At 27.2% G+C, this 72,089-nt stretch overlaps 5 protein-coding genes across 6 annotated transcripts in view; 3 read left to right on the top strand and 2 right to left on the bottom strand.

The window, feature by feature from the left end:
- Positions 1-615: 615 nt before the first annotated feature.
- LOC135923421 (cathepsin Z-like) lies at positions 616-10,890 on the top strand. Its single transcript, XM_065458156.1, has 7 exons — positions 616-762; positions 904-1,025; positions 2,299-2,526; positions 6,592-6,742; positions 7,009-7,084; positions 9,842-9,940; positions 10,359-10,890. The coding sequence occupies exons 1-7, from the start codon at positions 626-628 to the stop codon at positions 10,512-10,514; spliced, it is 969 nt and encodes a 322-aa protein (XP_065314228.1). The 5' UTR covers positions 616-625; the 3' UTR covers positions 10,515-10,890.
- Positions 10,891-13,566: 2,676 nt separating this feature from the next.
- On the bottom strand, positions 13,567-24,341 carry LOC135924013 (carboxypeptidase B-like). The gene is made up of 10 exons (XM_065459061.1): positions 24,267-24,341; positions 24,069-24,214; positions 23,401-23,500; positions 22,057-22,158; positions 21,349-21,453; positions 19,770-19,895; positions 15,778-15,883; positions 15,507-15,715; positions 15,361-15,430; positions 13,567-13,775 (listed from the first exon to the last, which is right to left on the bottom strand). Exons 1-10 carry the CDS (start codon positions 24,339-24,341, stop codon positions 13,567-13,569), a joined length of 1,248 nt encoding a protein of 415 aa, XP_065315133.1.
- A 1,681-nt stretch (positions 24,342-26,022) lies between these two features.
- Positions 26,023-42,121, top strand: LOC135924014 (carboxypeptidase B-like). Its single transcript, XM_065459062.1, has 11 exons — positions 26,023-26,099; positions 37,538-37,616; positions 37,682-37,821; positions 38,510-38,606; positions 39,161-39,262; positions 40,009-40,113; positions 40,187-40,315; positions 40,866-40,968; positions 41,033-41,247; positions 41,330-41,396; positions 41,895-42,121. Exons 1-11 carry the CDS (start codon positions 26,023-26,025, stop codon positions 42,119-42,121), a joined length of 1,341 nt encoding a protein of 446 aa, XP_065315134.1.
- Positions 42,122-54,439: 12,318 nt separating this feature from the next.
- LOC135924015 (carboxypeptidase B-like) lies at positions 54,440-65,110 on the top strand. Its single transcript, XM_065459063.1, has 10 exons — positions 54,440-54,513; positions 54,570-54,648; positions 54,697-54,836; positions 56,937-57,030; positions 57,797-57,898; positions 59,626-59,730; positions 64,086-64,149; positions 64,251-64,459; positions 64,545-64,614; positions 64,914-65,110. Exons 1-10 carry the CDS (start codon positions 54,440-54,442, stop codon positions 65,108-65,110), a joined length of 1,134 nt encoding a protein of 377 aa, XP_065315135.1.
- A 222-nt stretch (positions 65,111-65,332) lies between these two features.
- LOC135924630 (uncharacterized) overlaps positions 65,333-72,089 on the bottom strand; it is a 6,891-nt gene continuing 134 nt past the window's right edge. The window contains exons 1-7 of one of the 2 annotated variants that reach the window (XM_065459721.1): positions 72,075-72,089; positions 71,940-72,033; positions 71,752-71,894; positions 71,619-71,707; positions 71,495-71,572; positions 68,588-68,767; positions 65,334-65,542 (exon numbers count right to left, since the gene is read on the bottom strand). The exon at positions 72,075-72,089 is cut by the window's right edge and continues 116 nt beyond it. In XM_065459721.1, coding sequence (XP_065315793.1) covers positions 65,489-65,542; positions 68,588-68,767; positions 71,495-71,572; positions 71,619-71,707; positions 71,752-71,894; positions 71,940-72,013 — 618 coding nt within the window. In that variant the 5' untranslated portion in view covers positions 72,014-72,033; positions 72,075-72,089 and the 3' untranslated portion in view covers positions 65,334-65,488. Of the gene's footprint in view, positions 65,543-68,587; positions 68,768-71,494; positions 71,573-71,618; positions 71,708-71,751; positions 71,895-71,939 lie in introns of both variants that reach the window. The other variant, XM_065459720.1, reaches the window with a different exon arrangement.

Here is a 72,089-nt window from a genome sequence, read left to right on the forward strand (position 1 = left end):
AACAACCAGTATAATAATATAATAATCCATGTTTAACAATATTTATAAATTTTTTTAGGTAAATTAAAAAATATATTTTCCTTAGATATTATAATATTCAAACTTAAATGGCAACCTTTTTTTATAGTCTGACTGTAACAAAAAATGCTTCAGGTTCTGACACTTATTTTTTGCAAATATACTCGGATCGCCAAAAGATGCATTACCAGACTGAAGGGTTGGCAAAAGTGGGTTTGGGAAATAAGCCGATCAATAATACTCCCCAGTCTTTCACGAACAAATTTTATAGAATTACATATTGAGTGAGTGTACATCAACCAAATTATATATTTAAGTTCATTCATTACCTTAGAGGGTAGGATAGCCCTTAATATAACCATAAATATAATAAAAATATTTATTCCAGAAAAGTAGTCTAACCTTTATGTGAAGTAATAATGTAGCAGTCTAAATATAATTCTAAAATATCCTGAGTTTTTTGGGAACGAGGCATGTATCTCGGTTATAATAAAAGGTGGTATCGAGCTATTTGTACCCCTTATCGTTGTTGATGAATAGAAAATTGATAAGTTATGCCTGTCAACTGTGATTTATTTCATTTTAGCACTGTTGCGTTATTTGCAAAATGGCTATAATTTTCGCGGCATTATCTCAAACCTTTTTAACAATGATCATGCAACTTGTAATAATTTTAGCTAGTATAATAGCTCTTGCTGAAAATAGATGTTATGACAAATCTAAAGATGATGTATTTAAAAACAAGTAATAATTATACTTAACCTCTTTTGCCGTAGAAAAATTCTATAGTCGAAAAATGTTCCTGAATCATTTAGCAAATATTTTTTAAAATTGTCTGTAGATAAATCAAGACTAAAACAATTTATATAATTTTATATATTCCAGGAAATTTTATTCATTTGCCTCAAATTTGGGCAAGCATGTTCAAGTGCCAACAACATTAGATTATAGAAATTTAAATGGGAAAAATTATGTTAGTCCTACAAGAAATCAACATATACCACAATGTAAATTATAAATAAAAATTATTGTGTTTTTAAATTTTGATATTCTAAAAATATTTATTGGCATTTATATTTAGCTAAAATAAAAGAGTGTTAAATAGTATGGCTGTGCAGTTCAGAAAATTTTTCACAATTTTGATGCTATTCTAAACCAATTTTCTAGTGATACTGATCCTATATTTAAATTATTTTTTATTTACCATCATTGAACCAAGGTTATAAAAAATTAATATTTTCAATTCAAAGGAAAACCAAACTTTTACAAATGATTAAGTGTAATATATTTAATTATCTTAAACCAAAATTCAGTTCAAACAAGGTTCACAATATTTATTATGAAACATTTCTTACTAGCTTTCTTTAAAATTAGTTTACAAAAACTGGTTAAAGGCCTTGTTATTTCATATTAAACAAAGTGTTTTAATCCATTTGAGTCCATTAAAATCTTGAATAATTGGAAATCAAAATTTGCAAAAAAATTTAATTTTGGCAGACTGGCCTAATATTTTTTTAAAATAAATTTATGCCAAGCCTGTTCTGGCTTAAATTTTGAAATAAAATTTAATATTTTAACATTTGGGTGTGACTAAAATATGAATCCCCATAAACTAAGAAATCCCCTTATAAACAAGCACATATTACATAAAAATTTTACACATTCCAGTTCAGCTCTTTAATATGAATAGGAAAATGTTTTTCATAATTAAAATAAAAATTCCCACAGCAATCCTCGAAAATTGTGGATTATTATAAAAAAAATAAATATACATTCAAATGTGATATAGAAAATATAAAAATTATTTTTAAAGTAACAGAATATTGAAAAAAACTATTTTTTTTGACTAAAATAAATTCCCTATTAAAGAGCCTCAAATATAAAAAATAAAATATAGAATCATGTATACAAGAGGATTCAGAAAATGTAAATATAAATTTTTTTAAAAAAAATTTAAGATTTTGAAAAATTTTAAATGAAGCAGATATTTTTTACTAAAACAATATTAGGGTATTAGCAATCATAATTTGATTTTAGTTCTATTTACAGCTATATAAATATTATGATCTTGGAACAAAAACCATCAATTGATGGATCTTCTAATTTTAATAAATATATTAAAATAGTGCTAGATATTGGTATCTTGTTTAAAGAGATTGTTATGATTTTCCGGAATATTCTAAGATAAATAATCCAAAATTATGGCTAACTATACATTTCAGTTTTTAAAAAACTACTCTTACATATTTTTCTTATATTTATTTTTTTGAAAAAATTAAGATTGTGGTTCGTGCTGGGCCATGGGTAGCACTTCAGCCCTCGCTGATCGCATAAACATCCTCAATAATGGTTCCTGGCCCAGAGTTTACCTTTCTGTTCAAAACGTGATCGATTGCTCTGGGGCAGGAACTTGTGCCAGTGGAGGTGGCCATTTAGGTGTCTATAGCTATGCCAAGGATGCAGGAATTCCAGACGAGACTTGTAACAATTACCAAGCCAAGGATCAAAGTTAGTATTTTTTAAAAGAAAAAATATTATTTAAAGATAAAAAGAAAGTCAATCCAAGCAATACCCTGTGACCAAAATTTTGAGCTCACAATCTAATTACATTAGAGTATTATTAAATTGATCAACTGTCTAAATTGGACAAACATCTTGGTCCCAAACATGTCCAAATTAGATAGGTTTTACTGTACCTTATATCTTTGCATTTTAATAGTGTAGTGTTACTTATTATTAGGTAGCAACAACATGAACCTAAAATTTTAATCTAAAATTTTTTTTAGTCTTTGTGCCATTACGTATATATTTTTTTATATATCAAATTTGTGTCTTGATTTAGCAATCCTTCAGTAGAGTCATAAGTCCAGATTTGTATTTTGAAAATTTTGATGGGTTTCGAGTCATGACTCCACCTTTCCTCCCATGAATGCAACTGTATAAAGTTTTAAAAGTAGGAACTAATTTTAAAATTGAATTCATTATAACAAAATAACTTTTTCGTTAGCCAGAAGTAGGCTCAAAGATGCTATAATTTAGGGTTTCGAGATATCCCAGCTATAATGAAGCTAAATTGCTATTTGAGCGATTTTTAAAAACAGCTAACATAATATTTCAATCAGAGTAATACTGCCTAAGCCCCAAGTTTTCTCTAACAAGATGTCCAAACTTGTACCATCTGTGAGCAGAATCACTAGCTTCAGGCTTGTTATAATATTTTTCTGGATAATACACTGTTAGCTGTTTTTAAATTGGCTCAAATGAAGTGATTTTGTATCACCTAGCCCCAGCCCTGTTTTACATAAATAGTTTATCATCAAAATATGTCATTTTTATTCCTATTATTTTATTTTTTTTTAAAAAGATATAAAATATCGAATTTCTCAAAGTATATTTATATCTTAATGTCCTTTAATATAATTCTTTTCATTTATACATTATTATTTTTTTTAAAAATATGATAAATGTCGTTTTGTTTGTTAAATGAATATTAATCATATTTTTAAAAAGTCGTTTTGTTTAGCTGCCTATATATATAGCTTCTCTCTCTCTCCCTCTTAAACAGACTAAAAAGTGAAGAAAACTAATTGCATTTACATAAAAAGAAACATTTATACAGCCAAAAAAATCTTAGCATAATGTACAAACTTCAAATAATCTAAGAATAAGGTGCTCTAGTTCAAAATCTGTTTAGCCTGCAAGATAAGAATAAGATGAACTGGGACATGGTCTGAAAGTATTTTTTCTTAAAATAATTCAGGGTCTATATTTTGGGGGATTTGGCACGTTTCATTCATTCATATTTTAAAAAATTGGGAGAGGGGATAATTGATACCAATCTTAAAATATTTTTCGATTATGCTGGCGGTGAACCAATTTATTGAATTACCTTTTGAACGAGAAAAGTTTTCTAACAAAGCATTATTTTAATATATATATTTTTAATTGGATGAGATATTTAAAAAATTATAAATTTAACCAACAATTTGATATATATAATACAATATAGATTAAATTTAGATGTAAAATTAGATATTTACAGTTGATTTTATTTTTTTCCCTAAATTTTAAGCCCCCGATTTTTTTTATAATCAGGCCGCCATTTTAATTCTTTTATTAACTTTGCAAATTTTTATTTTCCTTTAGTTTTAAGAAAACGAGAAAAAAAATATAAATATAACCTTATTTACTAAACATTGAGTTTGTAAAATAATGATATAAATATCATCTCTTATATAATTCGAAATTCTGTTTTTAAATTCCCTTGGGCTTTATCTGACATATTTTAGAGCACATTTAAAAAAGTATATTTATTCAAATTATAAACATAGCATATTTCGAAGTTAAAGCTTACACATAATAGGGTGGGGGGGGATAAAATTTTAACCATAAAATATTTGTGTGAATATACAAATAGCAAATCATTCCATTTGTTTAAAAGAATTGATTATGAATAATTTAATATTCGAACTTTTGTTTTTGAATACGACCTATTGTTTGAAAAAGCCCGGGTCTATTTATCAAAACGTCCCTGTTAAGATTTTAGCTAAAATTGTATTATGTAAGCTGATTTGGCAAATAAATGTTCAAGCATTTCTGCCAGCTATGACCAAAATCTTTAGGCCTACAGAATGTTATTTTGGATATAAGCTTAATCGGGCCATTTTTTCAAAATCAGACCTATTCTTTAACAATAGATTTTTCTTTTTATTATTAACTCTTCCAATATTCTAATTAGAGGTCTGCATTGGTCGGGTTTCCTGCCCACCCGCCCACGCCCGCCCATCTAAGTGGGCAGGTGGGCGGGTAAAATTATTTTAAAAACGGGCAGGCGGCAAGGCGGGCGGGTTAAAAAAATTTTATTTTAATTAATAAAAAATTGTTCTTACGAACTTAAAAAATAAAATGCCTTTTTCTGGTATAACTTTAAAATAAATCAACTTTTTTCTTTAATTAAAAAAACTTTTTCTACAAATAAAAACAAATTTTTTTCTATAAACAAATTAAAATCTCCTTTTATGGTAATGAAATAAAACTTTCTTCTTAAAATATATAATTTTTTAGATATTGAAAATTAAAATTTCCTTTTTTGGGAATAATGAAATTACTCCATTGTGTTATTTTATTTTAGTAATGATTGTTTATCTTTATATTGCTCTTTTTATTTTCATTTTCATTTTCATTTTCTTATATAATATATAAATATTATTTTTTATAACATAATTTTAACAAAATAATATTTTTTAATTTAATTTTAAAATATGAATAAAGAATTGATTGCTAAGAAAATAAAAAATAATTTTTATAAGATAAAAAACAATGAAGATAATAATAATAAACTTAAATCGTCTATGTGGAAACAATTTAAAATTTTTTTGATGAAAATGACAAAAAGCTAGATTGGATTCGCTGCAATGATTGCTAGTCCATCTTTAAATATAATAGCAAAAGTGGCACCTCCTTCTTCCTTCGGCATCAATGTTCATCTGCAAATTATGAAGATTTGATAGATCATAAAATAATAACTGGATATTTTGAAAAAGACAATTCTCAATTAAACAAAACGATAAAATCTGGTCTAATAGCGAATTTTGTAGAATATTGCGCTAGAGACATTAGGTATTTTAATTTAATGAATTATTCTTTTATCTTTTTTAGGCCATTTCAAGCAGTTCAAGGACCTGGATTTATAAATATTTTACAAAGATTTGCCGACTTAGGGGCAACATATGGTAAATTGGATGTTAATAAGATCATCCCTTGTGCTACAACAGTTAGCCGCAACGTATCCAAACGCTACTTCTGAAAGAAAATTTAGCATTGCCGGAAGGTTTTTAGAACAAAGAAGAACGTGTTTGAATCCCGAAAATGTGGATTCATTATTATTTTTGCATTATAATTACTTATAATATTTATTTTATATTTTATAAATATTTTATTTGATAAAATAAATAATCCATAATTTAAATTGAATATTTTTTAAGCTTAATATAGTAATTTCCTAAATTATAAAACTTATAGAGATGTAATGTTGAAACTATTCATTAGATGCTTAAAATAGCGGGCTTGGGTTAAAAATTTTTTATAAATAATGGGAGGGAGGGTAAAAAATTTCTGGCTAATGGGCTGGCGTGCAAGAAATTTTAGACTAATGGGCGGGCGGGCGGGTAAAAATTTTTAGATTAATGGGCTGGTGGGCAGGTATATTTTTTTTGAAAACTATGGGCGGGCGGGTTAAAAATTTTTTTAAACATTGAGTGGGTGGGCATATTATCCAAAAACCCGCACAATGCAGACCTCTAATTCTAATAACACTTATTTTATAATAAGGTACGAACATATTAATATTTTGTGTTGGTTGAGTATTATAGTGTCCTACATTCATTTTTTTAGAATAGGATTATTTTTTGGGGATATGGAAAGAAATACGGTATATACTTGAAGGATTTATTTATCTAAAAAAATGTACTTTGCAAAAATTCTCAGCACACGATTTTACACCTCTTTTATGCACTTTGCAAAAATTAATTATCAGCAGACGATTTTAAACCTCTTTTAAAAAAAAAATCTAAGAATGTGAGACATTCAATCGTTGCGGTACTTGCGAGAATCGTGATAAATGCTACCGACTCCAGGAGTACAAGGTTTGGAAAGTTGAGTCATACGGTCCGGTTACTGGATACAATAATATGAAAGCCGAAATCGCTCGTAATGGACCAATCAGGTATTGAGTTTACAATTTGAATATTTAAATAAAAAATAGTTTTTGTATGGAGACATCGGGGCTCTGGTCTTCATGACTAAATTTGGCAACCCAGAGTTTGACAAATTTGTTTCATGCATGTAGATGGGTAACTTTGCTATCTTTATACTATGAGAATTGTTAGATTTTAGATGAAGACCTTATGGCAAAAAAAATGATTTGTTACAAATTTTTTAATTTTTTGAAAATATTAAAAAACTAACATATTAAAATATAATATTTGAAAGTTGTGGTATAATGGTGACCGACAAGATGGAAGCCTATATAGGAGGTGTGTACCAAGAATTTAATAATAGGCCTGAGGTAAAACACTTTATTAATATCACTCATAATCCTTTCACTGTTATAATTTTAATTTAGCATAAAAATTTAATTAAATAACTAATTTTTATTTTATTTTTTTATGTTATTTTTTAAAAAAAATTAATAAATCAATTTTTTATTTAATTGTTATTAAAAATATAGGAATTCTTAGAGGGGTAGGAGAATTTTGTCTACAAATTTAATATTTATTTAAGTCTACAAATTTTAATTTAATTTTGTATTAGGGATAAAATAGACCCCACCTTTGAAGTTTAAGTGTTTTTTTAACCTTTCTAGTGAAGGGTTAAATCGAAATATAGTATTAAATGATGCAATTAAATATAGTATTAAAATTTATACACAATATATAGTATTAAATAACGCAATTTTATTAATTAAAATGAAATATATTATTGAAATTTATACCGTGATTTATAAAATGAATAAAAATATCAAAACGATTTAACAATCGATATTTTCTAAAATATCTAAATTTTAGCAGATATTCATGAATGTTGTCCTTATCCCCATGTCTTTTATAGCTAGCTTTTAGATCCTACCAAATCCTTTCGACTTGGGTGTTGATTGATCTGTCATTTGGATCAGTAAAATTTCTTGAATGATTTACCCGATAATGGAAATAATTGGCTTGTTCTAACCTATTATATCTAAGATAAATAGATTTAAATTTAATTATTATTAGATTATGGTATATAATATGATTCCTTCCATACAAACTTAATATTATTTCCTCTTTTTTTATAAAATGAATATTTTTAAAGTAGGTGTGTATACTCAAAATGATGAAACAACTTAGAAGTTTTGTCTAAATAACCAATTAATACCGTCAGGAATACAACATACTTGCTGTAATTCCTTAATCCAATGCAATAGGTGTCGTAGATCGAATTCGATATGGAAAGGTTACATTAATTTTGATATTATAAATGCCCAATTTTTAGATTCTATTTTTGAAGGGATTCGGGACGTTGGGAAATTTTTAAGACTAGTGTACTTGTACATAAGTACTAATTCTTTAAAAAATATTAACTAACGAAATTATTTTTAGGCCCTTATACAATTTTAACTGCTTTGAAGGAATTAGATTATGATAGGAATGCAATTTATAGATGGTAATTTAAAGTAAAATAAATTGGATAATGGCCTAAAAATAATTTCGTTATTTAATATTTTTTAAAGAATTAGTACTTATGTACAAGTACACTAGTCTTAAAAATTTCCCACGTCCCGAATCCCTTCAAAAATAGAAATCTAGAAATTGGTCATTTATAATATCAAAATTAATATAACCTTTCCATATCGAATATGATCTACGACACCTATTGCATCGGTATCACAAATTCTTCTTGTTTTTTTCTACCCGCATTATGGAAATGCAACAAGTATGTTGTATTCCTGAAGGTATTAATTAGTTATTTAGACAAAACTCATAAGTTGTTTCATCATTTTGAGTATATACACCTACTTTAAAAAATTATTTCCATTATTGGGTCAATCATTTACTGATCCAAATGAAAGATCAATCAACACCCAAAAAGTTGAAAGACTTTGGCGGGATCTAAAAGCTAACTATAAAAGACATGGGGATAAGGATAACATTCATGAATATTTGCTAGAATATAGATATTTTAGAAAATATCGATTGTTAAATCGTTTTGATATTTTTATTCATTTTATAAATAACTTTATAAATTTCAATAATATAATTTAATGAATAAAATTGCGTTATTTAATACTATATTTCGTGTATAAATTTTAATACCATTTTTAATTGCGTCATTTAATACTATATTTAGATTTAACCCTTCACTAGAAAGGTTAAATTTTAGACCTAAATAAAGGCAAAATTCTCCTACCCTTCTAAGAATTCCTATATATTTTTTTACCCCAATTGCATATAAAAAAAATAATATACACCCCGAAAGTGGCAAAAACCAATTTTTTTAATCTATTGTAGGATTAGGGCATCATCAATTTCAAAAATATTATATAGGATATATAATAAGAAGAGGGCATAAATTAGAACTTGCTTAGGCTAAGCCCGCTTTGGCTTAGAATTTAAAAAAGTATAAGTGACTCTTAAGGGAACAAATCTTAAAAGAACTTATCTTATTCTTAATTTTTATGTTATGTACTTAAATTTTAATATTCTGCTATATAATCTATTTTATTCTGTATATATACATATGTCCTATTGGGATTCGGAATCTCTTGATTTTAAATCCCGAGGGTTATTTAAAAAATTTAAATTCCTATTTTACCAGAAATGTATTCTAGCATGTGTAGAGTATTTAAATAAATTTCAACCATAGATATTTTAGTATTTTTTAATTTATATGAAAAATCCATATAAAAATTAATATAAATTAGAAGTAGTTTCTAAAGTTCATGGCAAAATTGGCTGAAATTTATGGGTATGCTATAATACATTTCTGGTTAAATCGGATTTTTAAATTTTTTAAATCGCCTTTGGTAAAGGATTTAAAATCAAGAAATTCCGAATCTCAATACGATATATTTATAAAATATAATATTATTTTTGTAGTTAAAATTCATTATTGTGATATATCAAACATTAAATTAATGGGAAAGGAAATATAACTTTAATATTTTTTGGGTCATGGGCTGACCTATATTTTATTGATATTGTTATCCTGGCCATATGCTATATTTTAGTTTAGATATTTTCAAAGCTTTTGTTTGATATTAATTTAAATAAAAAATATATTATATTAGATAAATCACATTTTATCCGTAGCTGGTTGGGGAATAGAGGGTGCTGGTGACAACACAACCGAATACTGGATTATCAGAAATTCTTGGGGAAGCGCTTGGGTGGGTATTTAATCAACTATATATATATACGACTAGATTGGTTATTCACACATTAAATACATCTAGAAGTGTCCATGCATTGGAGTCAGTTATAGCACCATCTTTGTACGTGCATTCATTTAATTATAAATAAAGATAATTAGTGATCTTGAACCATAAAATGGCACTACAGCTGACCTCTATATATGGGCACTTTCAATTAATGAATTGCCAATCTAAGAGTATATATGCATCATTGTTTAATATAGAAATTATGATCCTTATAATAATTTATATATACTAAAAAAATTTATAATTCAGTCACTTTTTAAGCTCTATTCAAGAAATCCATATGGTTAGTCTAGGGTTGGGCCCATCATTAAAAGTTAATACAGATATTATGCAAATATAAAAACTATTCTTTGATATATTGCTTAAGGGTGAAAATGGATGGATGAAAATAGTCACTAGCAACGCCTTAAACGGCAGAGGAGGCGATTACAACCTGGGAATAGAAAACGATTGTGCTTACGCTATTCCCTATCCCCAACCCGTGCCTTATAAAGAACCTAGCATTTTTTCAAATGAGATTTAATTTTTTTTCTCTTAAAAAATAAATAAAAATAACCATTATATTTAAATATAGTGCCCAAAATGGCTACGATTTTTTTTTAATAACCTTAATCTTTATACCCTAACCATTCAAGACAGGAATTTTAATTTAAGATTAATTCAACACTTGATTAAAAAAATTCCAAGATGATTAAATAAATTTCTTTTCATATTTTCTCCGATTATATTTGGTGCTCTCTTTGTGCCACACTTAACCAATCCATATATTTCTTTTATGAAAAAATATACCTTATATATTAATATGATATCGAATTTTTTTTTGTTAATCCCAATAAAATTATTGTATTTTATAAATATAATTTATCTATCTTGATCTTGCCTGCTCAATTTTATATATATTTTTTAATGATTAATTTTATATCAAAAGTAAAAATCATGTGTATTTATTAATTATTATCTTATTTAAAAAAATTAATATATTTTAAAATTATAAATTTTTTGATCTTCGAATAATTTTTTTACCCAATATTCGTTTGAATAATTCATATAATTTGATTTTTTTTCCTATTATTCAAAATTTATCATATATATTCAACATTATTCGTATTAATTATTCATAAATATTTATAATTATTTGTAAGTATTTAACATATAATAATACCTTACAAAAACATTTTATTTTTAAAAATTTATTTCTCTGCCGAAGGCTACAAATTTGTTTTAGGGGGGAAGGAGGAGGGGTTTAGGTATAGGTTTTTGAGTGGGGTTTGCATCCGTAAGAAATCCTGCCAGTAGACGATTTTCTTCAGAAAGGGAGTTGGGATGCTTTTGCCTAATATTTTACTTTGTAGAAATTTTATTGCAGGGCTATAAAAAGGTATTGTCGGTTATAATGATATTATCCTTGCTGTCAAATTTACGCGCTAAAAGTAACGCTCTATGTTTTTAGCTTTAGTGATGGGGCACTTAAAAAGTAACTTTTACACTACTTTAAAATTAAAATCTAATGATTTATAAATTCGGACATTATTTTATAACAGCTAAATTATTATGGTTTGATAAATAATTTTGCAATTTAAATATAAAATTTTGAATTAATCATATTTTATTTTAAATATATCTCACTTTCAAAGTTTGTCTATAATAAAAGGAAGGTCGTTCATCATTTTTTAATAATAAATTCATTGAATGAACGCGTTCGTTTACCTATTTAATAGTGCGCGCTAATTGAGCGTTTGCGTTTGCAGTATGTTTTTTAATGCAACGCATCTTTGTTTAAATTGAAAGCAGTATTTCCTTGTTTTAAAATTGAAAAGTGATTTAATTTTTATTAAACAATATGGATTTCTTTAGTTTACAAGATAAACAACTAATTGCTTATTTTTTATACAAGGATGAGGAGAACATTATAATTACAAATAATGCTAATAAAATAATTTAATTACATTTTCAATTCTTTAATAATAAAAATGTACACTAGAACATGTAAGAATATTAAATATCTTATTAAAATAAATATAATCATACAATCTTGTGCAATTTTATTTAATTGGTCTTTGAATTTTTTTATTATAATCACACAAGGTGATGTCAAAATAAAATATTGTTAGCTCAATAAAACATAGTAAGTTTTTTATATAAATAGTCAATATCTTAAAAAATCAAACAAGTTTGCCTTTTTTTAACGCTTGCCGTAAAAAAAATCCAATTTGCACAATACCATCTAAAATGCATTATTAGCTTTTAAAACGGAGCGTTGCAATGCAACGCTCAATTTGTGCGCACTATAAAAAATTATAATTTTCGGCTCAACTGATTTACACTCTTCTTCCCGGATCCAAGAAAAAGATGTATTGAAAGATTATATATATATACTTATTTTCAAGAATCATAGATCGCTGTAACAGTAAAGACAACCACTTTTTTATGAATGCCTTTTTTCTTTTCACTAAAATGATACGAATATAAATAAAATCTCCATGCCTTTTTTTAGTATTAAAAAATAAAACCATCCTATTTTATAAATATTTTTCTAGAATATTGAGAACACCTATATAAGGAGAGTAAAAAAAAAATTCAAAGATTTTGAGCACTGAAGATTGTTTTTAAGAATGTTAAAATTTTTGTAATAGATCTTTTATGAGTCTCATTTTTTATACATAAAGAAATGTTTCATGATGAAATCATTAGTTTAAAAAAAAATGATTATGATATTTAAAAAAAAATATTCAATAATGTTCTTTAGTTAACCTCTCAAACATTCGGGCCAAAAATTTTTATTTTCAAACTGCTATCAAGTGCTAGTTGAACGGTTGTTCAGCAGAGCTAAACTTATATTTAGTGATGGCCACTCAAGACTTTTAGATAGTTTTTTCTTTCTTTTGCCTTAGCCTCAAGATTTCGCTAATAGTTGATGAGCAAAATCTTCAGACTAGCATAATTATTTTTTTTGGTTAAACACATTGAGAGACCGTTTTTATAAATCGGCTCAAATCGAGCCGTTTTACAACACCAATTAAAATATAATAAAAATAAATATACATTTTCATTTTTTACAAGTTACTTATTCATAATAAACTGACGTATTTTGCTTAACGTTTTGAATTTTCAAATTTTTTTAAAAATTTTTTGTGGATATTATTTACAGAATAGCGCAAAATAGCGAAAGCTAATTTCATAAATATACTAGCTATATTAGTGCGCTATTAGCGCAAAATAGCGAAAGCTAATTTCATAAATATACTAGCTATATTAGTGCGCTATTATTTTTATTATCTAAGCGCAATACACTTTTTGAAAATTAGGATGTATCACGCTACTTCTGAAAGTAACGTTTAAACAACACTTTATATTGCCCCCCCCCCCAAATTCCCTTCCAATTCCATGATTTAAATTTAGTTATTTCACCTATAGCATCATCAATTATAATTTCATATTATATAGTATATTTTTTATTTTAAAATTTGATTATAAATTTATTATCAAACTTAAAAAAATTGTGTGTATTATTTTTTTTATAAAAAAAATACGATATATAATATATGACCTATTTGTTAATTTAATAATTTTTTAAATTAATTTTTGCATTCTTTGCCCTCTACCCGATCAAACACAGGATAAAACATCTCATTATAGATTTTCCATGCGTCTTTAGCCACTTTTAGGATATTCTCTTTCGGCATTAAATATCCGGAGTTTTCCTTTTCTTTCAATTCTATCGCGAAACTGTATTTTATCCCCATATTGTCGTAGGCCCAATCTACCGACGAACCAGTTGCCACAACTAATAATAATGTGTATAATAATAATAATGGAAATGGTGTCAATTAATATAAACAATGCACTCAAATGAATAATAAATAAAGTTAGCTTGATCATATGTATCTTAATCTCCCCACCCCTTTCACGACGTATACATGCATATTATCCCACTCACATTCACTGATGATTATTTGTGAGGATAACTAAATAAATAAATGTATAAAATTGTAACACATAAAAATAATCATTCCAAGTTTACTTTGTTCTCGTTCCTAACTTCATCACATATTTTGGAGGATTTCGACCTACACATTAAAACCTAGATATTAATCTTCTCGGGAAGATAAAATTTACTTAACTATATATTCAATACTCAGATATATTACACAGGGATTATCTGTTATCAACTTCATGGAACTTCAATTTAAATCGAAATATCATAATTTTCTTATCAAAGTACAGTGTTGTGATGATTTAATGAAACATATTGACGATTTAATTAAAACACATGCATATATAATTATAATCTTTACAAATGTACAACAAAAGAAATAATAAAAGAAATTTCAATAATGATTTGTCTATATTTTAATTATTTTTGCAAATATTATAATTTTATATGAGAATGGGTTTGAACTTAATCGTCAATATGTTTCATTAAATCATCACAACATTGTAAATGTATTGCAATTTAATGAGCCAAATCCTGGCCCGCTTTGGGCAGTTAAAATTTGTTATACAAGCTGTCCAATCCTAAATATTTTTCTCTATGCCAGGCCCGTTTTACTTTTTAAAAAGTGGCCAGAACCGACCTGACCCGTTATAATTATTTAAAGCCCCGGCCCATAAAAATTTTGCGAAAAATCTGCCCCTGTCGGATAAATATTTTTGCACAAATCTTCCTGCCTTCACATTTCTAATATCTCTATAATTTTTTTTCCCCAATCAATTAAGGCTCTTATATCTTACATCTATGGCTATCTATTTCTACAACAATATTGTGTTTGTATCTGTATTGATTGTGCACTTGTAGTAATTGTATCATATTATATCATATATAAATTGTTTAAAAATACAAAGAAATAAGCATATTGTAATAATGTAATTTATCTTCGAAATAGTATATATAAATCCTAATCGAAACATTAGCTTTTAAATTTCAAAAAATAAATAAATATATATATCAAAATTAAAATGCCCTGGCTGGCTTATTTAAAATTTTTACGAAAAATCAGAAGTTTACTAGTAGTGTTGTTAAAAAGCCCGATTTGGGCCGATTTTTCAAAACGCCTAGATTATTTAGCTAAAATAATATTATGTAAACATTGAGATTTGGCAAATAAATATCCGAGCATTTCAGACAACTATGAGTGTTGTTAAACGGCTCATGAGCCGATTTTTTTAAAACAAATGGCTAACTCAATATTTTAGCCAGAAAAATATTGCCCAAGCCTCGTCATTTCGTTTAATATATGTCTAGATCTTTGTTATTTCTATGAGCAAAATCTTCAGGCCTCCATAATATATTTTCTGGATAAAATAATGAGTTAGCCGTTTTTAAAAATCGGCTCAAAACGAGCCGTTTAACAACACTACATAAAACTTACATAAACGATTGCTAATGCTGCCAATTGAGTAATCTGGCGTATCGATTATCGCTTTCTTCATGATGAAACGCTAATATAAGATATATATTAATATTTTTTTTAAAAAAAAAAGGAAGAGGAAGAATCCAAAAATAATTATATTTTACCAATTCCTTGTGATTGCTCGGAGGATCGTAAGTGTGAGCATACGGGGCCAGGAACATGGCTCCATATTCGCGGATCGTTACGAAGGATCTGAAGTCGCATTTTAGCGAACTTATAAAATCTCTCACAGTTCTGGTCTCGATTTCGGTGAAAGGTCTAGGCCCCTGATAATAATCCGAGCATGGGTCAGTGTAAGAAACGCCACCAATGGCTAAATAAGTGTTAAAAATAACAATAATTAAATAAATTCCTTTTTTTTAAAAAAAAACTAACCCAATTTTTCTTTGCCCCATGACACGTGTTCATAATTACTGTCCAAATCGACACCGATGCATTTCGAGTTATAGTTTGGTCTCCTATTCTTAGTCCATAATCTATCCTATTTCGTATGATTTTTTTTTAAAAAATGTAATAATATTTGAATTGATTCCTTGTTCGATATCGAATAATTCTTTGTTCAATTTCAAATAATTCGTTGTTCGACTTCGAATAATTAGAGTATTATGATAATTTTAAATCTATTCGTTCTTTAAAGAAAATTTAATAAATTTCCCGGTTAGGAACCCCCATTTAATCGAATTAACTATAATTTCAAAATCAAATATATATTCGATGGGTTAGATGTTTTTGTCTTTTTTGTGGAAATTGTTTAAAAATTTAAATATCGACGTTAAATTGATTCTTGTCGAAATCGAAAATAAATTCCACCGTCATTTATTCAAGACTGGGAAAAAACAAATGGAAAGAAGTTTATTCAGCAAAAATTCTATATGCCCCCCCCCCCCCCCCCAAAAAAAAAAGAGAAGATAATATTATTTATTTCATAATAAAATATATGTCCTCGGTTGAGTATTATAATATTCTATATCGACATTTTTATGGTAAAATGCTTTTCCTTTTCATAAATGTGTCTTTTTTTTCAATTTTATAATCTTATATAACCACAATAAAAATGTTAAAATATAATTGAGGATATAATCCTTTATTTTCATTAATTGGCATCGTGATCTTCAATTTAAAACGCGAAAATATATATATTTTTCTAAAAATACTTCTATTAGTCAGAAGTAGTGTTGTTAAACGGCTCATTTTTAGCAAGCCTGAATTTTGCACATAGATGATACAGAAAGTCTAGACGTTTTATTAGCGAAATCTGGAGGAATTAAATATAGAGTTAGCCGTTTTTTCAAAAGCGGCTTAAAACGAGCCATTTAACAATACTAGTCAGAGGGCAAAATGAGATGAGCAAGATAAAACCATTCTAAAATCAAGGTTAAATAACCCCCAAAATCTCATTTTACCACCATCGGAATTTTGTTCTATTAGTAGGTTGTTAAAAAAAAAGAAGGAAACTCAGTGATTTCTTTTCCGAAGATTCGAACATATGGAATCGAGGAACTAACTTTTGACATTCGAGTTAAATATTTAGGGATTAATTAATTATTCTATTTTTGAGTTATTCGACTTATTTGAAAAATCAATTTTACTAATTTATTAGAAAAGATATAATAAAATTAAGGTGCTGCCAATAATTAAATTTATTGAACATTTTTGCTATAAATGAACAAAAAAATAATATCTATAATCCATCCATTAAATACATTTTGATTTTAAAGGTAATAGCTTACTATAATCTTGTATACCATTTGATAATGAGCCATCTTTCACTATGCCCAATTCTATCATGCATATTTGAGTTATAGACCACGAATTTTGAAAATGTTTTCAAATATATATATATGCTAGCGTTCAATGTGTCATTTTCAACTTTAAATCATTATTTGAGCGCGTTTTTTTTAAAAATTTAAAAAATCTGATAAATACATTCCATCATGTTTGGAATACCTATCTCATGAATTATAGATAATAGTGTTTTTAAACTGCTCGATTTTGAGCTGATTTTGAAAAATGGCTAACTCAATATTTTAGCCAGAAAAATATTTTCTAAAACCTAGAGATTTCGTCAACAGATGTTTAAACCTTTGCACCACCTATGGGCAAGATCTTAGAGGCCTTCCTAATAATATATTGAGTTAGCCGTTTTCAAAAGATCGGCTCAAAATGAGCCGTTTAACAATGCTAATAGATAATTAAAACGGCTAACTCAATATTTTAGCCAGAAAACTATTTTCTAAACCTAGAGATTTCGTCAACAGATGTTTAAACCTTTGCACCACCTATGGGCAAGATCGTAGAGGCCTTCCTAATAATATATTGAGTTGGCCGTTTTTAAAATATCGGCTCAAAATGAGCCCTATAACAATGCTAATAGATAATTAAAACGGCTAACTCAATATTTTAGCCAGAAAACTATTTTCTAAACCTAGAGATTTCGTCAACAGATGTTTAAACCTTTGCACCACCTATGGGCAAGATCTTAGAGGCCTTCCTAATAATATATTGAGTTGGCCGTTTTTAAAAGATCGGCTTAAAATGAGCCGTATAACAATGCTAATAGATAATTAAAACGGCTAACTCAATATTTTAGCCAGAAAACTATTTTCTAAATCTAGAGATTTCGTCAACAGATGTTTAAACCTTTGCACCACCTATGGGCAAGATCTTAGAGGCCTTCCTAATAATATATTGAGTTAGCCGTTTTCAAAAGATCGGCTCAAAATGAGCCGTTTAACAATGCTAATAGATAATTAAAACGGCTAACTCAATATTTTAGCCAGAAAACTATTTTCTAAACCTAGAGATTTCGTCAACAGATGTTTAAACCTTTGCACCACCTATGGGCAAGATCGTAGAGGCCTTCCTAATAATATATTGAGTTTGCCGTTTTTAAAATATCGGCTCAAAATGAGCCGTATAACAATGCTAATAGATAATTAAAACGGCTAACTCAATATTTTAGCCAGAAAACTATTTTCTAAACCTAGAGATTTCGTCAACAGATGTTTAAACCTTTGCACCACCTATGGGCAAGATCTTAGAGGCCTTCCTAATAATATATTGAGTTGGCCGTTTTTAAAAGATCGGCTCAAAATGAGCCGTATAACAATGCTAATAGATAATTAAAACGGCTAACTCAATATTTTAGCCAGAAAACTATTTTCTAAATCTAGAGATTTCGTCAACAGATGTTTAAACCTTTGCACCACCTATGGGCAAGATCTTAGAGGCCTTCCTAATAATATATTGAGTTAGCCGTTTTCAAAAGATCGGCTCAAAATGAGCCGTTTAACAATGGTTAATGATGCTTGGTACCTTAAGGTACCATCTATCAAATTTGAATTTTGTTCATTTTTCATTTGGATAGGCACTACCAAATATATTTATAATATATATTTGAAAAATCGTTATTTTTGGAAAGCCTCTATGGCCTAGTAGACAAGAGCTTGATTTACTTATCCCATGGTCCCGGGTTCGAATCCCGGGAATGATCATGTTTTTTTTCTTATTCTAACTTGGTGGTTCCATCCTTGGGGGGATAATATATAGGAGGCCGGACTCGACCACGTGATTCCGTATTAATATATTAAATAATAAGGATCTTATTACATTTTAATAAATTTTGGTCGGTATTTAGCAAATTAGGTTGGTATTTAGAATATTTCCATACATTCACTTGGTAGTAAGCATCATTAACCTTTAACAATGCCAATAGATAATTTTGCTGTTAACCTTTGAATCATTTATAATTTATAAAATAAAAAAAATTTATGGAAAATCTAATATAAAATTTTTTCTAAGTTTTCTAAATTTCATGGCAAAAATTGTCTGAAATTTATAGGGTAGGTATTCCCAACATGATGGAATACATTTTCCTGTAAAATCAGATTTTTAAATTTAATATAAAACGCGCTCAAAAAAAATAATAACACATTACGGAAATAAACGCTATCGGCGCCGACAATTCGGCGCAGCATCAACTCAGCGCGGCGACAATTCGGCGCAACACATTGACGCTACCATATATATTTTTTTAAAGAATTTATTTGACTCCCACCGTATCATCAATAGATTTCAAAAATTTATATATAAAATTGTTCAATAGTTTTGTTGTTTGGTTGTATTTTATTTTAATAAAAGAGAAACAAAAATTTAAAATTGTGATAGAAATCAATTAACCTTAAAGGGAATTGATATGTAATTTGAGTAATTGTACTCAAATGTATTGTTAATTGGGTACGATGATTAAATGTATTTAAGATTGGTTAAGATATATAAACTGAAGTATACAAAATACATTATAAAACTGTTACAAATATAAATAAATTGTTCAATGTTAGTCAAATATGTCAGAAATAAAATAATACTTCAATGAATGAATATTCGTAACCATCAGGATTCATAAGAGGCATTATGTAAAAATCAGCTCGTCTTAAAAGTTCCTTTATATACCTAAGTTGTAGAGGAGATGACCATCTTTCCGGTTCAAATAACTTTTTAAAAAATATTATTTATTATATAAAAATAACTATTATTAATTTATTCAAAAAAATTCTTTAAATTGGTTTCCTCTTGACATTTAGTTCAACTTTCCCTCTTATCTCCTATTTATTGAAGTTCAAATAATCACATAAGGTTAAACCTCCAACATGATAGGTTGTGGGGAGACCGGGGTACATTGAGTATCCAATTATAATTTGAACTATTATTTTATATGACTGGAAATTACTTAACATAGATAATTACTTAGTCATAGATGATTGGCTAAAAAAAATATTTAGTATTTTAATTTTTTACAGAAGAAAATGTGTTTTAGTATATACCAAAAAGTAATAAAAAATAATAATTGCAAACTTTATCGTTTATATTTATAAATAAAACTTCTTACAAATTTTCAGAATCAATAAATAGGAATTAATAATGATTCTGAATGCTATTTGTAAAGTTAGTGGGCTCGGTCATGGTTGGTCATAATATAGTTGGGACGAGATATCTTAGCTCATTTTACCATTTATGAGTTATTCCGAAATGCAATAAAAAGGAGAGGAACATCTCCCGAACAGAATTTTATGGGAAAGTCTTAAATTTAAAACCACTAGTCATAAATTTATCATTATTACTTGCAGGAAAGATTATTTATATAATTATATATATTTTTTTTAGGCACTCCAAAATCAATACCCATTTGTTATGTATTACAATATTATCAGTCTCTAGTCTTACTGGAATACCGATTTTTAATTTTTACTTATTTAGACAACCTCTATTTTATGAGTGAACCAACTATCACTTATGTGTTCCTAACGTACCCAGAGTATGTCATAGTTGAGCCAAAATTTTTTTAAAAATCAAATTCAATATTCTAAAAAAATATAGCTTTTATAAAAATATATATTAATTATTTCAAATAACCTTTACTTTTGGGATACTCTTACTATGAAATTGTTTTGACTCGTCAAACTCAAATTACCTAATCAGCTGTTAAGGCAAAGATATTAACATAAACCCACGTCTATCAATAAATGTCCTTGATTAATATATTAGTTCCTTAACAGAGATTTCCCTCTCGTCGTTCCCGTCACTCTATTCAATCATATTTTGACGTCCTTGTGCTCATGGAATCATGCCAAATTTCTAAAAAGAACTTGACTTTTATTATTTCGTCCACTTCCACTTCCTACTTACAGAGACTCATATGACTAATCAACTCAAATAACGTCTTCCTATTTTTTTTCTTACAACATTGGCATTCCTTACATCTAACTCAATCTTATTAAATCTTTTCCCTTAAATGATTTCCCATGTTACAACTGAATATCATCTTCCCTTCCTTCCTCTGCAATATCCCTCCGCCTAGCGATAACCCTTTTTTTATATTGAATGTTATCATTTGCAATTTATATAATATATATATTATATATTATAATAAATACATTTATTGTTTACTAGAGATATGAAATACAAAGCCGTAGTAATTGACGCCCATTCTCTAGCGCGTACGCCGGCCTCTATGTAAAAAGCTGGTTTTCTAATCCCCGTATCTTCTCCTATCTATTATGCAAATATATATATTTTTTTTTTATAATGCCATAATTCATTTACCGCAAAAGCTATATAAATTTTGGAAGAAATCGCGTTTCATTTCATTATGATTATCACTTTTAATCATATTTATATTTTTTAAAAAAAGCTTTTTTTTTAAAATGAAGGAGTTAAATTATGAATATCATAAGCTTAAAAATTTACTTGAAATGAAATTTAATTGTTATTTGATGATAAAAAAAATTAATTATTTAAAACTAGTTTAATGATAAAACCAATTAATAACTTAAATTATATGATCTTTGATAATTTAACAGTTCTCTATGCTAAATAGATACCAACAAACAAATTTTTGAATTTGTTTATATATACTTTAAAAAAAAATCAACACTTTTTTCTCTTCAAAAAATGTGATAAAAGTAAATCATATTAAGAAGCCTAGCCCGAAATTAAATTTTTTTTTTGTCACATCCCGAAAACTAAAATTATTTTTTAAAAAATAGGCACACCTAAAACCAAAGTAAATAAGTAAATTCTTACCCCGGGGAGGGGGAAGGTCGGGTCTGGTCGGACCTTGCATATCACTAAATCAAATGTCATTTCAAAAAAAACCTTAATAATTTTCAATTCTTTGTCCTCGTAACTTTTTCCTACGGTGAAGACCTTTATCAATTTGGGTTTCTGAGCTTCCAAATGATCCAACCATCTAAGCACCTAAATTGAAAACAGTGTATAAAAAAAATATTTCGGTTAAATATGCATATTAAAAGGCTTGTTTAAAACCTAGTATACTGCATAGTTTTTTTTCCCCTTCTTCTAAAATGTTGTTCTTATCAAGATCCTGGAGGAATACGATAATTTTATTGAAATCAGAATTGTTTGATTGTATATCTTAGCTCAAATTTTAGTGTAAAGATAATGTTTTCTATATAATGTTCTATCTGCAAATTAATATTAAGGGCCATAACAGTTACTCACAATAAAAGAATAGTATCGAATCGTATATACATTTCAATTATTATTTTTTCGTTAACCCACGTAGGTTTATTAAAAATAGAATACTTTGTCCTGAATGGTCAAATTTAAGGTGAAAACAAATTTTAAATTTTAATTGGGTTTCTTAAGTATAAAAGGTTATGATAATTAAATTATTTTATGGAAGAAAAGGATGGTGAAATAAAAGCGGAAATCCCCCACCCCCTCCCTCGGCTCTTATCTAATCTCAATCGTCATCATGGCTAAAAATGCATCTAAGTTATATATACAGATACATAATTTAAGTATATAGATACAGCTAAAATTTGTCTGGATACAGATATTTCTGCTATAAATATAGCTATATGTCGTATGGGAATTCGGAATCTCTTGATTTTAAATCCTTTACCAAGGGCGATTTTAAAAAATTTTAAAGTCCGATTTAACCGGAAATATATTCTAGCATGTGTAGAGTATTTACCCTATAAATTTCAGCCAATTTCAGCCATAGACATTTTAGTATTTTTTAATTTATGTGAAAAACCCATATAAAAATTATTATAAATTAGAAGTAGTTCTAAAGTTCATGGCAAAATTGGCTGAAATTTATTAGGGTAAATATTCTACACTTGCCATTTCCGGTTAAATTGGATTTAAAAATTTTTTAAATCGTCCTCGGTAAAGGATTTAAAATCAAGAGATTACGAATCCCCATACGACATATATATAGACACATATACTTCAGCTAAAAATATAAGATGTATACTTTAATAGAATCGAATCTGGATAATAATCAAATCAGCATTATTTGTATTTAGATACTTTTACATGGGGGTAATAAATATGTAACACGAAAAATTTAGAAGAAGTTAATATTATATTACTATAGAAAAATATATTTAAAAAAAACGATGCAGTATGTAAATGATTTTTTTTAAATTTTATGAATATTACGATTATGAACTAATAAAACTTGAAAACTTCATAATATCTAGGATAGTAATCAAAGTACATGTAACTGCCCAATTGTGGCCATAATGTTACATATTCGATGGTAATTTTTGTTTGAATATCTATTATTCTAAAAAAATTTATTTTATAAAATATTGATTAGAAAAAGCACCAGGATGCCATTTGTCCGACCCAGAGACCGGCAAGAGTGCATGGACAGGCCCGTAAAATTTTTTTTTAAAAAAAATATAAACCCGGACCGAACCGGTTTCTATAAACCAGAACCGGGCCCAATATTTTAAATCGCAATTATTTTACATATAGTAAAATAAAATATATTTAAAAAATTGTCGTATAAAACAATATATCGCGTTCATTCGCTTGTCATATTTCCTATATCATTTCAACCATTTTATCGGAATAATATTATATACTCGAAACGGGCCAAAAATATTTTTTATTTTTTAAAATGAATAGAAATCCGGGCCGGGCCGTGCAATTGGTACACCTTCGCTAGTCTCAACCGAAAGTAAATAGAAAAATTTTGATTTATAGAGCTAACGCATTTTCCCAAACTCACATTATTTTATATTTAATTTCTAATATCAAATCATAAATCTAAATTTGAAGTTAGAACAATTTCATCAGTAATTGATCGAAGAGAGATAAAATAATTATTAATTAATTTGGAATAAAACTTTTGAATAATGTCTGTTTCCATTTTTGTCGCAAATCTTATGTTCAACTTCTTCAATAATCGTACAAAGTTTTCGTAGTTGATTTTTAATATCATGATATCTATAAACAAACCCCCTTCGGTCCTGTAACAAGACCATATTTTATTCTAAAAAATATAAAAATGTGTATAGAATTTAGTGTTATTTTTTTTTTTTTACATCAGAATGGTTAGCTTGTAATTGAGCTAAGCTCTCGTATTCCAAACTATTTATTGCCCATGCCTGTATTAGCATATAACTATTATATATATAATATATATATATATTATATAAAAGTATCATAATTTTAAACGCGTACCCAGAATAAGATTTTTTGCTAAGAATTTCGAGTATGTGAATGATCAATTGGATCACAATGATCAAGATCTTCATATTTTTTCTTCAAAATTTAAATCCTCTCTAGGCTCATCTTAAGGTCTGGAATGAGTTTGAATTTTTCTTAAAAATATATCACGTTAAAATCGCCAGCATTGTTGTTTTTTAGAAGGGTGTATATATATATATGTGTGCAATGATTTTTTTTGTAAAAACTCATAATTAAAATAATGAAGCAAATATATTGTATGGAGATGTTTTCGATAGATTAAATTTTATATACAAGTTATAATGTTTCGAATCTTTCTAATAAGAACAATTATATAAATTTTATTTTTGTGTAAAAAATATCTAATTTTATATCCGGAAATTACGCTGCGTTTATAGTAAACGCGTTATCTTCAAGCGTTGCCTTTTTTTTAACACTGCGTTATTACAGCTGGTTCAGTTTTAAAAACTAATTTAAGATAAAGCGAAGAATAGATATAATTATTTTATAGTATCCCATATATTTTTATCAACGCATCGCAACATATGTTTTACAAATTGTATCATAGCGTTATCATAACGCTCCTTCCTTCCTTCCTTCCTTCCTTCCTTCCTTCCTTCCTTCCTTCCTTCCTTCCTTCCTTCCTTCCTTCCTTCCTTCCTTCCTTCCTTCCTTCCTTCCTTCCTTCTTCCTTATCATATGTCAACGAATGTATTTGATTATTATTAACATCATGAAATTTACAAAAATATAATAATAATTAATAATTCTTGATTGACAGCTCTCAACACTCAACGTCAATCACAACATATTCTACATTGATATTATGAGGAATTTATTTTTTAATATAATTAAAAATTGTGTAATTTAAAATATTCTACATTTGAAGGTTCACCCATATTTTAGCAAATGATCCCCACTATAACTTTAGAACTAATGATTCCTTCTATTTAAGCTAAATATAAATATTTTTTTATTATGAAACTATTTAATCTTTTTTTAAAAAACCGAACAAAATAAAAGAGTTGAAAGGAAGAAAAAAAATTAAAAAATTAATAAAGCTAATTAGCACCATAGAGGCGAAAAATTTGTATTTTAAGTTAATAGATTTTTTTTTAAAAATATTTTATTCTTTACAAGAATGAAGATTATTTAATCTAGGCAAGAATGACTTGTTTATTATCTCTAGGAATTATTACATTTCCCTTCCTTTTGGGATCATTGAATTATATTCATGTCACACTACCCAGAGAAGGTTAGGATAAGGTCGTTACCATTTCAACAATTTAATCTTAATTCATGAATTTACTCACCTTTTGCCACACTTAATTTTTGACTCAAATAACTAGCTTAAAAGTATTATAATGTCACCTATCCCTCATTAAGGATGATCGACTTTGCCAACACCTATAATTCTCTTTTGCCGTAGATATTTTATGCCAATACTTTTTTTTGTATTACCCAAAATTTATCCTTCTATTAACCAGTCTCTATCTATCTTTAAAGGAGTTATGTTAACCCTGAATTTATAGTTAACGCAATTCGCGTTGTGAAGTATACAAGAACACAGAATATTTTGTATACTTAGCTGCTAATCCATGCTAACTGAGAATGAAGGGAAAAAGCTTAAAAAACCCCGCAAACTCGACTCAATATCTGGAATCCATGTTACTTATAATCGGTGTCAAGTAAATAGTTACTTATTGAAAAGTTATTTATCATTTTATAGGTTAGTATTGAACGGCCGAATTAAAATTTTATCCAAAATAATATTATGTAAGCCTTGATATTTTGCTTAAAGATTAAAGTTCCATTGGCTAAATTTAGGCCCAAAAAAGAAAAGGATTTTCCTAAAAAAAGAGGGAAAATTCCCAATCAAAAACAGGAAAAAATACCCAATAAAAATTTATGCAAGAGCCGGTGTTGACCTGAATAATATTTTTAAAGATCTGCTTGAAATTTATTGTTATATATTATTAGTTTGAATTGTATTAGATAGATATAAATATTATATTTTATTACACATGATTTAAACAGATAGGTAAATTTTTATCCAAATTATTAATTTTAGATTTTATTTTTAAATATTAAAAATATTTATATTTTATACTAATTTTTATAAAATTGACCTTGTGTTTTCATGAATTTAAAAATTATTACTCTTTTTTTTTTAAAAACTATCATATATAAAAATAGAATTATTTAATACAAAATAGAGACAGAGTTATTTGTTTCATAAATATCATATAATTTTTAAAAAAAATGATGAGCTTTTTTAAATAATCATCAAATCAAATTTTATTCATAAACTAAACCTTAAAAATTACCTATAGAAATCCCAACTTTTAGAAATTTTTGGCAGAGGCCTGCAGAGGTATCATTTGCACAGCCCGATCACGAAAATTTTTTCGACCCGGACCGGGTTTTATATTTTCAGACCCGGCTTTTTTTTAAAAAAAATTTTTAGGCCCGGCCCGAATTTTTTTAAAATATATTATATTTATTTTTAATTTTTATAGCTAATAATGCCGATTTCAAATGGTTTTAAAATATATAAATCTATATATTTAAAAAAATTATAACGCTGTGCTACCCGTGTACCCGGGCCGGGCTTAGGGCCGGGTCTGTAGGTTTCTGATTTTATGAGAAAGAATTTTAAAGGCTTATTGACTTGGAATAAATTTATATAAAATTTACCTATATATCAGGTCTCTTTTTTTTCATCAAAATAAATATGCATTCAAACAATTTTATAAATTTTTAGAACCAAGGTTTTTTTTTTAAAAAAATAATATATATTATGAAATTATTTATCATTTCCGGGAAGTCTTTTTTGTAAATATTCGATTGGGAGATTTTAATTGAGGATATTTTCATAATTGCCTTCAAAAATGGTTAAATATGAGAATATTTATTTTCAATTCGCTGTACAATAATAAGGATTCGTTTAATATAAATTTACACCTTTAATTCTCAATTACCATTCATAAAATATAGGTATCCCCTATAATTTTTTTTTTATCTGAGCATTTGTTAAAATAATCTTTTGTAATCCTTTCATTTTTCATCGTATCCATTCCATTTGTGGTGTCACATTTTTTTATCTAAAATGTCAATGAATACTTATTATGTTTATCAATGCTCAAATTACAAAAGTATCAAAGTTGTCACCAGATTTATCTAGTGTGTCTCACATTTTAAAATTGATCTATCCAAATCGCTCAATTGAAAACACTCCTTAAACGTTGAGAATTCTCGAAGCACAGAAAAAAAATACCGAATCTCCAGAATTATTTCTTAATGATCAAATATAAAACGGAATTACTCAGACAGTGGATATTGAGTTTAAAAGATAAATTGCTAAGAATAATATATAAAAGAATGAAATTATTATTTTTTATTTATTTTTAGAAAATAATCACTATTAACAATTATGGTGATAAAATTGCTTTCGCGCCTTTTCCCTGACTTCGCAAGTATGGTTCGCAAAGTAGTTTACGCTAAATTGTATTCGCGACTTGATTTGGCCTTCTCTTTGAGATTTTCGCTGTTATGATAAATTGGCGATAAAAGTTTAGCTGTTATGTATTAGTTCTAAAGGGATCTCAATAAAAGTTCTGCTAATAAAATATTATCAATATCGTTTTCGTTATAGCATACGTAGGTGAATTGGCCACCATAGTTTTTCTAAGCGCTTTAATAAACTTGTATCTCTAGGACTTTATTTGGTCCTTTTCGAGTTTATGCTGACCCTAGGATATTAATATCCATAGAAAGGTTTGGGTTAAGTTCGGTTTAGAGGAAAAAAAATATTAAATGAGACAATAATGAAATAATAATTAGAAGATGAACTGAAAAGTTAATACTGTCTTTATTATTAAAACAATGTTTGATAAACTTCTTAAAACTTTAATTTATCTTTATGTTTTTACTCAAATTAATCAAATAAGCCTAGATCTGGAAAACATGATAGTCTCAATAGTAAATATGCTGGCATTATTAAACAAAATATAATTCTTAGCTAAGAGAAAAACAGAAGAAAGCTCTATGTTAGTTGCTTGAAACCAAAGTTTTTAGGAATATTCAGATTGCTTAAATCAATCTTAAAATAAAGGAGAAGATGTAACGCTAATTGTAGTCAGATTTAAGGGACTAGGAATATATAAGAAAAATATCCCAAATAAAATGAAAAGACGTAATTGAGGAAATTTATTGAGCCTAAACTTACCAGATATGGTAGATGAACAAATAATGAGGATAAAAATTAGGAATATATATAAAATAAAGATTTGTTTTATGAATCGGTTTAACAAAAAAATGCAGGGCCAGGATATTTGAGTAAATACAGATTGAGTTTGGCTAGATAATAATTTGGTGCTTTAACCAATTTATATTTAAAAATTTTAGGGGTTGGGCCAGAAGAATATTTTTAAAAATCTGCCTGAAACATGGAATGCTGATTTTTGTTACATATTTTTGTTTGAATTGAATTGTATTAGATAGATATAAATATTTAATTTTTATTACACACGATTAAACAGATAAATAATTTTTTTTTTATTTCCAAATTGTCAATTTTAGTTTTTATTTTTAAATTAAAAATTATATATATTTATTACTTATTTTTTTTTAGATTAAAAATATCTTATTAATTCATAAATAATGGCTAACATGAATAAAAATAGAATTACTTAATATAAAATAGAAAGTTTTCACAAATATCATATAATTTAAAAAAAAATGATGAGCTTTTATAAATATATATCAAATAAAATTGTAGGGATAATATGGTATGGATACAGTCAAATATAATTTCATATAATTGATCTATTAATAAATTTATCAAATAAAATTGTAGGGATAATATGGTATGGATACAGTCAAATATAATTTCATATAATTGATCTATTAATAAATTTATCAAATAATAAGAGAAATTAATAAAATATGATGAAATAAAATTCAAATTATAAATAAATTTTTCAATATGTTGTGCTTAAATATAGATTTAAAGATAAATAAAAATTTAAGTATATAAATAAATTAAAGTCACTTTCTTTTAAATTCACTTTTAAAAAAATATATAATTTACAAAGAATAATACTTACTATTTACAATAAAATATAACCTTAACATGCGATTTACTTTTTTCTTACTAATCATTATGGCTATTTTACTGCTTATTGATGGATATCCATATACTACGAGAAGGAGAGGATCGAGTAATTTATATATATTTTACATTAGTAATATGCGCTAACAATATGAAGTATTATATTAATATTTATGATAATATAATATAGTATATATACATTACTTACTTGTTTATACATATTTTCTTCTAAATATTTGAATTTCTTAAAATATTATAATAATGAAAAATTGTATTCATATATTTTAAAATTAAATATTCATTTTAATAATAATTTAGTAGATACAGGTAAACCTATAGGTAAATTTAAAATAATAATTATATTAAATTTACCTATATTTTTTAATGCAATATTGATTTCATTTTATTAAAAATTTATAATAGTATTATTTTTCGATTAAATTTAATGAAGCATCTGATATATTACCGAATTCCAAAACTTGTAGATCATTTGAATTTTTTTTTATGAGAGTCAATGTGGTTATCACTTTTAGTCGGCCTGTTTTTTATTTATTTGGAGGAAAACGCATCTTTTCTGACAACCCAATAAAAAAAGTCGATTAGGCCCGTAAAATTTTAATTTATCCGTTTCCACACTTTGACGGCGGGTTAAGCGTATAAACTAGCAGCTCTGGGATATTTAGACTATGTTTATGAAGTTCGATGCATTCGCTTTACCAGATTTTTAATATTCTTGTCCAATTTGGGCCACGATACTTAATGCATTGAAATTAATTATTAAAGAAGACATTATTTTCGGGCATTGTAGCATAAGCAGAGCCTTTTCTTTGTAAGGTCTACACAATTATTGTCTTTCGCAGAATAAATCTATTGTCATGATCTATTTCATCTTCGCTAGATATGTTGGTTTGCAATTCGCCTATTTTTAGTTCAATAACTTTCATTTAATTTATATTTTTTTTGCCCTTAAAAACGCACATTTCTCAATATTAAATAGAAGGGCATATCTAAGAAGAAAAGAAAAATTTTGACACCATCTTCCCTCCAATTCTTTAGGGGTTAAGTTTCATGTTTTTATAACAAATTGGTCATGGCATCAATATTACATACAAATATAATACTTAATCCTCCGCTCTTGTGAAGTTGCTAAAGATTTCTTCTAATAATCATATATTAATTTTAATAATCTGCAGAAAATAATTCACTTAAAATACTATTAGAGAAAGCGTTAAAATAGCGAAAAACGGCAACAATTTGAAAAGTAGGTAGTGATCTAAAATCGCTCCGTCTAAGGCAAATTTTCAAAACGGCTAATTCAATATTCAACCAGAAAGATATTGCCTAAGCATCTAAATTTCGTCGTAGATGTCCAAACCTTTGTGCCATCCATGCGATTTTCAGGCAGGAGTAATATTTCTCTGGATAAAATACTGAGTTAGTCATTTTTAAAAATAGGCTCTGAAGTTATTTTGCAGCACAACGGGGGGGGGGGATAGATATAGCTAATTTTTTTAACTTGTCTAGGTGTATTTACGTGTGATCTATAATATACCCAAGATATTCCACCTTTTTACTGTAGATTTATTTATATTTGTTTAAAAAAAATGATCAATAGGTGAATTAATAAAAAAATATCATTGTCCCCCTCCCCCTCCCCCTTTTCCGATTTCAATAAATAGAAGTTGTTTATGCATATTTTCTCTAAAGCGTAATATAATATCTGATCTGAGATATTAAATTTCTTTTATTTTATAAGTTTGTTTCAATTTTACTATAAAATAATAAATCTAAATTAATTATAGATCCCAATGGTCTAAATGCGATTGATGATCATCTTTATAATTAAGCTAGCCATCAGGTTTTGAATATTAATTCATTATTTTTATATAACGCATTATTTATATATGAGGCTTTTGTTGACACCTCTATATACTTTTTAAATTTCAATGTAAGTTTTTCTGGGCTAATAATGAAAGTCAAAAGTCACTGCCACCCTAAACTTTTAGGCTTGGACGCGTGCCCACACTTGTTTTATGTCGTGAATATTCACTCCAATGTATCGTAGGGTCAATATTAGAGCTGTGCCGATATTAAATATCGGATCGGTACCGATATTTAAAGTTTTCCGAAAATATCGGATCGGGCCGATATCGGTAAAAACCCGATCCGACCCGATCTTTTTACTTTTCTTTTTTTTGTTATTTTTTTTATGTTAAATATATTTATTTTACATTATTATAATATTTTCTAAATAATTTTTTAAAAATAATATTTCTTTTTTAAAATAGATTTATAATATTTTAAAAGTTTTTTTTTATAAAAATGGAAAGGAACACCCAAAGTTTTATTTATTTTAAATCTTTTTAAATAACGCCAATTTTTTTATTTATACTTTAAATAAAAGAATTTTTTTAAATATGGTATCTGAATTATGGAAATATTTTACAAAAGACAAAGATAATTTTGCAAAATGCGTTATCTGCGGAATCATCTGAGTCTGCCTTCAGTACGGCAGGAGATATAGATAGTCCATATCGTAGAAGCTTATTCCCAGAAAATCTAGAGGCTCTCATATTTATTAAAAAAATCTTATAATTTTAAATAAATATTACAATTTTATAATTCCAACATAAAATGGATATATTATTAAATATATATTTTTTTATTATAGTCTTAACTTAATTGTAGAAATAAAAAAATTAATTTATTCATAATTCGATTTTTTGCATAAAAAATATTGATTTCTTAATTATATTTGGTTCAAACGGGGGTGATTAAAAATCAGTAAAAATATCGGGTCGGTATCGGATCGGTTTTGATCGAAAAATATTGGATCGGATTGGCACAGCCCTAGTCAATATTTTAATGCTTCACATCCATTTTTATTTTCAACTGTTCAGGAGATCGTTTTAATAAATTTACATGGCCTATTTTCAAACAAATAAAGAAATAGATTTTTTTTTACCCGACCAAAATTATTATTTAATATCCATTTATAAATAGAAAAAAATTGTTTTGTTTCTAAACCAAAAATGATTATTGAGGATATTTCTAATATTTATTTTTGGAGAGTAGGGGGATTGGACTATTTCTTAAGACAAGACCCGAACCCGAAAAAAATCTTCAATGAGGGTCATGTCGGAAAAAACACTAAATTCTATATGGTTGAATAAATTATTAATGTTAACGAATATAAAATAATTAATATTTATAATGTTATATAATTAATTTCTTTAAAATATATTTATTTTTAATTTCTATAGAATCTACCAAGAAATGAAGATAACTTTAATAATAAATCTAATTATGTAATTCTAATTAACTTTTAAATATTATTTATACTATATAATATTTTTAAAATGGTAATCAAAATGAATATATGTGATTATGGTTAAAGATTAAACATTTGTAATTATCTTATTAAAATTATATGCTTATATTATGATCTTCCACAGTAAAAAAAAAAAGAAGGAATTATTTGTAATCATTAACGAATAAAATATTTAATTCTATGACCAGATATAGTTGTACATTTTTTTTGAAATTTTATAACAAAAGATCATTTTTAAATATAAATTAACCTTAAATATAGAGAGTAGTTAAGTGGGGTCCATGATATAATCCTCTCCTACCCTTAATTAAACTGTATTATATAATCATATGCACGTCTAAGATTTTGGAAAAGGGGGGGGGGGTTGAGTGGTTATTCCCTTAAAATTTTATTTTGGTTTTGATCTTTTCAGGCCTTTTATCTTGCATTCAAAAACAAAACTTGATTTTAAACCGACAAATGTAAATTTTAACACTGGCAGTCATTTCACAAAGAGTCGGGCTGTTAATAAAATGATTAGGCTATAAAAAAATACCGGCCTATTATATGAAGTCCTTATATTTTTAGTATCAATCTGATATGGTTTTTGAATTATGATAAAATAATGGTAGTCTTCTCTTGACGATAAGCTTGCATGATTTCGGATAATTATTATCAATTTTTGAATCTAGCTTCATCTAAGTCTACAAGTCAATATCATTGGTGAGGGTTAGTCTAAGCTTTACTTTTCTGACATGATATTCACACATGAGTATCGATTGATTAAGCTTATATTAACATTGATTTGCTTTGTCATTCATCGCTACATCTTCAGGGTGAGTTAAACAGAAGCATTACAAGAAAATCTGGAAGCTCCCATCAATATGGGTTTTTTCTCATAATTTAGGGCCTCTCGTCTGTATAGACAAAGATTTGGCCTAACCTTTTCCACGTCGTGGGGTTAGGGAAAGTGGTGGGGGTAGTCTTAAATATCTGGAGTCATTGCTTGATAGGGTCAAAAGTTTTAGTATTTATAATAGCAATAAGAAGCTATTTAAACTTTCTAGGATCTATAATAATTTATTATCCAGATCTCTCAGGAAATACCTCAGAAAATAGGTTTTACAATTTAAGGTTTAGAGTTTTTAATTTATTATATTAATATTAGAAAAGACTATCTTACTTGATCCACAAGTTTACAATAATATAGACTACTTATTAAAAATCAATGAAAATTAACTTAAAAATAAATAATTTTTTGAGTTAAATTAAATTTCAAATAAATAACTTTAATTTATTTTTAAATAAATAACCATAATAATTTTGATAATGTTTAATACCTAACTATCTAAAAAATAATAAGTAAACTCCTCTTTGAAAAATATGAAAGAAATCTTGTCCATAATTCCCAAAATCCACCAGAAATATGGTGAAAGGAACTTTGATCGTAATCAATATAAAGATACCTATATAGTACATCCAAATGTCAATGCAAGTGAATTTGAGATCTATAAGAAAATAGAATATTAGCGAAATAAAGGATGATGTAATTAAATTAGATTTACTTTTTAAAATCTGATCATTCTTCAGTTATTTTTTACAAGAACTGCTTAGTGATATGATTTTTTATGGGAATTAGGGTTAGGGAAACGCTTCTTTCCGGAGGTCATCTCCACTTTGGGCAACTTCGGTCACGAGGCTTATCTATTTCCTAAAGTAATAGGAAAAAAATTATCTGACCTCTCGGGTGACCCCAAAGAATATGTTTATTAAAACACATACTTGGAAATATTCATTTCAATTTTTTTTTATCAATTCAGGGTTCCATGCAGTTTTTATATTTAAAAAAAAAATTTATTTAATTTTTATTTCAAATTTTTTGAGATATTTTAAAATTTTCAAATTTTAATACAAATTTTTATTATAAAATTTTTATTAAATTATACAGAATTTCGGATTAGTAAATTATATGATAAAGGTTTTTTTATCATTTAATAAAAAAATAAATTCATACCTAATCTGCATCAGCTCCAGTCCGCGGAAATCGTTGGATAAATGCGATCATCTTCAAAATGACAAAAATTTTCATGAAAATTCGTTTCGGAAAGGGCAATTTTTTTTAAAATCATCTCTTTCCATTTCAACCTATATTTTAAATAATAACCTTTTTGTCGGTTTATAATGCCCGATAAAAAATTTAGCCAAAATAATATTATGTAAGCTTTTAGATTTGGAAATAGATGTCCAAAATTTTCTGACACCTATGACCAAATCTCTAAGATAATATAATAATCAGGCCCTTTTTTAGTAATCGACCCAAATAGGGTCGGATCGTTTAACCCCTACCTTTTGTGAACATTTAAAAAAAATTCTATATTTTGTATGAAGTTAAGCAAAAGATATTTTAGTTTTTCTTCTTTTGTTATTGTTATTGTTAAAAATCCATGCTACTATTGTATATAAATATATAAACACAATGCAATGCATTACAATTACACCTATTATAGAAGTGGTTTAAACTTGCATTTTAGAAGGGCTTTTCTAGAATTAAAAAAACAATACCACTTGTTGGCTTTTTAATGGGAATCAGAATTTTATCGAATTATTTATAAATCAACATTTTACATAATATATTTGCTATACTTTTACGCTAATTATTCTGAGAATATAATGAATATCTTGATGATAGCATTTCAATTATTCGCTAATATATTCGAAAATCGTAATTCAAATTCGTATTATGGGTAAAATATTTTATTATTTTTTGTATGTAAGTTTTTTCTGGAATAACGATCAGTATAAATGATTTTATAAGCGATTTTAAATATTAAAAAAATTTTGATGTTAACGGGAGATGCATTCCAAACAACATGTGTTGAGTAATTACCGCTATAAATTAAATAGATCGCCCTCCGTATTGATTTGGAATTGAGAGACTATTTCGAATTCTCGCGTATTCCGAATAAACTTACTTTATTTTAAAAAAAGGATAGATGACATAGGCACATCCATCTTTATGGGGGAAGGGCGTTATTAGGTGGGAAATTTTATTGGAGGTCTTTTTAAAATAAATGTATCTTTACTTTAAAAAATTTTAAATTAAGTCGTTATTTTTGAAAATTATTAACTTATACTTATTTTTCTTTTAAATTGTTAATAGCGATAATTTAGGAGGGGGGGGGGATTTTTATTAGCTGTTGGGGTAGGAAATTTCCCTCCTTTCCCACCCATAGGTTACGCCTATGATTGATGTTATTTAAAACTGTATCTAAATAGTCGCTTTATTATTATTATATGGTTCTAACTTCACTTTTGGTGGAAATTATACAGACCTCGAAATCGAGTCCTCTTTCAAAAAAGAAGAAAAAAGCTATATCCAGAAAAAGTAGATCGGAATAAAGGCCTATAGTGAAAAAGGATCGTTTCACTACTTTAAAAAAAACCAAGTGGATCAAAGCAGTGTTAGGGCCCTTTTGTACAACAATCAATTTCAAAGTTAAAATCTCAGGATCGGTAAATATGAGGGGGGGGGGTACCTTAATATAGCCCGCACCAATTGAGCATTTCGGAGATGGTATTGTATAAATTGATCAAATTACCACTTAGCATTAAAAAAATCCCAAACTTGTTTTTCCTTTCTCAATACTTTTTATTCATTCATTTATTCATTCAATTTGCAAGTTGAATTCCTACGAGATTTTTAAGAACCCTGTTTTTTGGCGGGAATGTCGATATAATTTTGTTTTCCAGTTAAGAAGGGGTGGGGAAGGGGCACTTAATAATCCCTTCCTAGTTGTGTAGTTATATGCTAAAATTATATTAAAATGTAAATAAAAATTACTTAAATTTAAAAAAAGGTAATATTTAAAAAATTAATGAAATCAAATGGTACACGATGATTATAATTTACAAAAATCAATTCTTTTTTTTATAACTTAAGCCTAATCTGCAGTAAACGCGTTATTTACATAATCGCCAATAAATAGCTATAATTAATAAATATGTAGGGTTATGACGATAAAGCTCCATTGTAATATATTAACGCTCAATGTGTCATTGTAACGCTACGAAGAATCAGCTGTGATTTCGATAGAGTCGAATAATGCAACGCTTGAACATAGCGTTAATATAATTTAAGCCTTAGTTAAAATTTTGAATTAACGAGACGAATAAAAAAAAAACCTCAATTTAAAAAAACGTAAACGCTTAATTTGAGAATATCTATATTATATAAAGCATATTTTATATTTTATCATCGGCGAGTAGGGGGAGGGGGGCTAAGTGTCATTAGATTAGTGGAATTTAGAGGGCACGGGGTTCAGAAACTTCCCGCTATTTTATTTTATATTGCTCTAAAGGTTAATAAAGAAAATTAAAACTATAATGTTTAAAATGGCTGTTCTCATTTTTAAAGCAAAAAATGATCACGTGAATAATTTAGAACCCCATAAATAATCGGAAGAAAATGGAACATAATTTAGGAGAAAATATTATTTGAATTTCCATCCTAATTAAATTGGAAAAATTAAATTTATGCTGGATTCTTCTCCATAGCTAATCCTATCAAGTTTATAAGTTATCTCTCTATAAACAAAAACATTATTTTTTAGCGGGAAGTAATATTAAGTCAATAACTCTTATCTTCTTAACCAGAAAATTATAGTATTTTATTATTGTTTTGCAAATATACAAATATATTAAAGCTTCAAACTCATAAAAGTTGCGGCTCAAAATAATTCTGATTACCAAAGAATAGTCGCGTTCCAAATAAATCACCCGGAAGTAAGATAATTGACAAATTTTTCTTATTTAAAATGTTATGTCTATTGTTGTTTACTTTTTTTCAGGGCGAAATATGGACTTATTATAAGTCTGGAACCTCCGTTCATTCCGATGTTATGATATCGAAAGTTGATTACAAAGACTTTATATCGTTATTGAAAAAATGGAATATAAAATTTACCATAAAATTATACGATATTCAGAGGTTTATTTATTTTTTTGAAATACCCTAATATTCTTATATTTTAAAACGTGCTAAATAATAATAACGGCAATCATCTAATCACATATATGCTCTTCTGATAAATAAAATATTCATAATTTTCCCACCTATGTTCTATTTTATTCATACAATACATAATCATTGTATTGTATAAGCATGAAATTTTTTTTAATAATATCATTTCTTTAAAACGTAAGTGATTACTAAAAGTTTAATGCAATTTAAGTAATTATCACAAGTAATTTTGGGGCCATGGGCCTAAAAATAAAAATTTTACCCTTTCCTGAATTAAGTCGTATTTGAAGGCTTTAATTGCATAATCTGGAAAATATTTATAAAATCTTAACCACTGCCCAGCTCGAGCCCTCCAAATTCTTCTCATTTTAATGAAAAATATTTTTATTGAATTTAAACAGTCTCCATGTTTCATTAATACAATTTTTTTTATTATATATTTTTTCTCCGAACGGTATTTTAACGAGAATCATCCTTTGTCCAGAATTGGATCTAAGCCCGTGTAATTCGAAAATATTATAATTAATCTTATTAGTAAATATGTGTAGTGGGTTACAGCTAAAATACAAGTATTTTTAATAATTCAAAAAAAATATAAAAGTTGAAATTATAAAAAATATATTTAATTCAATAAATATTTTTTTGTACGCTTAAGATTGATAGATTATCAAAATAAAAAGAAATTCTCGTCATATCCTGTTCGATTACCAATTACCTCCTTCGACTTTCAGCACTATCCCAGAATGAATGAAGTTTGACTCCATTTTTTTTCATTATCTTGTGAAATATCTATACATTATTTCCGTATTTTCCTCATGTTATTATTTTATTTTATATTTTCAAGTTTAGAAAACGTTATATTAAAACTTAGGAATCTTCCTAGATTGACTGACTTATTATACAGTCAAAATTAAAAGAGTAAGAAAGATAGAAAGATAGAAGGAAAGAGAGAAATGATTTGAAAAAAGACAAGATACAGCTAGTATTGTTAAATGGCTGCTAACTCATTATTTTAGCCAGAAAAATATTGCCTAGGCCTTAAGATTTCGATGATACATGTCTAGACCTTTGTTCCTTCTATGAGCAGAATCTTCAGACTTACGTAATATTTTTCTGGATGAAATATTGAGTTAGCCGTTTTTAAAAATCGGCTCAAAACTAGACGTTTAACAACACTAGATACAGCCTAGTACTATAACTAATTTTTATAAAACCTAATATCGAGAAATTATCCCCTAATTAGGTTTTAATTGACTAGGGATTCAATCTAATTTGTTCTGTTTTTATTTAAAAAAAATATATTTAGGTGTATGCATGGTTTGATTTTTTAGCTGATAAATATCCCAAATGGATAAAAGTATTTGACATCGGAAAATCTTTCGAAGGAAGGCTAATGAAAATTATCAAAGTTTATTGATATAACATCTCTTTATTTTGTCATAGACATGAAATGATTTTTATATTAAAAATATATTAAATTTTAAAAAATATAATATAGTAAGGCATTCAATGTTCAATTAGTTAAGTGAAGATTTATAAGTAATATGCTTAACAATATCTAATTATTTATATTGTGTTTGAAAAATTTATTTTTAAACCACACAAAAACTCAATTAATATAAATTGCGTCTAATTATTACAGTTTTAAATATAACGAAAAAATCACACAAAATTTTGAACTGCAATATAACTTAGTTTTTTAAACTTTCAGTTTTGTTTAGTGTTGTTAAAGGGCTCGATTTTTTAAAAAATAGCTAACCCAATATTTAAAGCCAAAATATATAATGCAAGCCTCAAAATTTCGTTCGTATATTTATAACTTGCTCCTAAACATGTAAAATATGCGATGAATTACATCTACCTCACATAAAGATATCGGTATTCTACAGATGTCCTAACCCTTTCTGCAATCCGTAAGAAAAATCCACAGCCTTTCTTAATATTGGCGGCAAAAATCTTTGGTTAGCCGTTGTTGAAAAATCGAGCCGTCTAACAAACATTAGTTTTGATAGAATCGGTCTGCTAATTTTTTTAAAAGGAATTCCGACTATCAAAAACGGTCTACCCCTGTTTTATGCTTTCAAACTTTTAAATGATGGCCTAAATTACATTTAATAGATTTCCACATTATTAAAAAAAAATAATGTGATATAGATAGGGCACGATTCGGGGTCCAAAAAGGCCGCCTTTTTTGTAGATGGTGGAATACACGCGCGAGAATGGGTTTCAGTTACGACGGCCCTGTATTTTATATCTCGAGTAAATAATATTTTTTATTGTTAACGAGGGGAAATAATAATTATAATGGAACTAAAACTAATAATTTATTAAGTTGTTAGAACCTGAAAGATGGACAAATGATGCGAAAGTTATCAAATCTATGAATGATCTTTTAAAAACAGCTGATTTTTACGTAATGCCAATTCTGAATCCCGATGGCTACGAATATTCACACACTAAGGTATTTTTTAATTATTATTTTGATTTAGGACAAACACAAAATAAGAATAGAACATTAGGATTAAATAATTACAAATTGTATAAAGAATATTGAACTGAGCTTTGTATATAAAATTTCTGTGAAATAATAGCATCATCTCAATTCCGAAAAAAATTGTCAGCGGAGGGCAATTACACCGCGCGAAAAATTGTGTAGGTTAAGGTTAGGTTTATAGTTAAAAGAATAAGATACTTTGTCGGTCTCATTTAACCTCAACCAACCAATCAAATTAATTGAAGTTAATAAATATTGACCAAAGAATTCAAATAAATAACGGCTATTGCTGAATAATTTAAGAAATTTCGACAATCTTTTTTTTTTTAAAAAGATTGTATTTTATTTTATAAATTATCATTTTTATCTAAGTTACATTTTAAAGGAATGACTGTAGTAAACTGAACGAGTTCCTTTAAAGTATATATGTGCCTAGTGAACTCTTTTTTTGTGATGATAAACGTGACAATTAACTAGTTTATTATATTACACATTTGATAATAAAAATATTAATTAGGACAGATTATGGAGAACAAACAGGCGACTAAACCCGGTATCTAAATGTGTCGGTGTCGATTTGAATCGAAATTGGGGTCATGTATCATGGGGCACCAACAATGGTTTACATTAAATTTACATAGTTTTCTCTTTAAAACTGGATAAAAAATTTTCCCTATAATTTAGGGTTAAGCTTTAAAGGTTTGGCCCATGATGAATCGTGCGGGGAAATTTATCAAGGAACAAAAGCTTTCTCCGAAATCGAGACGAGAAATGTGAGAGATTTTATAAGGAACCGGAAATGCGACATCCTCTCCTACCTAACTCTTCACGCATATGGCCAAATGTGGATGTACCCGTTCGCTCACACTCACGATCTTGCGCCCGATTATAAGGAATTAGTAAAAAATAAACTACATAACAATTTTTTAATTTGGAAATGATACTTGAACATTAACATTCTTTAAATTTATTATTTTCTAGAGTGATCTGATGAGAAAAGCGACCAAGTCTTCGGGTTATATAACTGGCAGCGTTATCAATCTCTTATGTAAGTTTTATCATAAGGGGTATTTTTGAAAGGGGATACAAGTAAAACCCGATTATAATATTTAAGGGGAGGGTGATATTGCATAATTTTTGCATAATATACTTTTTTTTATATATTCAATGAAATTATTTTTAAACAATTACCAAAATACTGTATATTTAAATATTTTTTTCCCCATAGTAGTGTTGCTAAACGCCTCGATTTGAGCAGATTTTTAAAAATGGCTAACTCAATATTTTAGTCAGAAAAATATTGTCTAAGTTTCAAGATTTCATTAACAGTTGTTCAAACCTTTGTGCCACTGAGCAAAATCTTAAGGTTTGCATAATATTTTTCTGGATAAAATATTGAGTTAGTTTAAAAAATTGGCTAAAAAGGAGCGTTATACAAACACTATTCCCAAGAAAGGGGTTGGTAAATAACGCTATATGTAGGGTTAAACCTGGGCCTAAATATCAATGATTTTTGCAATAGAAGACTTGATTTTATATTTTCTAGATCCCGCAAGTGGTTCATCAATGGATTGGGCTTACGACAATATGAAGATAAAATACAGTTTTGCGGTTGAATTGAGAGATCGGGGAAAATATGGATATTTATTGCCGAGTAAAAAAATTATACCAGTTGCCTCCGAGGTGTGGGGAATTTATGAATATATTATTTTTTACGTGTTAAAAAGTGGAACGAGCCATAAATGCGCTCAAAGAAATATAGGAAAAAAATAAATGATTTTACTCTGTCTGTTTAATTAACACTTTTAAATAATGTAAAACAAAAAATGGGTCTTTAAAGCGCTAAATTTTTACGAATATGCGATTTTTAAATCCTTTTAAAGAAAATTTTTATTAACTATAAATATATATTAGAGGTCAGTACAGCCTATCCCACCGGACACAAAATGTGCAAAATATTTTTAGGGGGGCGAAATCGATAAAAATGTTTTTTTTAAAGTCGTTTTCTACCTTAATACAAAATTATGACCTTCCGGGTTAGACAACTTGCGCAAAATATGGTTTAAGAGCCGGGCCAGGTAAAAATAATTATGGGCCGAATAACTCAATATAATTTTTTTTTGCAAAACCGGTTCGCGTTGTGTTCAAATATTTAATTATTAGTCGTTGGGCATTAACTAAATAAATTTTTTAGTGCTTTTAATTCGAGAACATTTTAAAATATTATATTTTCGTAAATTTGGATAAATAAAAGTTCGCTAATAGATATCCAAACCTTCGAGCCATCTGTGACCAAAATTCTTCACGCTTGCGTAATATATTTCTTTTTAAAAATCGGGCTCAAATAGAGCCACTTAACAACACTTATTGCGTCGACGAATATTTTTTGAAAAATAAGTTGCTGTAAAATAAATAACTAATATATAGCTATATTTCCAAATGGTAAGTTTTAAAAATAATGTATTGTATTCCCAAAACCATAATCGTATTGTTCTATCTACATATAAATTATTTTGCGAAAGGAACACTCTAGGCTCATTAAAGAATTCTATTTTGTATTCCCATAGCTTAATTTTTTTTTTTGAAAAAATAAATAATAGGTGATTTCAAACAACTATTGGGAGGGGGGGGGTGTTGCACTTGTTTAGCTTTTTCATATTTATTAATTTTCCGTGATTTGACTAAGATCAGGGAATCAGCTGTTAATACTCGCAATGTAATAAAACACAACCTATTATAAATTTGGCACTTGCTCTAGAGAATATTTGAAAAACTGTGCTTAACGATAGAGAGAAAGGAAATTTTACGCAATCAATTATAGCCCCTATGCACTTTTTAAAAATTTTATAGATAAAAATTAGGCTACGCATTGATATTTAATATGTTATTTTGCCTTCCGGATATACCCTATATATTTCGACTAAGCCAAATTAAATATAGACATTGCGTTTTAGGTGCTCAAGATAATTGTATCCTTCAAATCTGAGATAAAATTACACATTATTATTTAAATATTGTTCTTATTAGAAAGGTTCGAAACACATTAAACTAGACGTAAAATATTAATCTATCGAAAACATATACATAAAATATATTTGCATTTTTATAATAAATTTAATTTAAAATTATAATAAAATACAACGAAATATCTATTCAAAATTTCGTAGAGTTAACTGACTTTAATCAAAAACTTCTTAATTAGTTCAATAGGTAAAAAAAAGAGGTTAAATCATTATTAAGTATAAACTCATTATTCAGTGAAAAATTAAATTTTTGAATAAATATGAATATTATGAATATCTTGATCATTGTGATCCAATTGATCACTCATATGCCTGAAATTCTTAGCATGAAATCCTATTCGGGGTAAATGTATATATATAAATATATAATTTTTTTAAAAAAATTATTTTAAAATAAAATAGTTATAAGCTCATAAAGGTACTGACTAAAAATAGAACGGATTACGAAAAAATATATAAATTTCAAGTTAACCATCCTGATGTAAATAAAAATGAAGGTCAATGATATATAATAATATATATATTTTCCTAGAATGACATATGGGCTTATTATAATGGCGGAAACGGTAGGTATGTAGAAATTATAATATCAAAAGCTAGCTACGAAAATTTTATATCATTATTGAAAAAGTTGGACTTAGAATTCACGATAAAATTAGACGATATCCAGAAGTTATTCTAATTAAATTTTTAAAATTATATATCATCTTTTCTTTGCCAAATTACTGATTTTTTTTGTCTTTGAATAGCGTATTTAGATATGATTAGATATTAGAAATTCATAATTTATTAGCTTCCTATCAATAATCTACAATATCAAACATTTATTTTAAAAAAAAATTTCGGATGTGTAAGTGAATATATCAAAAATACTGAAGTAATCGTTCTAGGACTCTAAGGATTTCCGTGAGTATATAAGCCTTATCCATTCAGATAAATCATGTGTCATTATTCAACACTCTTTTCAAAAATTAAGACTCATAGCGTAATTTTTAAAAGTTTCCTCCACTCTTTTTTTACAGATTTTATGCCCATAATGGTTTTATCAATATATTATCTAAATTCTAATTTTCTTCAACTTCTTAATTTTTTTCCTATGCGCAAGGTGGTTCCATAAAACCAACTTTATATAATTTGGAACAGTAGTGTAACTACGTGGGGGTTATGGGTTTAAGAAGAGAATCTGATCCTCCATAAATTTTGCCCCTTATATGAGAAAATTTCTTTATAAAAACACTCTATTCTTGAAAAAATGGATGTAGTTCAGGTTGCACTTCGTTCGTCAAATTTAGCATTTAACACTTTTTCACAAAAGCATATAGGACGCCCTTATTTTGTTTAGTTTTTTTTAAAGCCTTCAAACACTTAAATTCATTCTAATCAAACAGTTTTATTATTTTAAGTCGAAATAATTTTAATTCGTATATCATATAAAGGGGATAGATATATATATTATTTAATCTATATATTTAGGCAAGCAAATAACATACAGTTTTCTGTACCTTATTAACAATCAAAACTTTATACCAAATCACTATTTATCACTAAAATAGGGTAGCCATTATTCATCTTATTGAAATGCCAATATTTTGTTGTAATAGGTTTTTAACATTTTTATGTCATAGCAAATTTAAATTTAAAAACAAACAATCCTGATTAGAGGTTTGCAATAGATGGGTTTTTAGCCTAAAAGCCTGCTCGCCCAATATATTCGCTCCCGCCTATAGTTTTAAAACTCTCACGCTAGCTCTGATCTTTACCCGCTCGCCCGCACTCCCATTAGTTTTTTTTACCCGTCGGCCATTATTTAGAAAGTTTTTAACCCATCAGGCAATGCTAATTCCATGTTCAGAAAAAGCACTTTTTGCTGGAATTGCCAACTAATCTTGATAACATTGATATAAATATATTACTTGTCGTTTCGAATAGTATATGTGTAGTATATCCACTACTCAAATGAGATATTTAAATAAGTGAAACGATTAATATTAAATAAATAAAAAAATTATAAAATTTAAAATAGACTAAGTTGTCTAAAATCTTGCTAAATTATATAAAAACTCGTTATTTTAAGATTTAAATATTTTGTTATGTCATTAGATAATACTCCTCATCTGTCACAGCCACATCTTTCCATCTGCTGTTGTTTAATTTTGACGTGGATGTTATCTACTCCAAAAATTGCATTTATAATTTAATAATCTTTAATTAAATTCTCTTTGCTTTTAAGGAAACGGATAAAATCAGATTTCCATTCACATTGATGTTAGATTCTTCCATGCAAATCTTATTATCATGTCATCGATATATTTATTACCCAATTAATTTCTTCCGGCGACAATACCCTCAGTTAGTACTTTGGCATTATAGATGTTAATTTCTGGGAGCATATTTTTTTTAAATTAACCCACCCGCCCATATTTTAAATATTTATCTTAACCCGCCCATCAGCTCGTTTGTTCTATAAAAAATATCCCCTGCCGGGCTAAAAAAAACCTGTCCAATGCAGTCTATTTCTGATCCCCTTTAGGACAAGTGTTGCTAAAGGGCTCTATTTTAGCCGATTTTTTAAAAACGAACTCAATATTTTGGACAAAGAAATATTGCATAAGCCTCGAAATTTCTTTAATAGATGTCCTATTTATGACGATTATTACAATTTTAATCAAAAACTATTAATTAGCTATAATTTGATAACAATATTTTATTTTAAGTTTAGAAAAAAATAATTACCCCTCCCCCTCTAGAATCTATACGCTCCAACTTAGAAGATTAAATAAATTAATCCGTTTCTTAGCATTGACAGATTTTATTTAGAATATAAGCATTCTTGTGTTCCCCATTTTGCAATTTTTATCAGAATTTGAAAATAAATCTTCATTTTGAAAAAAAATGAAAATTGCTTTTTTTTGATCAAACTAAAAATGCCAAAATCTTTTATATAATAATTTTAAATATAAAAGGTCTTCTTTCAAAGGCTATAATATAAATATATGTACAAAAAGAAGTTGATATTTATAAATTAATCTAATAAAAAATTTTATACGATTTTAGATTGATAGATTTTCAAAATAATGAAGCATATATAGTATACGTTTAACAATTAGCTTGACCTCTTTCGACTTTCAATTCTATCTCAGAATGGCTGAGGTTTAGCTCTCTATTTCAGCATTTTCTAAACATTACGGATTATTTTTTTCCTTATACCATATTAAGGTTCCTCATATTATTCTTATAAATTTGTGACAAAGTACAGAAAACTAGGTTTGTAATAAAAAGTTTATTTTCAAAATTCAAAGTAAAAATAAAAATGAAATAATATAAAAAAAGAATAGTATATATAGTTATAAGGTAATTGACATCATTTACATAGTAACATCAATTTAAGATAAATTTAAACATTGAAAATATCTTTTAAGGCTATAATAACATTTTGAGTTAAATAAAAAATCAATCAATCAACATATTCAATTCTAATTCCATATTTCAGTTTATAAAATGTTATACTAGAACATAAGCCGTAACCTGATTCTCCCTTGTTAAGCTATTTATATAGAGTCATTATTTATTTTTGAAATACCTAATATTCTTATATTTTTAAACTTGCTAAATAATAACTGCAATCATTTTAGCAAAATATAAGCTCATCTTGATAAATAAAATATTTAATAGTTTTACCACTATGTTCTGTTTTATTTATATTTACATAATCATTGCATTGTATATAAGCATAAAATTTTTTTGTATCTCCTTTAATACGTAAGTGATCACTAAAAGGTTTAAGTAATTATCATATGTAATTTTGGGGTCGGAGGGCCAAATAATAAAAATTCCTTTCGACCCTGGATAAAGTTGAATTTGCAGGCTTTAAATGCATAATCTTGAAAATATTTTTACAAAATCTTAACAACTGCCTAGCTCGAGCCCTCCAAATTCTTATTATTTTAATGAAAACAACTTTTTTATTAAATTTAAACACTCTATGTTTCATTAACACCATTTTTTTAAATATTATTATAATTCGAAAATATTATAATTAAATAAGTGTAACGGGTACAGCTAAAATAAAATTATTTTTATAAATTCAAAAAAAAATATAAAAGTTTGAAATTATAAAAAATATATATTAATCGAATAAATATTTATTGCGTGATTAAGATTTATAGATTCTCAAAATAAAAAGAAATTCTCACCATATTCTGTACAATTACCAATTACCTCCTTCGACTTTCAGCACTATCTTAGAATGAATGAAGTTTGACTCTAGTTTTTGCATTACCTTTTGAAATATCTATACATTTTCTGTATTCATTAAAGTTTCAGTTGTATTATAATAAATATTTATATAAAAAATATTTGATGAAAAATATAATATTAAAAAGAAATATATTATATCTTGTTAAAAATCGGCGTTGTTATTTTATTTTAATTTTTGTTGTATGAAAATTCATAATGTAAAATATTTTTATTTGAATGTATTAAAAAAAAGTATGTTTAATAAAAAGTGATAAAAGCTTATAATTATATTGAAGTCAGGAATCTGTCACAATGTATTTATTTAATATTAGTTTTAAGTCTAATATTAAGTATTTATATTTGGTATAAAAGAAGAAATTTTAATAGAGAGACGAATAAAATAAGATTGTTGAAACAAGTAGATAGAGAAAAAAATGAAAAATGGAAAAGTTATATAATGAAATGTGTTTTATGAAAAATATGAAATTTTAAAAACAGATATCTATGGAGATTCTAAAAAGAAAATTTGGAATTAATGTTGATAAAACAGAGTTTATTAGAGATTTTGAAAAAGAAGAAAATCGGAAAATAAAAATATAGCAAGTGAAAATAATGAAATTGAGATTATAAATATGATAAAGGATATAGTAATGAAAGAAATAGAGAATGAAAATATTTAAAAAGAAGAAAATTTAGAAAGGGAAAGTAAAGAAAAAGAAAAAATAGAATTACTTAAAAGAGTTGAAGAGATGAAATGGGAAATTAAAAAATTGAATGAGGTAAATCAAAGGTTAAATAATGGAACGGGTCAAAATAGAGCATGTTATAGCAGAGAATGTAATGAAGGAATAAATCAAAAAATGTTACCAGTAGTTTGTAAAAGTTGTGGAAAAAAGGGACATAAAGCTGAGGAATGTTACGTTCCGGTATACAAGTTATTAAATGAAAAACAAAAAATCACAGTTGCGTGTGAAAGTTGTGGAAAATTTGGGTATAGTCAGGATTAGTGTTGTTAAACGGCTAAGCCGAGTCGACTTAGCTGCGTCTCGACCCTAGTTAGTCGATAAAACGGCTTTGACTCGAGTAGACTAAATGAGCCGCATTGGTCGACTCACTTAGTTAGCTCGTGTAGTCGGCTCGCTCAGTTGGCTCGCGTAGTCGATTAGCTGGGTCTGCTCAATTTTTTGTTTTTGGATTGAGTACAAAATTATAATAAGAATATTCATGTCGTAACTAAAAATGGCTCAGGATCGATTATATACCTAATTTTTATAACATAAAAATATAATTTATATTGTAAAGATGTTAAATTAAAATTTCAGTGAAGATGTACCATAAGTGACAATTGTCATAATCGTTGTTTTTAAAGTTTTTCGAATTTTTTTGACGTAAATTGGCTAAAATTAGCATTGATAACATGTTTAAATAAAACTTCATTGAAGATGTACTCTAGATACAGGGTTTCCCCATTCAAAAAAGAAAAATCGTAATTTTTTTAAAATTTCTTGTCAATTTTTCTTAAAATTTTATTTATTTTTGTTATTCCTTTTTAATTTATTTATAAATTTTTGCTATTTCTTTACGTTTTTTTTCTTACTGTATCTTTTCTCAATTTATTTCTAACTTTTTGCGATTTTCTTTACTTTTATTTTCTATATCTTCTCTCAATTTATTTCTCTTCAATTTATAAATTTAGGTCCATTTTTTTAACATCATTTTTACATCATACATAGGGGAGACTGGGGTTAGTCGAACCAATCTAACTATGAAATAAGGACCAGAATGATATAATGAAACAATTAAGATTCATTATCGCACTACCTCTAGTTGGTATTTTATATCTTAAAATAATAGTAGTTTGTTATAAAAACCCTCATGGACCTAAATTTTAGGACCAAACCCGTCCTAGGCCCATCGTAAAATAAAATTTTACGCCCAGGCCCGCCCCGCCCCGGCCCGGCCCGTTTTTAATAATTAAAAAAATTCCCAAGCCAGCTATAATATTTAAAAAATTTCCCAAACCCGGCCCTAGCCCATAAAATTATTTTATGTATACTTAACTTTTGCTGAAGTAATACTAATAGAAATATAATATTTTATTTAGTAATAATATATATATATAATATTAATAAATGTTATAAGCAAAATTTTAATTTATATTTTCAAATTATCATTTAAATATAATATATTATATACAATTTCGTTATTTAAATTTGTTCTTCTTTCTTCAATAGCCCTTCCAATAGTACTGAAATTCCGTTCACTGGAAACATTAGATGCTGGAATTGCATGAATTTTTTGGCTAATCTTGCCAATTTTGGCAAGATTTTTTCATGCTTCTTCCACCAATCTAGGATGCAGTCATCATAGTTGATATCCTCTTCATTTAGCTGAATATCCATATATAAATTAATCTGATCAGCATCCGTCTCATTATGAAGTATTGTATCATCCTCCCATGAATACATATCCAATAATGATGATGAAGCTAAAAATATTATATGGCTAAAAAGATTTATAAAGAATAAATTACTGGTAGTTCTAGTAATCCTCGAAGTAGGAATAGGAATATGCACATGCACTTCATCAAGATCTGAAGTATCTAAAAATATTATATAAATAAACATATTTATAAAATATATGTTACTTGAAGCTCTAGGGATATTTGCTTCATCTAAATAATTAGGCCCATACCCGGCCCATGAAGGTTTCTAGTTTGTAATAATATAAAACAATATACTTGTATTAAAAATTTAACTCAAAACTGTTTTTTGAAAAAGAAAAAAAGCTTTCTTAAAAACACGTAAAGAAAGAGAAGAAAAGATATCTAATTTATTACATCCATTGTAAAATGAATAATAAAATGTTTAATTTTTTAAAATATTTATAACTAAATAGATGGCGTTAAATACTTGAATGCAAATTATTACTATATTTATCATCAAAAGCATTTATTGGTAAAATTTATTATAATATTAGCTGTAATATATTTTATAACTCGAATACGTCTATAAAAGTGGCATTTTATCTAATATTTTATAACCAACTGTATAAAATAGTGGATTATAAACTATTGGTCTACTTATTTTTTATAAAGAAATCTCTTATACTTATTTGGACTTTGAAAATATTTTTAGAAATAGGTATGATAATTAAATTTAAAAATGAAATTGATTAGTCATTTTGAAGTCGACTAATTAATATATTAAATTAGTTAGTTTTTATTTAATATATGATTATATCTATTTAATTAATGTTATATAATAATTTAAATAATAATAGTCAATTAAGCTTCAACATATTTAGTGAATGTTGATATTCTATTTTTAACACAGAATTTGATTACAAGCAGACATAGTGATAATATAATTTATAGTATTTATTATTCTAATTTAATATTTAAATTAGTATTCGTTTAATAAAAATTGAATTGAGTTAAAAAAATTAAATCTATATATTACTCAATAGAATTGTAAAAGAAATAAAAAAGTTATTAGTTCAAGGGTTTAAGGTTCCATTAAAATATTTTTTGCTTCAGGGGGCTATTCAAATTTTTCAGGAGGCTCCAGCCCCTGCGCTTCCCTCTGGTGACGCCACTGAAGAATAAGATATAATGTAGGTCTTATTTAATCCTAATCAACCAATCAGATTAATTGTAGTTAATAAATATACGAAAGATTGGTAAATAATTTAAGAAATTTATTATAAGCAATTATTTTTTTTTTAAAAAAGGAAAGTTCCTATTTTATTTTATAAAGGTAATCATTTTTATTTAAGTTACATTTTAAAGGAAGGACTGTAGTAAGTAAAACTGAACGAGCTTCTTTAAAGAAATACGGGCTTACTGAACTCATTTTTTAGGGGGGATGATAAACGTGACAATGAACTAGTTTATTATAGTTAAAAGGATAAGATATGTTGTAGGCATCATTTAAATTCCAACCAACCAATCAAATTATTGAGGTTAATAAATATCGACGAAAGAGATTTAAATCAACAACTGGTTGGTAAGTAATTTAAGAAATTTATTGGCAATTTTTTTTTATTTTATAAATTATCATTTTTATCTAAGTTACATTTTGAAGGAAGGACTTTAGTAAACTGAAAGAGTTCTTTAAAGAATATATGTGCAGTGAACCTTTTTTTGGGAGGGTAAACACAATGAACTAGTTTATACATTTGAGAACATAAATATTAATTAGGATAGATTATGGAGAACAAACAGGAGGCTAAACCTGGGATCTAAATGTGTCGGTGTCGAGAGGATTTGAATCGAAATTGGGGTCATGTATCATGGGGAACCAACAATGGATTACATTATATTTAAATAGTTTTCCTTTAAAACTGGATAAAAATTGTTTTAGGATTAAGTTTTAAAGGTTTGGCCCATGATGAATAGTGCGGGGAAATTTATCAAGGAACAAAAGCTTTCTCCGAAATCGAGACGAGAAATGTGAGAGATTTTATAAGCAATCGGAAATGCGACATCCTCTCCTACTAAACTCTTCACGCATATGGCCAAATGTGGATGTACCCGTTTGCTCACACTCACGATCTTGCGCCCGATTATAAGGAATTAGTAAAATAAACTACATTTTTTAATTCGAAATAATATTTGAACAATAACATTCTTGTTTCTAAAGTGTTATGATGAGATGTAAGTTTTATCATAAGGGGTGTTTTTGAAAGGGGATATAAAACCCGATTATAATATATAAGGAGAGGGATTGATAACCATTGCATAATTTTTGCATAATATACTTATTTTAATAAATTGAAATAATTTTTAAACCATTACAAAATATTGTATATTTGAATATTTTTTTTCTCAAGAAATGGGTTAATAAAAGAATATAAAGCTATATAAGGAGCGAGGGAGAGGTTTAACCCTGTTATTAAATCTAAAGGATTTTTGCCACAAAATTAGAAGACTTGATTTTTATTATTCTTGACACCGCAGGTTCATCAATGGATTGGGCTTACAACAATATGAAGATAAAATACAGTTTTGCGGTTGAATTAAGAGATCGGGGAAAAAAATGGATATATCGCCGAGTAAAGAAATTATACCAGGTGCCTCGGAGGCGTGGGAAATTTATGAATATATAATTTTTTACATGTTAAAAAGTAGAACGACCCATTGCGCTCAAAAATATATAGAAAAAATAATAAATGATTTATATAATGTCGATTTCTCTCTTAATAAAAAATTACAGCAGTATTAGTTATGCGCATTATTTATATAAATTTTTGGCGGTATAAATAATTCTTCATAGTATTTTTTTTAAAAAACAACCTTTATATATTTAATATAACTTAGGGCTTCACCACAACCTGGCCCTTACCGGGAGAGGGGTTGTTTATCGGGCGGGAGTGTGTCATTTTAGATGGAACCTATTTTACTTACCCAAAACTAATAAGCAAAAAAAGAAGAATGTCATATAATACCAAAAAGGGACATTTTAATTTTTAATTAACCAAAAAACAATTTTTCATCAATATTTACTTAAATGATTTTCGCCCATTGTTTAAACTTCTTAACCCGCCTACCCACCCGCCCATAGTTTAAAAATTTTTTAAACCACCCGCCTGCCCGTTCTTAAAAATTTTTGCCGTTCGCTTAGATGAACTGGCCGAAACCCCGCCCAAATGCAGACCTCTAATATGACTTTATATGAAATTTATATTTATCGATTTGAGTATCTAACAGATAAATAGGTGTTTCTTACAGCTATTGGGTGTTTATTTTGATTTGCGGAGTTGATTGCGTTTAGTGATAAACGGCTCGATGAGCCGATTTTTAAAAATGGCTGACTCAATGACACAATATTTAAGCCAGAAAAATATGGCATACGCCTCATGATTTCTCTAATATAGTATATCCTAAACCTTTGAGCCATCTAAAGCCAAAATCTTCACGCTTGTGTATTTTTCTGAATAAAATCTCGAGTTAGCGGTATTTAAAAATCAGGCTCAAATCGAGCTTAGTATCAGCGATAAATATTTTTTGAAAAATAAGTTGTTATAAAATATAACTGATATATAACTATATTCGCAAAAAAATAATGTATTGTGTTCTATTTACATTTGAATTATTTCGCAAATAAATAAAAAGAACTCTCTAAATTCATTCTAGAATTCTTTCATTTTGGAATCCCATAGTTTAATTTTTTTTTAAAAAAAATAAGTAATAGGCAAAATACTCCTGTTATTCTAAACAATTTGGGGAAGGGGGGGGGGTTGGAGTTGTTAGCTTTTTCACGATTTATTAATTTCCTATGATTTGATTAAGATCAGGGAATCAGTTGATAGTACTCGCAATGAAATAAGACACAATTATAAATTTGGCAAATTAATTTGCTATAATGTATATTTGAAAAACTACCCATAGAGAGAGAGAAGAAATTTAACGCAATCTATTATAACCCCCCTATGCACCTTTTATAAATTTTATAGATAAGGGTTGGACTAGGCATTGATATATAATATTGCTTTGCCTTCCGGGCATACCCTATATATTTTGCCTACGCCAAATCAATCTAGGCATTACGTCTTGGGCGAATAATTGTAACTTAAAATCCGAGATAAAGTTACATATTATTTTTAAACATTGTTCTTATTAGAACGGTTCGAAATACACTAAACTTGTATGTAAAATTTTAATCTATCGAAAACATATATATAAAATATATTTGCATTTTTATAATTATATAAAATTGCATTGAAATACCTTGAAAATTTAAAGGAGTCAAAATCTTCTTCATTAGTTCTATAAGTAGCCTTATCAAGTATATACTCATCATTCAGTGAAAAATTAAATCTTTGAGTAAATATGAATATCTTGATCATTTTGATCCAATTGATTACTCATATGCCCGAAATTCTTAGCATCAAATCCTATTCAGGGTAAAAGTATATATATATATCAATTTTTTTAAAAAAATTATTTTAAAATAAAATAGTTTTAAGCTCATAAAGTTACAGACTAAAAATGATTTGGATTTCAAAAAAATATATGAATTTCAAGTTAACCATACTGATGTAAATAAAAATAAAGGTCAATGATATATAATATATACATTTTACTAGAATAACATATGGTCTTATTATAAGAACGGAAGCGGTATGAATATAGATATCATGATATCAAAAGTTGACTACCAAAATTTTATATCATTATTGAATAAATTGGACATAGAATACGCTATAAAATTAGACGATATCCAGAAGTTATTCTAATTTAATTTTAAAAATTATATACCGCATCTTTCTTTGCCAGATTGCTGAATTTCTTTCATCTCCGAATATCGTAATTAGATATGATTAGATATTAAAAAATCATAAATAATTTAAAACCTGAGCAAATAATTTAAAAATTTCGGATGTATTAGTGAGTTTATCAAAAATAAAATAAACACTGAAGTAATCGTTCCAGGATTCTAAGGATTCCGTAAGAATATGACCTACATCCATTCAGATAAATCTTTTCATATTATCTAAATTCTAATCTTCTCCACCTTTTCCTAATCTTAATTTTTTTTTCTCCTATGCATAAGGTAGTTCCATAAAACCCACTTTATATAATTTGGAAAAGTAGTGTAACTACGTGGGGCTGAAGGGTTTAAGAGGGGAATATAATCCTTCATTTAAAAAATTTTCCCTTCCATAAAAAATAGCTCGTTAATTTTGGCATTTAAATTTGAAGAACGCACTTTTTTCGCAAAAGCATATATTACGCCGGTTTATTTTTAGTATAGTGGCCAGTAATCCAAAGAATTCGATTTTAAAAATGAGCAGTTTTTTAAGTCTTATATCCTATACTCAAGTGAGATATTTAAATAAAAAGTGAAACCATTAATAATACATAAAGAAAAGGAATTTAAATAAATTGTTTATAAATTGTAAACTTAAACTAAACTAAGTAGCCTAAAATCTTGACAAATTATACAAAAACTCGCTACTTTAATTTAAATATTTTGTTATTTCATTAGGTAATGCTCCTCATTTGTAACAGCCACTTCTTTCCATATGTTGTTTGTTTAATTTTAACGAGGATGTTATCTATTTCAAGCATTGAATTTATAATTAATCATCTTTTAATGTTATATTCTTACATGCAAATCAGATCCAACTTGTTCTCGATATATTTTTTAACCTAATTAATTTCTACCGACGACTGGTATTAAAGATGTTGAAATTTCTGGGAGCATATTTTTTAAAATAAATTTAAATAACAACTAAAAGTTGTAAATTTCTAACCCGCCCGCTCATATTTTAAATATTAAACCCGCTCCTCGTTTGTTCTTTAAAAAATTCTAATCCGCTGACGGATTAAAAACCCGTCCAATGCAGACCTCTAATCCTGATCAACTAAAAACACAGACCCTTAACTTTAGGACTAGTTTTGTAAAGGTCGATTTGAACTTAGACAACAATATTGCATAAGCCTCGAAATTTCTCTAATAGGTACCCATCTCTCTCTGTCATCTATGAACAAAACCTTTAAGATTTGCTTAATATTTATCTGTGTTATGTTAAATAATCTGATTTTGTTTGTTATACCTTTCGGTGAAATAATTTTTATTTTATACTAACGTTTTTTTTAATATCATAATAACATTACATTTTTTTTGATACCAATTTGAATTTTTATTTTGACATAATTGGTTATTATTTTATTGTTAAAAAAAGATATAAATGAAAAAAAATAAAATGTTGCCAAAATCTTTTAATTTTTTTTTTTAAAAAAATATATAAAAATTTATAAAATGACTAAATAAAAACATATATTAAAAGTATGAAGGCTCTAAAAAGAGCTTAATTTTATAATGAAAATGTACCTAAAAAGCAAGTATAATTGTGTTTAAAAATTTCCAATTGAAGTTTTAGTTTAAGAAATAAAGATCCGCGGTTTTCGTTTGTTATGCTAGAAAAATTTCGGGATAAAGTTTTAAAAAAAATATACTGTGAAAAATTGCCGTTAGTTTAAATGACTATTGGCTGAAATATAAAGTTATTTAATTTTGAATATTTATTAATTTTTTTATTTTCCCTACAATTAAGAGGGTTTGTGTTAATTGATGTAGGAAAGGATGTACGCAGGTTGCATCCCAAAAAAGGGATTTCCCATTGGACCAGAAGGTGCAGGTTAAGTCGGGTCTAAGTTATACGCAAATCTTTTGTAATTTTCACGAATAAAAAAATATTCTAATTTTTATTAATATAAAAAAAATAATCTTTCAAAGGTTAATAGTGCTACAAAAATTTTTATAATTTTTTAAAAATAAAGAAAAAATAAATAATCCATAAATATTTTAAAATGATTTTAGATTGATAGATTTTCAAAAGAATGAAGCATATATAGCACGATTATCAATTAGCATGACCTCTTTCGACTTTGAATACTATCCCAGAATGGCTGAGGTTTGTCTCTCTATTTCAGCATTATTTCCAAATATTACTGCTAATTTTTTAAATCTCCTCATATTATTCAATTATATTCCATATTTTTGCTTAGAAAAATGTTATTCCTAGCACATAAGCCGTGACCCGGTACGCCTCATTTCTAAACAATATGTTCTATTTAGCTATATATATATAGTGTCCTCTAAACATCCCGAAAAGGAAAGAGGCCATTTTAGATTATACGGCGCCATTTGCTTTTATTTTTAAACCGATAAAATAATAATAAACAAATAATATTTATTTAATTATAATACATTTCGTTTTCTTTCAAATAGGGTGTCCTAAGTTCAAAATACAAGCTTTGAAAATAATTATTGCTGTTAAACGGATCGTTTAGAGCCGATTTAACGACGGCTACTTCAATATTTTGGCCAGAAAATAAAGCCTAAGCTTCGAGATTTCAATGATTCCTAGACCTTTGTGCCATCTATGAGCAAAATCTTCAGGATTGCAATATTATTCTGGATTAAATATTGAGTTAGCCTTTTTTTAAAATCGGCTCAAATCAAACCGTTTAACAACACTAAAAATAACACGGGTAAGGTCAAGGCTTTAGAGCTAAAACGACTTTATTTTAAAGTTTTAAAACTTTAATGAAAAATAAAGAGTTTAATCATTTTTTTAAGACAAAATTAACATGCAACTTTAACAAAAAATTATTCAAATTCCCTAAAATTTCTTAAATATTTTTTGCTTTGTTTATGATTTTTAAATTACATTTCAGGTGTATTATTGGTTCGAATTTTTAGCGGAAAAATATCCCAAATTGGTAACAATAATCGATATCGGAGAATCTTACGAAGGGAGGCGTATGAAAATTCTCAAAGTTATTTTTTCTTAAATTTATTTTAACTACATTAATATTAATTAGTAAACAATTAATTTAACATAACATTTAGAGAATAACATTCTTTCAGAAAGGGTGTAGGAAAGCTCTTTGGATAGTAGATTGATGTGTTTAAGTATAGCTATGGCCAACCTTTGTAAAAAAACCCTCTTTCTTCTGAGAGTTTGCTGATTTGTGATCCTAAATTTTTGAAGAATGCTATGGCAAGTTTGTCAAAGGTGGTAAGTGTATGATAGGAATGAAACAATGGTCATTTAAAATTTCTGTGTATTTGAGAGATTTTATGTTGTTCCTTCTGATCAATGATGTTAAGGGCTTGGTTATATGAGGCCAGGGGGCCTATACATGCATATTCCCACACCAATAATTGGCTTCTCCTTCACGGAATTTGAGTGATCCCGCCAGGACGTTTACCGTATAATCTAAAAAGACCCTGGATGTTCTAGTATAGGAGGTATTTGAGCTGATTTCAAGGCATGTTGGATGATTGAATTACATTGTGTGCCTGATGACTCGACCATTGCTGGAGCGACGATGTAAACTATGTCTTCCTTTCATGTCGACGATTTACAACCTGAACAGAGTGAGGGTGGGTGATGGTGCAGTTTAGAAGAATGCCGATGGCATGAGTAAGTTCGTTGTTAGAACGTTGAAGTTGAAGATTGAGAGAAGGAATGGCCTTGATGAAACTCATGCCCAGTACCATTGAGCAGGGAAGAAAACAGGGTGCGGTCAGTGAATTGCATTCTAGTGTTTCAACGCAGCGAGCAACTACCGGAGTGTCTCAGTCTTTCTGTCTATGGGTTGTGGGGGGGGAGGTCAGAGTTAACATTGATCCTTGTTTCCCAAATATTTATGGCCTCTTAGAATGATAAAAAAAATTATTCTTTTTTTTAAAGGTGGATGTAAATATATTCCCATTTATCGCTTTGCAGGTTCACGAATAAAAAATTTTCCAAGTCTAGATTTTTTTTAATAAATAAGTTTTCAGCCAGGCTCCCCGAGTTTTAATTAATTAGATTACATTACAATGAAGATTTTAATTTCTAAGGTATAGCTAGCATTACTATTCATGTGCTTTCATTTATTTAACGCAGAGTTCGGTCCGCCACAAGGGTAGGGCAATTGAAAGCTTGTTCAAAACTATTTTACGGGCTAGACCAGAAAATATTCTTAAAACTTTGGCCTGGCCCGAAAATATTTTTGACAATATCTCTGGACTTAAACTGACCTCTAACTTAGACTTAAAATAGTTTCGAGTTCTAGAAAAAAGGGATTTGATTCAAAAAATTTTTTTAAAAAAAAAGATGTTATGGTTCCAGATTTTAGATCTGATCCGGTTAAAGATTTTGTTTCCAATCTCTCAAAAATTTAAACACGAGATAAATCAACAAATTCAGTATCTACATGAAAAGTAGAATGGGAGGGGAGGGAAGGGGCATTCGCTTTAATAACTCTGAGAAGGATAGAGAGTAAATCATGTCTGCAATTTTTTTTCTTCTCTCGTGTAGACACACATAATTTTGAAAAATATAAGTTATTTGTAAGATACTTTGGATAAGACGGTTGTTCCCATTATTTTTTTAAGAAGAGGGAGTTCTCGAGTGTTCCAGTTTCTAGTTCCGGCTCCAATCTCTTAAAAGGAGAACCCAATTATGTTTTAATAGATTTTCTATTTAATTTTTTTTTAAAAATTAATAATATAGATAGGGCGCGATACGGGGTCCAAAAAACCTGCCTTTTTTGTAGATGGTGGAATACACGCGCGAGAATGGCCGACAGTTACTACCGCCATGTATTTTATATCTCGAGTAAACAATTTACATTTTAAAGAAAAAATTAATAGAACTAATAATTTGATGAGTTGTTGGAACCTAGAAGATGGACACAAGATGCAAAAGTTATCAAAACGATGAGAGATTTTGTAATGACTGCTGACTTTTACATAATGCCAATCCTTAACCCTGATGGCTACGAATATTCGCATACTAAAGTATATATATTTTTTTAATTTCGATCAAATTAAATGATAAGCGAAAATACCTAATAAAGTTTAATAGAAAATATATCGTAACGCCGAATAAAATTTTTTCGCCATTATTCGATCAAATTATACGTTTAATTTGAAAATGATTCGCAAACATTCGAAATTATTTCGCAATATTCGGAATTATTCATAAATATTAAGATTAATCGTAAGTATTTAACTTGTTCCCCATGAGTAGAGTTGTTAAACGGCGTATTTTTAGGCGATTTTTTAAAAAGGCTAATTCAATATTTTAGCCAGGAAAATATAGTCTAAGCCTCGAGATTTCGATAATATACGTCTAGACATTTGTTCCTTATATGAGCAAAATCTTCAGGCTTGCGTAATATTTTTCTGAATGAAATATTAAGTTTACACTACCCCTGAGGAACTATACTTCATTTTTATTTAAACTTTATTTCCACCATTTTTTTTTATCTTCGATAATCCATTTTAATATGGAATTTAATTTTCGAATTATTTGTTACGAATATGAGTAAAAAAAAATTTCGATTTTTTATGATTTATACAAATTATTTGATTCTAAAAATACGAATATTTAATTTTGTATATAAGGTATTAGTTACGGTCAAGTTTATATTATAAAAATGGGAATTCATAATATTTGTGTTGTGAAACGACTCGATTTCTAAAAACCAGCCCGATTAGCATTCTAACCAAAATTATATATTGTAAGTCCTGGAGAGATTTTAGGTGGCAGATAGGTTTGGTTTGGACCTCTAAGGTGGTTTACATAGTATGGGAGAAAATCTTAATCGGACCTAAAAATCGAATGAAAATTGGGCCGTTTAAACAACATCTAATGCAAAATTTACAAACAAAAAAAAATTCCTAACCAGAAAATGCTTTCGCCATGTTTTTGGCCGAAATGTAATAAAAGAATGTAACTAAGTGACGAATAGTGTTGTTAAACGGCTAGATTTGAGCCGATTTAAAAAAAAGGCTAACTCAATTTATTATTGTGAAAATATTACGCAAGCCTAAATATTACATTCATAGATAGCACAAAGGTTTGGACATCTACATTGTTGTGATGATTTAATGAAACATATTGAACCCATTCATATAAAATGATAATATTTGCAAAAATAATTAAAATATAGACAAAGAAGCATTATTGAAATTTCTTTTATTATTTCTTTTGTTGTACATTTGTAAAGATTATAATTATAAATGCATGTGTTTTAATTAAATCGTCTGTATGTTTCATTAAATCATCACAACACTGTAGTAGCGAAATCTCAAGGCATAGGCAATATTTTTATGGCTAAAATATCGAGTTCGCTCTTTTTAAAAATCAGCTCAAATCGACCCGTTTAACAACACTAGTGACGAATACAATGTTTAATCATAAATTGGTTAATATTAATATTTAAAATAAAATAACGAGTATATTTCTAAAAAAAAGAAAAAATCCATAGGAAAGAAAGGACGGAAGGAAGACACTGAAATTGGTTCTTTATAGGGATAAAATATGTCATATGAACTCATGTCTTTTTTTTTGTACGGGGAAAGAACATAAAAATAGTATTGTTTATTATTATATAAATAAGGATAGGTCCTGGAGAAAGAACCGGCGGCCAGATCGGATATCTAAATGTACCGGCGTCGATCTGAATCGAAATTGGGGTCACAAATCATGGGGAACGGATGAAAGTTTATTATTTTAAATGAAATTTTTTGGTACATTATATTTTATTTAATACGATTATAAATCCGGTATTTACCATAAAGCGATGAGATTTGAATTTAGTGAAAGTCCCGCTGTTCGAAGGAACCGATGAAAGCGATTATAGAGAGTTTTGAATTATACCCGGTTCGAGCCTAAATTTTTTAAAAAAATGCCCGAACGTATATTTTAAATCGCTATTATTGGCTATAAAAATTAACGACAAATAAAATTTATTTAAAAAAAATCTGGGGCGGACCTGAAAGTATAAAACCCGGGCCGGGAATTGCAAATGGTACCTTTGCAAATCTCTGATATAGACAAAGCCATCCCGCAGTAGAAACCGAACTAATCCGAAGCGAATCGGTTTTTGAATATTTACAATATTTAACAAAAATATAATTATATATAAAATAAAATATGATAAATAACACCCAAGAGTAATAAAATTATTTTTTATTTAAATAATATCGTCTTCAAATGAGATTTGATTATAAGAAAAAATTCCGGCAAAAGATTTTCCAATTTTTGAACCATGATTTTAATCATTTTGCTATTTCTCTGTTTAGTTGTCACCAGCTTTAGAAAATAATAGTTCACAAAGAACAGAAGCTCCTTGAATTCCCCCCCCCTTCTCACCAATATTTAAGAATTAATTTACAGGCAAAAGAATGATTTTTAATAAAGAATAAATATATAAGATAATCTTGGATCTCATTAAGTTTATTTTGACTTTGTTTAAATTCAATTAGAATTTAATATTTTTATTCAATAAGCATACCATAAAATGGCGCTACACTGATCCTATGTATGTAGGATATTATTAAACGAATCGCCAAATTAGCAGTTTATATATTCATGAACCATAATTTTAGACAATATATGCGTTAACCAACTATAAAAATAATTTCGACAATGCATTGCCTGTTCTTTTTGCTAAGTCAAATTGGTTTTTTTTAATTTCCTAAACTTAGCATATAAACGTTTTATAATTTAAAGTTGCATTCTAAATACTAGTGTTGTTAAACGGCTCAATTTGAGCCGATTTTAAAAACGGTTAACTTAACATTGCAGCTAGGAAAATATAGCCTAAGAGTAGAGATTTCGCCTATAGATGCTCAATCCTATGTGCCATCTATGAGCAAAATCTTTAGGCTTGCTTAATATTTTTCTGGATAAAACATTGAGTAAGCATTTTAAAACTCAAATTGAGTCGTTTCAACACTACTAATTACAACCTCGTTAATAATTAATATTTAGTATAATATATTAACAAAAAACGCAGAAAGCTAGTATGTATGTGAATCGAATTTGAATAGATTTGGGAAATTTTTGATAATTTATATTCATTTTGATACTTATAAAAAGATTACATACAATGTTTCTCTCAATAGAAAAACTAAACCGAACTGCGGAGCAGATTCTAAAGATCTAATTGCCAGATTCCAAAAACCTAAATGCCAATGATTCTCGGTTCAAACAATTGACCTTCACTATTTAAATTATTTTTATAAGGAAATATTCTGATGCAGATTTATAATCTTGCATGGAAGGAGGAATTTTGGTTGTTATTGAATTAAACTTGAGTGCTGCTATTAATTTATGAGTATAAGTTGTTTTTAAATTATCGTTATTTTGAGATTTTTTTACATGCGTTTTACTGGAATTTGAACATGGTACAGTTTTCACAGTTCACTAGTGTTATTCATTCTCCTACATGGGAAAAACTTGAATTTATATACGGTAGAGTAATAGCCAGTTGTTCATGATTACATATTGAATATCTTATAGATATATGTTGTTAATGTCATTTAATAATTCATTAAATTTTGAAACCCAAGGTGATTCAAATATGTTTCATTTACTTGAGATCTTTCTTGTGAATCAGCATAGGCTGCTAGAGCATAGATAACGGTAGCAGTTCCACTAAAATTATTTCTTTTATTTATAGTTATAAAAAAATGAAGTGTATTAGTTATTATAAACAAAAATAAAATAATTCATATATGAAGCAGACGATAAAATTATGAATAATAAGAGACGATAATATTTATAATGTAAACTTGAAATTTACAATTTTTTTTAATATTTGGCAGAGCTCGATTTTTGTTTCATATCTTCTAACATTATATGCTAGACCGATGTGGTGTATAGTGAAATGAATCTAACTTATCATTACCAACACTAATTAAATTTTTAAAAATTATACAGTACCCGTATTTTAAAATTTTGTATAAAATTCATTTCTAAACAAAATTGGGTTTATTTGTGCATAGAAATTAAATTTATAAAAATATATATATTATATAATCTATATTTCATATTACCAATCAGAATAACATTTTTATTCTAATGTTATTTACTATTCAATTTTCTCTCTTAGTTAGATCTAAAACAAAAATTTTGAACAATTAAGACACACGCTTTTAATTAAACTTATTTTAAAAAAGACGAATTTTTTCGTACTTAAAACTAGCCACATTAGAGTGTCCTTGTTCAAATACCTTATAGCCTGTACTAAAAAAGCAATTAAGTATTCAAATTAAGCGATCCAGGGCAAAGTCTCCTTCTTTCTTTCTTTGAATATTATAAATAACACTTTATCTAATCATTAGGCTCCCATGGTGTGGCCTACGATAACCCATGCGAAGTAATTTATCAGGGATTAAGTCCTTTCTCCGAAATCGAGACGAGAAATTTGGCAGATTTTATAAGAAGCCGGAGATGGGATATCCTTTCCTATTTAACTATTCACGCGTATAGTCAAATGTGGATGTACCCTTTTGCTTATACTTATGACAACGCGCCCGATCACGAGGAATTAGTAAATACATACTATATAACATATTTTTTTAAAAAATTAAAATTAGATGTGACAGTTAAACATTTTAAGTTCTTATTATTTTTAGAGCGATCTCATGAGGGAAGCAAAAAAATCGGCACCGAATTACAAAATTGGAAGTGTCGCCCAACTCTTATGTAAGTTTTATCACGGGGAATTTTGGACTGGGGTAAAATAAACCCCGATTTCAATAATCGAAGGAAAGGAGGGAGGGGAGTGGGGTGAATAAAATTTATATTACATAATTATTTTTTTTGTAAAATATACTTTAATAATACATAAAATTAATTTCATAAACTATTACAAATGATTGTTTAATGTTAGCTCTAAATTATTTTTTAAAAAACCTATGGATGGCAAGGCTATTTATCATAAATAAGCAAATGGAAAACTTGATTACATTTTTTTTTACTGCTCGTTGTAATTAATATAAAAGATGCCGTAACTGGTTCATCACTTGACTGGGCCTACGACGATATGAAGATAAAATACAGTTTTGTGATTGAATTGAAAGATATGGGTCATGGATTTTTATTGCCAAGTACCAAAATCTTACCAGTAGCCTCGGAGGTGTGGACAATTTATGAGTATATAATTTCTTACGTGTTAAATCGTGAAACTGGCTATAAATGAGCTCAAGAAAAAAATTAATTGATTAGTATACAATAATATGCGACCTGTATAAAAAAAAGAATATGATATTTTAGAAAAACTGTTTATTAATACTTTTAACGACAAAAACGATTTTTTTTAAAAAAAAACAATTGGTCTATAAGCGCAAAAATTTTACAAATATATATATATTTTTAAAAATATTATCTATAATATAAATATTAATTCGATATTTATTGAATAAATTGCACATTCTATTTCATATATTATAAATACAACATTTTATTACAAATAGACTAGTTTTCTTTTGTATATGTAAATTAAAAAAAAATTATTTTTAAATATTCTTTAAAAAAAAAATTTTCATTTATATACATTTTAATATAATGTGTGATAAAGCTATTTATCTATAATACTAGAATGATCAGTGATAGTTTTAGCGGTGCTGTTGATCTAAAAATAAATAGTAAATTATTAAATAACTACATAATCATATTCGAACATAATCTTATAGCTTAAATTAATAGAGAAGGAAGGGAATAATAATAATTACTTTCTTATAAGAATTTCTCAGTGGAAATCTACATCTGGTCTAAATATCGTTAATTATGCTCACCTAACACTTAAATAAATTCGGACCATAGGGTAGGGATTGGATCGGGCTTTGCAAGATCACTATTTCTCAGTGCTCTCACGTGATTTTAATTTAACATCACAAATGAAAGATAATTATATATATCGCCGGGTATGGGATTACAGTATTCTATATTTAAGTACTGATTTTTTAATCAATGACATATAATAATGCCTAAGCTGACGATTCCTTCATAATAATGCATTCTAAAGCGTCGTTGAATGAAGATCAGCTAGAGACCACGTGACAGGATCCAGAATACTTTAAATTATTTGAATTTGGCCTGCATAAATATATTTTTTTTGTTTGAGAATATCCTTGTAATAATTGTGAGGTAGGATATTATTTTTCTTGGCTTACATTAAAATTTTAATTATATATATATATATATTCTATGCATAAAGGTGTCCTCAGCTGTTTTCTATTGATGTTCACTTTTTTTAGGCATTATTATTTGCCATTGGGTTAAACATGATATTATATTTTTTTTACGAAAATTTAGTTACTTTTATTATTTTAAATGTGGAGAAGCGGAAGTACGAGAAAGAATACTGTTTCAAATACCACTATAGATAGCCTATGAAAGTGACTAACATTCTTTAAGAAAAAAAAATTAGAGAAGAAACGATGAAAGAAATTCGAGATCATATCCAATCATTTCCCGTGATTAAAATCTCATTTCTAAAAGTAATCTAATAAAGATGATGCACAGCAGAACTTCAATTTAAAGAATAAAGAAATGTATTAAAATGAAGTGCAAATAAAAAAAATACATTACTAAAATCCGATTTATTGCCTGCCTTACCGAAATATAATTAATTTTAATTTAGGGCTCAATCATCCGAAAAGAGATAAATGTGATAAAATTAAAATTCTTCAAGGAAACAACGAGCGCCCAATTTAAAAGTCTAATCTTTTTTGAAAATTGTTTTAATAATTTATATGTAACAGCGCATTGCAATATCAGCAAATTGAGTATAGTTAGCCTTGGGTAATAATTTCCATATTTTATGCATTTTTATTCTAATAATTGATCAATGTGTCAATCAGAATTTTTGATTTCCTAATTTATACCTATTTTATTATCATAATTATTTTGACATCATTTTAGAATTCAATCAATTAAAAAAATCTAAAATTCCAAAAGTTACCATAATTTTACATATTTCCAATGTTAGAAAGGGTGTTTGATTAGGTGAATATGAACATCACTTATGCTTGGTCATGGTTTAAATAATCTGGTTACAGTGGATGGTATCAAATACCTTTTTATTGAAGGTTCCATCAAAAGAACAAGAGAAATTATTAATGCTCTAAAATATAAAATTGCAAAGATTGAATTTAAGTTCAAGGCAGGTCAAAGAAAATGTTCAAGTAAAATAGATCTAACATCAGATATGCTAGATATTGATTACCCACTTTCAAATTGGCGATTCCAATGATGATAGTAAAATTAATGCCACACATATGAAAACGTTAAAATTAAATGTCCCAACCAGGCGGCATAGTATATTAATTATGCTTGAAAGCATATCTGGAGCAAATAAAAATTTAGTTAACGTTTTGAAATGGGAAATACTATCTCAAATTATGAATCATATTTATTATAAAAACTATTAGCTTCTTTCAAAATTTAAAGAAACAGAAAGAGTTGAATTTCTACCTGCGCCGACCTTAGACTTGGAATGATTTTTTAGAAGTAAAATGGAAGCAAATTTAATAGTAACTTTGAATGATGGTTCAGATATTATTTCCCTAAAGGAAAATATGCAAAAAAGTTACGATTTCCCTGCAAGTAATAATATTATAAGTAGTGTTGTAAGACGGCTTGTTTTGAGCCGATTTTTAAAAACGGCTAACTCAATATTTCCTCCAGAAAAATATTACCCAAGCCTGAAAATTTTGCTCATAGTAGGAACAAAGGTCCAGACATATATTGTCGAAATCTTGAGGCTTATGCAATATTTTTCTGGCTGAAATATTGAGTTAGCTGTTTTTAAAAATAGGCTCAAAACGAGCCGTTTAACAACAGTAATTATAAGTATGTCCATTTATTTAATTTATTTTTAAAATAATCTTGGCACTGGCTTCTCTTCTAGATTGTAAGATTTCAAAAAATTAAAAATTGTGTAGAAGTATATTGACAGAACTGTTATAGTGGGATATATATATATTGATGTTTTGTAATAATGTATTGATTTTTTTTGGGTGAAGGGGGGGGGGGGATTTATATATATATAATAATGTATTTATTATTTTACAAAAATAAAAGATAAAATTGATACACTAAATCCGTATTTCAATACTTATTGTTCATTTTATGTAGATATATCCAGAGAACCTGCAAGTTTGTTCGGGCCGGGCCGTATATTTTAAAACTAAATATTTGAAATCGCCATTAGCTATAAAAATCAAAAATAAGTATAATATATTTTTAAAAAATCCGGGCCGGGCCTGAAAAATTCTTTTTTTTAAAAAAAAAAAAATAGCCAGGGGCGTGCCGAAAAAAATTTTTGAAAAAAAAATCCGGTACGAGTCTTGCAAATGGCACCTCTGGAGTCTCTGAGATATATAGAAAATAAAATCATGATTTATATTCTATCTCGAGAGGATATAGATTATGCCTATAAAATTTTTTGCAATTTGAAATTGGGTTTTTTGTTCTAATTTTTTTAAATCCAAAAACTTTTGATCATTTCGTTATAATTAAGTTTGTCCACTTATTATTTTTAGTGAGATCCTAAAAAAAAATCAAATTCTTCTATTTCTTACCGTTTTAAAAATATAAGAATGAAAAATCGATAGATGAATACTGCAATTCTATACCCACAATATTTTTTCAAAATAGATAATAATTGAATTACTTTAGAAATATTCCAAACTTCCGATTTACCCAGCAATGACATTGAGGACTGATCTGGACCCAATTTTCCATGAGGATTCATAGGTTTCCAATACCCGCTCTTGTATCGGCCGAAAGAGTCCTTTATTTCGGATATATCGGCTTTAAGTTTGCCCAAATCGCTACCCAGAAGCATTAGCGACTATTTTATTTTTAAATGAAAGGAAATGTTTGTTTAATCCAGTTTAAAAAAAACCATTTCCAAATTTGAACTTGTTTAATTGCTTTACGGAAACGAGAAATTCGAACGTTTTACGAATGTTATACTGTAATATTTACCCCCTCCCCCATTTCTCAAATTGGGCATGGGTCATTATTCCATATCAAACAGATAACTTTACAACCCTCCCAGATTTTGCTAAAATTTGGTATATAAGTTAATGAAGTGTTGTAATTGACGAATCCAAAATATTAGCCCATTAACTCTACTAGAACAGGAGATATAGGGTAGCAAAGTGTGTTTGCCTGGCCATTTTCGAAAAAGAATGATTTTTTAAAATTGGGGTAATTATAAAAATGTACTATACATCTAATATGACTCATTCTATAGCTCTAAGTAAACTCTTGCACATAGTTTTAATAAAATTAATTTTCATATATTTGTAAAAATTTGTTAACATTTTTTAAAATGTTAGACTAAATTATTTCCCCCAAATTTGAGATATTTTGTAAAATGTACCAAGATCTGTTCATATAAAAATTTTAAAAGCAGCCCCAAAAAAATTAATTAAGAAAAATACTTAAAAGTTAATAATTTTAATTAACTTAAAACTTAATTTTTGAAAATATAAGTCTATCTACATCTTTTTTATAGTCCATATTAATGATCAAAAAATTAAACTAATTTATGTTAGAAAAAAAACTGTTATTTTACAAGAAATAAATGCAATTAAGGATGCGATTATACTGCAAATAATAATAATTTAGTTTAATATTTTTTACTCTTATTTTGTATACAACCATTTTATAATAATTTTATACATTCTTATTTTGTACAAGTTTATAGGAAAAATTATTTGAGAATATAATCTGACTTTTAGCTAAACTAAGAATATATAATTGATGGTTAAATGTATTTTTTTAAAAAAAGTTTAGATGAATTGGACAATTGTCTAAGTTGGGCAAATGTTTTGGGCCAAGGGTGCTCATACTAAAATGGAATAGATAATCACCTTATATTTAAATTCTTGTAGTGTTAAAAAAACATTGGCCTATTTTGCATATTTTAGGCAAACTCTTATGCTCACTTTTATTTGTTGGTATTAAGAAGACATATGCTTGTAATTTATAGAATTTAAATAATTATAAAAAATTAGGATAATCTAATAAATAAATGGCCTTTAAATGGCTAAAGAATACACTAAAATTAATGATCCTTGCTGTATGATATTTACAATTAAAAGGATTGGGACAGGGTCTTAACTAAAAGTTTTATCATTTGGGTCTAACCAGGCAGACTTGTTTACTATTAGGCCTTTTTAGGTGGAAGGTTGAACAAATAAATATTGAATATGAAACTTATTGCTACTGAGAATTGATATTATCATCCAAAAAATAACTAATCAGTAAAAAATAATATTAAGGGAATATAATTTAAATATTTTATATAAAAAATATGAATTGACTCAATTAAAATATTAATTATAGCCTACATGGCAGTGGCATAGGCATGGGGAGGGGGGGAATTCTTAATAACGCTTGATTTTTATGTTTTAAATTTATTATAGATAATATATACACATTTGATTATTTTTATATTTATCAAATAAATTATATATTATTTTGTATTTCATAAAAGTTGTCATATTCTATTTTATAAAAATTTATATTTCTCATTTTCAATTTGAAAACACAATCATTAATTAATTCATATTTCAACAAATCACATCCTACACCTATTACTACATTGGAAAATCTTCCTGATGGTGATGATAAAGGTATAATATTTTCTTTAATATTTTTACTTTATTTTATATCATATAGTAAGAGTTCATTCACCACCAACATATCTTCCCATCTCAAATTTGAAAGATCAGCATTATTAATTATTTTAGCTACCTTGCCAATTAGTACCTGCACTAATGAAAGGTCTTTTTCAACTTTAAAAAGGTTAAAGACCTATTTAAGGAACACAACCAGTGAAAAACGTTTAAATGGATTAGCCCTATTGAATATTTATAAGGAGATTATTTTAGATAAAAATTTGATTCTAGATGAATTAGCAAAATCTCAGAGAAAAGTAGACCTCTCTTTTTAAATTCAAATCAAAAAATAGCAATAAAATTTTATTAGTTTTAATATATAATCAATTTTTTTTGTAAAAAAAGTATTATTTATAAGATACTATCATCATATTTTTTTAAATACCATTATTTGCATAAGAATTACACATATTTTATATAATTGTAAAAAAAAATTTTTTTTAAAATAGTCTTTATATATTATAATTTTTAATATTAAAATCTATATTATATAAAATATCAACATTTTGAAAATATTTTAATTAATAAAAATATATACATGATTAAATAAAGGAATGTAAAATATATAATAAAATACCCTAAAATTTTGTTATATGAAAATATAAAACAATTTTAACAAATCCAAAAATATAAGGAATTAAGTGTTCAAAAAATGGGAGGTTTGGGGGCTTTAAACCCTCCCCCCCTTCCATGACAAAATCCTGGCTACGCCACTGCTACATGGAATAATTTAGTCTGATTTTATTGCACCTGGGTCAGTCTAATTTGGACAGAAATTTATTTAGAACTTAATTGATAATAAAATTTATTTCAAGTCAGACTCGAACCTTGACAAAATTTTAACTTATTTAGTTATCCAAATGTTTTTAAAATAAATAGTAAATTACTTTCATAATTTGTAAGTTTTGTTTCTTTTGAATAATCTTAGATAAATCAATGTTTTTACTATAATTTTGATCACCAAACTAAATGAAAATAAATATAATAAAAAAATATAGCATATGTTAATACTTTTTTGTCTGAATTTAAATATGTCAAATTTAATACTTTTGTTTTAAAATTATTTGTGTCTTTAAGCATTTCAAGATTCTTAATTTCAACTAGTTTTAATAATATATTATAAGCAATAATCATTAATAATTACTATATTTAAAACGTGATGCCAAATTATTAATTTCTTGCTTTGTTTCAAGATGCATAAATATAATTGTAAGACTCAATATCAATGAAAGAAATAATAAAAATACCAAACATATGCTGCATAGTTTGGTAATGTTTGTATGTTTTCTAGTAGATAAATATTATAGAAAAATAAATGATATTAAAATGTACTTGGTACTTATTTTTCGCTTTTCCTGTAAATTTATTTCCTCTAATGAACTAGAAGAACCGGTAGAATTCTCCATTTTATTTATCTCAATATTTTCTAAGACATCGATATTGCCATTTTTATTTATGTTTATATACCCCTTTGTACTGTGC

This window comes from Gordionus sp. m RMFG-2023, chromosome 2 (genome assembly GCF_954871325.1).
Source record: "Gordionus sp. m RMFG-2023 chromosome 2, tfGorSpeb1-WG-v2, whole genome shotgun sequence".
Classification (NCBI taxonomy): Eukaryota; Metazoa; Nematomorpha; class Gordioida; order Chordodea; family Parachordodidae; genus Gordionus; species Gordionus sp. m RMFG-2023.

Bases quoted from the DNA above. Each gene is read 5' to 3' on its own strand.
- LOC135924013 (XM_065459061.1), bottom strand. From the start codon at position 24,341: ATGCTAATACAGGCATGGGCAATAAATAGTTTGGAATACGAGAGCTTA. The intron at 22,159-23,400 runs GTTTTCAAGTTT...TTTTCAATTTAG, and splicing joins ACTATCCTAGATATTATGAA to GTGCTTAGATGGTTGGATCA. The intron at 19,896-21,348 runs GTAAACAATAAA...TTTTTTAAAAAG, and splicing joins CTTTGTATTTCATATCTCTA to TTATTTGAACCGGAAAGATG.
- LOC135924014 (XM_065459062.1), top strand. From the start codon at position 26,023: ATGAAGGGAAAAAGCTTAAAAAACCCCGCAAACTCGACTCAATATCTG. The intron at 40,316-40,865 runs GTATTTTTTAAT...AATATTAATTAG, and splicing joins ACGAATATTCACACACTAAG to GACAGATTATGGAGAACAAA. The intron at 41,397-41,894 runs GTAAGTTTTATC...TATATTTTCTAG, and splicing joins CAGCGTTATCAATCTCTTAT to ATCCCGCAAGTGGTTCATCA.
- LOC135924015 (XM_065459063.1), top strand. From the start codon at position 54,440: ATGAATATCTTGATCATTTTGATCCAATTGATTACTCATATGCCCGAA. The intron at 54,649-54,696 runs GTAAATAAAAAT...ACATTTTACTAG, and splicing joins TTCAAGTTAACCATACTGAT to AATAACATATGGTCTTATTA. The intron at 57,031-57,796 runs GTTTGTCTCTCT...ATTACATTTCAG, and splicing joins ACTATCCCAGAATGGCTGAG to GTGTATTATTGGTTCGAATT.
- LOC135923421 (XM_065458156.1), top strand. From the start codon at position 626: ATGGCTATAATTTTCGCGGCATTATCTCAAACCTTTTTAACAATGATC. The intron at 2,527-6,591 runs GTTAGTATTTTT...AAAAAATCTAAG, and splicing joins TTACCAAGCCAAGGATCAAA to AATGTGAGACATTCAATCGT. The intron at 7,085-9,841 runs GTAAAACACTTT...ATATTATATTAG, and splicing joins AATTTAATAATAGGCCTGAG to ATAAATCACATTTTATCCGT.